The 72,089-nt window shown below is 35.9% G+C and overlaps 1 protein-coding gene and 1 non-coding gene across 2 annotated transcripts; both read left to right on the top strand.

The window, feature by feature from the left end:
- The first annotated feature begins 20,974 nt into the window (after nt 1–20,974).
- LOC108482260 (UDP-glycosyltransferase 74B1) lies at nt 20,975–23,246 on the top strand. The gene is made up of 2 exons (XM_017785378.2): nt 20,975–21,866; nt 22,268–23,246. Exons 1-2 carry the CDS (start codon nt 21,225–21,227, stop codon nt 23,003–23,005), a joined length of 1,380 nt encoding a protein of 459 aa, XP_017640867.1. The 5' UTR covers nt 20,975–21,224; the 3' UTR covers nt 23,006–23,246.
- Nucleotides 23,247–53,625: 30,379 nt separating this feature from the next.
- Nucleotides 53,626–53,732, top strand: LOC128282083 (small nucleolar RNA R71). Its single transcript, XR_008272363.1, has one exon. It is a non-coding gene; the product is annotated as a small nucleolar RNA R71 (small nucleolar RNA).
- The last annotated feature ends 18,357 nt before the right edge of the window (nt 53,733–72,089 follow it).

Genomic DNA, 72,089 nt, shown 5'->3' on the forward strand with positions numbered 1-72,089 from the left:
AAGTTATGGTGTCCTGAAAATAGAAAAGTTGTGATTAGCAGAGATGTTGTTTTTGATGAAATTGTTGTGCTACCTAACTTATCTCTTAAAGACTCCTCCAATAAAGAAAATCAAAAGTAGGTGGAGCATTAGATTAATACAGAGTCAACTCCTCAAGCCAGTACAAAAATTAAGAATAGAGTTGCTTCTTCACCGCAATACTCTATCGCCAAAAACAGAACTAGAAGAGAAATTAAACCTCCAAAGAAGTATGCCGAGGCTGATCTAGTTGCTTATGCTTTAAATGTGGCTGAAGATATAGATGCGAATCAAGAACCATCGAATTATTCTGAGGCGATTAATTGTGAAGACTCAGAAAAATGGATGTTTGCTATGCGAGAGGAGATGGAATCACTCCACAAAAATAGAACATGGGATCTTGTAAAACTTCCTAAAGGTAAAAAGGTTGTTCATTGTAAATGGGTGTTTAAAAAGAAAGAAGGGACTCTAGGAGTTAAAGAACCCAGATATAAAGCAAGGCTTGTTGCAAAGGGTTACAGTCAAATTCCAGAAGTGGACATTACAAATGTGTTCTCCCCAGTTGTTAAGCATAGTTTGATTCGAGCTTTGCTTGGTATTGTGGTCATGCATGACTTGGAGCTCGAGCAGTTAGATGTAAAAACTGCATTTTTACATGGAGAACTTGAGGAGGATATTTACATTAACAACCAGGGGGTTTTACAGTCTCAGAAAAAGAAGACTACATTTGCTTGCTGAAAAAGTCCCTTTACGGTTTGAAACAGTCACCAAGACAGTGGTACAAGAGGTTTGATTCCTTTATGACTTCTCACAATTTCAAAAGAAGTAGTTTTGACAGTTGTGTTTACTTTAAGAAAAGCAGTGATGGTTCTTTTGTGTATTTACTTCTTTATGTTGATGACATGTTGATAGCAACAAAAGATAAAGGAGAGATAAGAAAGGTCAAAATCCAACTAAGTGAAGAATTTGAGATGAAAGATTTAGGACTAGCAAAGAAGATACTTGGTATGGAGATTCTTAGAGATAGAAAATCAAGTAAATTGTACCTAAGTCAGAAGGGGTACATTGAGAAAGTTCTTTACAGGTTCAATATGCAGAGTGCTAAGCCTGTTAGTACTCCTTTAGCAGCTCATTTCAGACTTTCATCGGCTTTGTCTCTACAATCAGATGATGAGATTGAGTACATGTCACATGTTCCATACTCTAGTGCAGTGGGATCTCTCATGTATGCTATGGTTTGTTCACGTCCAGATTTATCATATGCAGTTAGTGCAGTTAGCAAATATATGGTGAATCCTGGTAAAGAACATTGGAAAGCAGTTCAGTGGATTTTAAGATATTTACGAGGAACTATTGATGTTTGCTTACAGTTTGGAAGAACTAAAGATGGAGTAATTGGGTATGTTGATGCTGATTTTGCTGGAGACCTTGATAGAAGAATATCTCTCACAGGTTATGTCTTTACAATCAGAGGTTGTGCAATTAGTTGGAAAGCCACTTTGCAAACTACAGTCGCTTTATCTACCACTGAAGCTGAGTACATGGCGATTACTGAGGCTTGTAAATAAGCTATTTGGTTGAAGGGACTCTTTAGTGAACTCAATGAAGACCTTCAAATCAGCACAGTATTTTGTGACAATCAGAGTGTCATCTTTCTTACAAAAGATCAAATGTTTCATGAGAGAACAAAACACATTGATGTTCGGTATCATTTTGTTCGTGATATTATTGCTCATGGTGATATTGTTGTGAACAAAATTAGTACTCATGAAAATCCTGCAGATATGATGACTAAGTCACTTCCTATAACCAAGTTTGAGTATTGCTTAGACTTGGTTGGTGTTCATTGTTGAAGTTAAACCCTTAAGGGGTTTTATAGAAGAGGTAGAGAACTTGTTCGTTGAGAGTTCGCGATGAAGAACTTGTTCATTGAGAATTCGTGTCAAGGTGGAGATTGTTAGAATTAAGTGACTCGAATCGTTATTTAAATAAAAAACAGTGGTAAAATAAAATAAAAGAAGAATCCATATAGAATTACACTTCTTTTATTTTATTTTAGAATAAGGTTTTTTAAACCTTATTAAATTCCATATATTTGATATTTATTAGAATAAAGTGTTTCAGTCTTACTAGAATATGGCTTTACAAGCCTATAAATAGATATAGTCTATTCCTCTTGTAATCATTTGAATTCGACATAGTGAATTTTCTTCTCCTCTACCCGTGGTTTTTTCCCGAAAGGGTTTCCACGTAAAAATCTGTGTGTTCTTTATTTTATTTCTATTTTTATTTTTTTTAAACAAATATGGTGGCTATGAATTTTCATAAGTAGTTGCGCATATGAAGGCTTTTATAAATCTGAGATTCTTTTTATATTTGGTGGTTATGGTTTTTTAAGTATTTGTGCGTATAAAGAAGTTTTATGATAATGTCTTTAGTCATGAACATAAATTTGAGTTTACATGAAATATGTAAGGTAAGCCAATATTATTTTTCTATTATCATAATTGTGTGTATATATTAGATGCATATCATTGATTTTGAGGATTAATGCATAATTATAGTTTGTGTGAATAGATGTTTATAACCATTATTCAATAAGATATCTTTTATAATTTAATTGGTGAAATTAAATTTTGATGGATATCGTTGAAGTTGTTACTTTTTCTTTGTTATGGTTATATATTCAATTTTATGGGTGCTTTAGTGCAAATTCATGTCAACTATATACATGTTCAAATAATTTGGTTTTAAGTTTGGTCCTATAATATTAGGTTTTGATATCTTATAGTTCCAAATATTTGGTTAAATTATGATAATATGGTTTATTGTATGAATTGTGGGATATGTCAACTATTATGATTTTGTTTTTGAGATTTATTGGCTTGAAAATATTATTCAAGTATCTATTTAATCATAAATATAACTTTGGATTTACATGATATATTCAAGGTAAGTTTTTCTATTTAATTTTGAATACATGTATATCGTGAATTATTTTGGTGTTTTTGTCTATGCCAAAATTATAAATACATTTGCTTGTTAATTATTTGGCTTTGAAGCACTGTATTATTTTTGTTTGGTTTTGATATATATGGTTTTGGAACAAAAAAAAAGAGAGTTAAAGATTAAGGTTTTCGGTTTTTTATTGCATTATTAAGACAACATTATTTTGGGTTATTTCGGAATCTATAAAGCAATAAAAAATAGTTTTGACCTTTGACTATTGGGTAAATTTTAAATTTGAATATTGATATGTTTATATATTTTTAAAAATAACTTAATTGAAGCAATAAGTCACCAAATTGATTTTTTTGGTATCAATTATTTTGTTTTAAAATATAAAAGGTTGTGTGCATGTGACTTAAGTTATGTTAATATTAATTGGCCCAAATGAAAGTAATAATATTACATGTGCAACTATGGTAATAAATATGTGACAATTATTCAGTTTTATATGTGAGCAGTAAATTGGCCCAAAGGAAGATTTATGGTTCGACATGTTCTTATTGTCAATGTTTGATTATTAGACTAATATATCACAAGTCAATATTTTGTCCAAAGATAAAATATTAATGGAGTTTATGATATCTTGAGATGAGGTTTACCTTTATTTAAATTGTTTTGGTCTACATTTGAAGCCTTATGTGAAGTTGTTTATGTTTTATGATTTATTCAACTATTATTATATTTGCCAACATCATTGTATGTTGTTTGGGGATAAATATATACATATATATATAATTATCTTTTAATTTGATTGAAAGATGAAACTAAGAGAAGTATTTTGAAACAAATAAATCTAGATTTTGACTTTAGGCTTTAATTAATGATGTCTAATATTTTAAATAGATTAGTTGAAACAAAATGCCGCCAAAGTGACCTCTTTTGTGTAGATTAGTTTATTTTGAAATATTAAGATGATTATATGTTTTGTGATTCATGCGTTTAGTAATTGACCCAAAGATAAGTTAATATTTTTCAAAATTTCAACATCTGTGATGATAAATGTGTGACAATTATAAGGTATTTTATGTGAGTAATAAGTTAGTCCAAAGATTAATTAATTGTTTGACATAATTTATTGTTAATGTTTGATTACTACAACAAGAATATCGCTTATTGTTAATATTACTGTTCAAAGACTTGATATTAATGTTGTGTTTGGTATCTTAAGATGGGATTAGCCATTATTTTGAATTTATTGTTTACTTATGAATATTGATATGAGCTTTTTTTTATCTATTTTATTCTGGATTCAACTAGTTTATCTTTTGCTGCCACAGTATCTGCTAATTCTACACCCATGTTTAGTGAGACTAATTTTAAGGAATGGAAAAGGCATTTGTAATGCTTGGCTATATGGACATAGACCTTGCACTAAGGGAAGAACAACCTGCACCTCTCACTGTAGAAAACACCCTTTATGTTAAAAGGGATTTTAAGAGGTGGGATTGTTTAAATCGCATGAGTCTAATTATCATGAAGTATAGCATTCCAAAAGCCTTTAAGGGCATAAGATATGAAGAGATTACTCAGGCCAAGGTTTCCTTGATGAAATTAAGAAACGTTTTGTTAAAAATGATAAGGTTGAGATGATATCACTTCTGACTTCTTTGATGTCTATATAGTATAAGGGTCAAGGAAATTCTGAGTAATCTAGGGGCTATGAGTTTTATGATCCCACAATTAGGAATATTTTTTAAATGAGAATTTCAACATTCTTTTAGGATGTTGAGTTTGGAGAGAGAAATAAGGTTTAAGACATTGCTTTTAAGGAGGAATTAAATTCTAACTCAGTTTCTGCTATCACTTTTGACGATGTTTAGGTTCTCATACCTATCATTGATTAAGAAGTGAATTCAAAACCTCAATAAGACAATGTTGAACAACTCCTTATTCAAGATGAGGTAATTGTTCTAGAAGAACAAACTCAACAACCTTAAGAATGAATGTCATTAAAATTGTCCATTAGAGAAAGGGTTATAATGGCTTTAGTGGAATATTTTGACCTTAAGCTAATCAGATGAATATTAAGTTAATGGTTTCTCAATGGTAACATTGATCATACATTTATATGGTGCAATTAGAAAACTTTGTGTTTGATGATACAAAGGTAATGATTTGCAAATTAAAGAACTTCATCTATGGGCTTAAGTAAGACTTCTCATCAATAATATTACAAATTTTACCAAATAATCATCTTATTCGATTTAGAGATGAATTTTGTTGATAATCATATATACCATAAGTATAGTGGGAGTAAGGTTCTATATTTGGTTTTATATATTAATGACATACTGCTTGTCAATAATAAGTATAGCCTCAATCAATGCCCTAAGAATGATTTTGAGATTACAAAAATGCATAAGCATTTTTTACATTTTAGTAATGGAAAGTCTAATGTATGTTCAGGTTTGTATACATTGGAATATTGTGTACACTATTGGGATGTTAGGCATATATTTTAAGCAACCCTGGTTTAGACCATTGGATAGCATCCAAGAAGGTTATAAGATATTTTCAGAGAACAAAAGATTACATGCTTACATATCAGAGGTCTAATCAGTTAGAGATCATCAGGTATACAGAACTCCGATTTTGATGGAATATGGATACAATATTCAGTCACTAAGGTGCAAATTGTGAAAATAAATTGCAATCTTTTATTCCAATAGCAACAGGAGTACATCAAATTCAAAACACATTGACTTTAAGTTTCTGGTTGTTAAAGTAAATGTTAAAAGTAGTTAGGTGCCTATAAAGCATATTATGTAACACCCCATACTCGTATCCTATACCATGACTGAATACGAGGTGTTACCTCACTTAAACTCGTGCTTACAACCATTTCCGAGTCTCCAAGACTTGGAAAAATTTTAAAATTTCTCAAACTTATCAACATGTCCTTAATATGGGCCTTCGAGGCCCAAAACACACATTGTAAATCACTCGGAACTAACTCGGGTTCTTTTGCCAACTATGGAAAAATATCACTTAACACAGGGGTACACGCCCGTGTGAACATTTTGACATGGTCGTGTTGATGGCCCGTATGGCTCACACGGCCTAGAAAATACAGGGACACGCCTGTGTCCTCCACCCATGTGGAATTAATTCTAAATGCACACCTATAGGGGTTTTTACACGGCCTGGCACACGCCTGTGTCCCTGGCCCGTGCCCTTCACACGGCCATGACACGCCCGTGTCCTAGCCAGTGTGCAAAAACCTAGACATTCTATTTCTGACGTCAACAACCCCAAAATGTCACACGGCCAAGGAACACGCTTGTGTACTAGGTCGTGTCCTTCGCACGGCTGAGACGCACAGCCGTGTCTCTGCCCATGTGTTTACTACCATGCATACTGACTTGAAAATTTACGTGCAGGGGACACACGACCGGACCACACGCCCATAGGGCAGACCGTGTGTCACACACGCCCGTGTGTCTACCCGTGTGGAAAAAATCAGGCTATTTACCAAGCCTCTTTGCCACCCTTACTTACACAACCTACACAAAAACAACCAAAACCAGTACAAGACTATTTCGTGCAATAAAATCAGCCACAATAGATAACGTTTCATTTGTATATTTTACTCATCGATGAACATAACACCAATTGCATATATGAAAATGAATATTAGCCATCATTTGAGACTTCATACAAAATGAGGAATTTATCCGAAGCCAACACTTTTGGCCAAATTAATAACAAAACAAAACACAAGTCTAGTTCCCTGTACATGCCATATTCAAAAATATAAATCAAACTATACCGAATGCTTCGATTGATAGTGTGATAGATATCTCTGAATTTCGTTGATCCTTGAGCTAAATGGGTGACATTATAAGAAAAAGGAAAGGAGAAGGAGTAAGCATAAAGCTTAGTAAGTTGCGTATAAATAATTATACAACAACACTTTACCATTCATCAACAGGTATCATAATACACAAGTGGGCATGAGCAAAACTTACTCATCAATATTCAATACACATCATATAGCATATAATATGGCTCACATTTTATACATATCAAATAGGTACCTATATCACTCACAACACGGTTATACTTTCCTCATTAACTAGAAACCAGAACTTTTACCTTTGAACCATTCGAAATGTTATAGGATATTCCATAGTCTCAAACGTGGAGTAAGGTGCCAATGCCATGTCGCAGACATAGTTTTACACTGGCTCATATCTCAAGTCGATGCCATGCCCCAGACATGGTTTTACACTGACTTCATCTTGTAGCCGATGCATGTCCTAGACATGTCTTACACTGGCTTACGTCTCGAGGCCGATGCATATCCCAGAAATGTCTTACACTAGCACTCATCTCAATGCCGATGCCATGTCCCAGACATGGTCTTACACTAGCACTAGTCTCGATGCCGATGCCATGTCCCAAACATGGTCTTACACTGGCTCTCATAATGTGGCTGATGCATGTCCCAGACATGTCTTACACTAGCTCACAATAACCCATATGTCATGGTATGAATATTCGGTTTATTTCCTAGTTTCAAACGGGAACTCTGCTATCCCTATTGCCATCATGCTTTCTCAATTCCACAATCAAGCAATCCATGCTATATTAAATTCAAGTACAATTCAACACATACATTAACAATGTAGTTATATTATTTACATACAACTTACCTCAGATTACAAAATGTGGCAACTAGTTGATTTAGTCGATTCGTTTGGCTTTCCTCCGGTCTAGATTTGGATTCGGTATTTCTTGATCTATAATAACAAAATGTACTTATTTAGTCACTAAATAGAATTTAGAAATGGACCATTCACATCTTTGATAAAATGACCATTTTGCCCCTAGATTTTGACAAAATGACCATTTTACCCTTAGGTCCGAAAATCAATTTTTATCAAATTTATTCATGTCTTATGCCTAGCCGAACACTTTTTAAACTTATAGCAATCCAAAATCCCCATTATTACACACACTTATCATCTATTTTAGAACTTATGCAAAATAGTCATTTTAGGTGTTTTCATGCTAACACCTTTCACAAGAGTTGTTTATAAGACACCCAAGACTAATTTTCTTCCATAAAAACTCAACAAAAATTACAAATCCTTTCATGTAAAAATCCTAAACTCTTAATCATTTTGCAAAATAGTACCCTCATTTGAAAGCTCATACTTCAAGAGTCTAAAAAATGTAAAAATCATCAAGAAACTCATAAAAATCACTTACTTGAGAGTGCCTCAAGTTGATGAAATTTTTGGGAGTTCAAAACCCCTAAAAATGGCTGAAAATATATGGTAGATAAGAAGATGAGAATGTGATATGTAACACCCCTTACCCGTTACCGTCGCCGGAACAGGATACAAGGTATTACCAGAACATAACATATACCAAGATAGAAATATGTCATCCCATTTGATAATGCATCGTATAACATATATCTTGAACAATATTAGCCAACTTTTATGGCTTGTACAAAGTAACTGGTCGAAATCAGTAACTAATATTTTAAACCTAGACAAATATGACACATAACAAAATAATTTTTGCCTACTATACATGCCATAATTCAAAACATTTAGTTCAAATACCCCAAAGTATGATAGTGCGGGTAGATCTTCACGATCCTTGACTCTGAGTAAGTGGAGAACACTATAAGACAAAGAGAGAAAACGAAGTAAGCTTATAGCTTAGTAAGTAGTATGTAAATACTAATTTAAGAATCTAACATGTTTACACAACAATTCAAGTATGTCTACTTTAACTTCACTACTTATTCCACTTCGATTAAGCTGTCTCTGCTGTGTCATATTCACTAAATAAATCATAACTCGAGTTACAAAACTCGAAATTCATATCCGTAAAATTTCCTGAATCTAGACTCATAAAGCTTCTTGCTAAATTTTTTTATAATTTTGGTTCAGCAGATTAGTACAGTTTATTAGTTAAAGTTTCCCTGTTACACAGCTCGACTGGCCTGACCTCTGTCCACTACGAATTGAATTTCTCTCAGTACATAACTCAAACAACCCTGAAGTCTGTTGTATTTAAAACTAGTCTCAATAAGGAATTTATGCATGTAAACTATATTTCTTAGTTTGCTTTGTACAATTTTTAATGATTTTTCAAAGTGGAAACAGGGATCACGTATTCATCCTGAGCAAGTCAGTTACAATTGTAAATATCTCAAAATATAGAATTCCTTTGCTTGCCCTGCTTCTTTTATATGAAAGTAGACTCATTAAGCTTTAATTTCACATCTCATTCAACCTCTAATTATATTCCTCCTATTTTTGGTGATTTTTCAAAATCACGTCACTGCTGCCATCTAAAAACAGTTTTAATACTAATTTCACTCTTTCACACATTCTTTATGCTAACCCCATTTTATCGTATATATGTATATGCCACAATTCATTTTCACCACATTTCATTCACTATAAGTGTAGGTCCAAACCACAATGTCACCACAAAACCATCCCGTTGAACAATTCGGATCAATCCTCGATATTTAACGGTTTCAAAGACACTGACCCCACCATCATACTTCATTTAGTTCGGCTCTCTTGTACACATGGGGAACACTTAGTACCACTCATGCGACCTAGCCGATTTGTCTCAGTAGCTCTCTTGTCTACATGGTGTCCTTCACTTGGAATCACGCATGCGACCTAGCTACATTTATCTTTCACGTAGCTCTCTTGTCTACATGGGATACATCTCGTATCACGCATGTGACCTAGCTACTACTGAGGTGTCTCGTAGCTTTCTTGTACACATGATGTGCACTCAAGCATCATACATGTGACCTAGCTACGCCCTCTATTTCATTCGATCTCTCCGAATGTTCAACCGGGATCTCTCTCTCTGTATTTATTTCCATTCTTCCCATAGTCAATTTATATTTTAACATCAGCTAGTATATTTATATAATAGGCTGAAATATAAGAATGTACATGAAATTATTGTAATATTTACATACAACTTACCTTGGTGCAAAATATGGAAATTTTGCAATTTAGTCCAAAACTTTTTCTTTCCCCCGTTCGAGGTCAGTTCCGCGCCTTTCTTGATCTATAATAACACATTTAGCTCATTTAATACTCATACTATTTATTTCAATCCAAAAATCACATTGTAGAAAAATTACATTTTTGCCCCCTAACTTTTACAAAATTACAATTTTGCCCCTAGGCTCGGAATTTAATTTCAGCCCTTATTCTTATGTTTTATGATATGCTGAACATTTTCTCTTCTACAACAACATCAAATTCCACTCTATCATATAGTTATGAACATTAGGTATTTTTACCGATTATCTGCTTTTACTCGTTTTCACTTAAAACCGAGTAGCACAAATTATTTAACACAATTTAAAACCTCATATTCTATCATGAAACATCAAAATACACAAATTTCACCTATGGGTATTTTTCCAAATATGAACCCTAGGTTAAATTATTACTAGCATAAGCTTAATCGAGCTTCCGGATTCCAAAACGTAAAGAACATTAAAAACGGGCTTAGAATCACTTACTATGGAGCTTGAAAGTTGAAGAATCCTAGCTATGGAGAGAGTGAAGTTTCGCAGCAACTAAATGGGGAAGATGACTATTTTGTGTTATTTTTCCCATTTTATTTCATTTAATATCAAAATGACTAAAATACCCTTACTACTAAACTTTCCAAAATTCCTTCCATGTCCTAAATTTGTCCATGAACTTAAAATTGGTAGAATTGCTATTTAAGACCTCCTAATAAATATTTCAAAACAATTTCATACTAAAATTTCTAGTATGCAAATTTTGCAACTTATTCGATTTAGTCCCTACTTTCAATTTAAACACTTTAGGCATAGAATTTCATCACGAAATTTTCACACAATCATGCAATCATATCATAAACCCCAAAATATTTATAAAACAATTATTTCTATCTCGGATTTGTGGTCACGAAACCACTATTCCGATTAGGCCCTAATTCGGGTTGTCACAATTCTACCCCCTTTAGAGATTTTCGTCCCGAAAATCTTACCAGAAAGAGGTTTGGGTCTTGTTTCCTCATAGCTTCCTCGGGTTCCCACGTAGCCTCTTCTATCCCATGTCGTGCCACAATACTTTCACTAAGGCTATACTTTTGTTTCTTAACTGCTTAACTTCTCGAGCCAAAATCTTTATTGGTTCCTCCTCATAGGTCATATCCGATCGAATCTCAATTTCGTTGGGAAATCACATGTGAAGGATCGAACGATAACGTCGCAACATTGATACATGAAACACGTTATGAATCTTTTCTAACTCTCGTCGGTAAGGCCAACCGATATGCCATGGTCCAATTCTCTCAAGAATCTCAGACGGCCCAATAAAACGCGGACTCAACTTGCCTTTTCGACTAAATCTCGAATCTTTTCCATGGTGACACCTTCAAGAACACTTTATCACCCACTTTAAATTCAATCTCTTTTCTTTTTAAATCGCATATGACTTTTGTCGATCTGAAGCGACTTTCAAGCAATCCCAATTACTTTTATTTTCTCTTCGGTTTCTTTAACTAGATCAACTCCGTGAATCTGCTTTCTCACTAAGCTCGGTCCAATATAAAGGAGTCCGACACTTACGACCATATAAGGCTTCAGACGGTGCCATTTGTATACTTGATTGATAACTGTTATTGTAGGCAAACTCAATCAAAGATAGATATTTCTCCCAACTACCTCCAAATTCTAAAACACAAGATCTAAGCATATCTTGAGTACCGGATTACTCTTTCCGTTTGACCATCTGTTTGTGGATGAAATGCGGTACTAAAGTTCAATTTTGTACCCAAAGCTTCTTGTAACTTTTTCCAAAATCTCGAGGTAAATCTTGGATCTCTATCGATATTATAGACATAGGTACTCGTGCAACTTCACAATTTCAGCAATATATAATTCGCTAATTTATCAAGTGAGTAATCAGACGCATTGGTATAAAGTGGGTGACTTTGTTAATCTATCAACCACTACCCAAACAAAGATCCTTCTTTTAGGAGTTAAAGGCAAACCGTTACAAAATCCATGGTAATCTTGTCCCATTTCCACTCGTGCACCATTACGGTTGAAGTAATCCTGAAGGTACTTGATGTTCACTTTTACTTGTTGATGATCAAACACTTAGTTACAAATTGAAATGTCCTTTTCATACCGCCACCAATATGACTTCTTTAAATCATTATACATTTTGTGCTACCAGGTGAACCGATAAACAACCATTGTGCGCCTCATGTAATATTTTCGAATCAATTTATCATTTTTCGGCACACATATTCGTCTCGAAACATCAAAGCAGTCATCCGGTCCAACTCGAAAATCGAGTCATAACTCGATTCGCATTGAGTTCTCTTGATCCGCAACTCACTATCATTCTTTTGAGCATCACAAATCAACTGGAGAAATAACGGTTTAGCTCTCATCTCGCTAAAATTGACCCGTCATCGACAATGCTAACCCGTGTTCATGGCTCTCAAAGTGAAAAGAAATTTTCGCTCAAGGCGTCAAGAACTACATTTGCTTTTCCGGATGATAATCAATCACTAGATCATAATCCTTTAATAATTCAAGCCATCTTCACGCCGCAAATTTAGGTCCTTTTGATTCATCAAGTACTTCAAACTTTTGTGATCAAGAAGAATTCGCATTTTCACCGTATAAATAATGTCACCAAATCTTCAAGGCAAAACAACAATGACCGGCCCAAATCATGTGTAGGATAGTTCTTCTCATGCGGTTTTAAGCGCCTCAAGCATAAGCTACTACTTTGCCCTCTTGCATCAACACACATCCAAGGCACATCAATGATGCATCACTATAAATTACGAACTCCTTTTCGACTAAAATTTGTACTAAAATTGGTGCTTCATCAATCGTGCTTTCAACTTTTCAAAACTCATTGACATTTATCAGTCCATTCAAACTCAACATTCTTTCGCAACAATTTAGTCATAGGAGAGGCAATTATCGAAAATCCTTCAACAAAACGCCTATAATACCGGCCAAGCCTAAAAGCTTCTAACCTCAGATACATTCTTGGCGGTTTCCAATCAACGATCGCAGAAATCTTGCTTGGATCCACCGAATACCATCACCGAGACTATATGCCCCAAAAATCCGACTTCACTAAGCCGTAACTCACTTTTACTAAACTTGGCAAACAGTTTCTTTTCTCTCAAGATCGCAATATAGTTCTCAAGTGTTCGGCATGTTCAAACTCATCTCGAGAATAAATTAAAATGTCATCTATAAACACTACTACAAACTTATCCAAATATGGCCGGAAAATCCGATTCATTAAGTCCATAAATATGGTGGAGCATTTGTTAAGCCAAAAGGCATCACCGAAACTCATAATGTCCATACCTTGTCCTAAAGGCGGTTTTCGCACATCTCGACTCCTTAACTCTCGGTGATAGTAACCGGACCTCAAATCAATCTTTGAAAACACTGTGGCCCCTTTAACCGATCGAATAAATCATCAATCCTCGGCAATGGGTACTTGTTCTTTATAGTCACCTTATTGTCGACGGTAATCAATGCAAAGTCTCATTGAACCATCCTTCTTCTTACTGAATAATACAGAGCACCCTGTGGAGAGAAACTCGGTCTCACAAATCCCTTGTCTGTTAACTCCCGAATCGAGCCTTCAATTCTTTTAATTCAATGAGCCATTCTATATGGAGCAATCGAGATCGGCAAGACCAAGCAACAAATCAATGGCAAAATCTATCTCTCGCTTGGAGGCAACCTGCAATTCCTCCGAAATACATCCGAAACTCACGGACTATAGGTATGATTCAAATTTCAGTTGAGACATCTCAACATTCATTACATAAGCCAGATAAGCTTCACACCCTTTTCTCATGTATTTCTGTGCAGACATGTGCGAAATCACCATAGGCAATTTATTTGATTCGTCTGTTTCAACCCACAGAATTTCTCCATTTTCACATTTTAACTCTAGTGTCTTTTGTTTACAATCTACCTTAGCATCATACAATGTTAACCAGTCCATTCCCAAGATAACGTCAAACTCACCAAATGGTAACAAAGATCAAGTTGGTCGGAAAACAGTGACCTTGAATCATTAATGGGCAATTCTTGCAAACCTTGTCAACTAGCACATATTGGCCTAAGGGGTTCGACACTTTAATCGTAAACTCAGTAAATTCAACAGGCAACTTTTTATTGGATACTAAATTCATGCAAATATAGGAATGGGTGGACCCAGGATCAATCAATGCAATAACAATAGTATCATAAAGAGAAAATGTACCAGTAATGACATCGGGAGATGATGCATCTTCTCGAGCACGTATAGCATAAGCTCTAGCAGTGCTCTAGCTTCGATCTTGCCGTTAAATCTTTCATCACAGTTCTACTACTAGTCCCACCTCCAAGATTTCTCGGTGGTCTACCTCTACTAGCGGTGGTATTCATCTAACACTCAAATCTTTCTTCTTTAACCTTCTCCGGACAGTCTCTAATAAAATGCTCATGAGATCCGCACCTAAAACAAGCTCGCTCGGTCCCCCAACACTCACCATAATGTTGCCTGCCACATTGCTGACACTCGGGCTTTCTAGGTCGCACATTACCCACACTTGCCACCGAAGTAGCTTGAGCTTTAGACCCCGAATATGCTCTACCACGATCTCTGTGTAAATCCCCAATTGAAACTGTCATTCGAGGGTTTGTCTCTTTGGACCTCTTTGGTTGAGATTGAAATGGCTTACTTATCTGTCTTTTTCTGACATCTCGAGCCTCAATAGCAGCTTTTCTTCTTTCTTTGTTCAATTCTTCGGCTTTAAGAGCTCGATCAACCAATACTACAAATTCTTTCAACTCCAAAATCCCTACAAACACTTTAATGTCCTCATTCAGCCCATCTTCAAATCTTCTACACATAATGGCCTCGGTGGACACACATTCCTGGGCATACTTGCTGAGTCTTACAAATTCGCGTTCATACTCTGCGACAGACATTTTTCCTTGCTTCAATTCAAGGAACTCCTTCCGTTTTTGATCAATAAATCGCTGACTTATGTATTTCTTTCTAAATTCTTCCTGGAAGAAATCCCAAGTAACTTTTTCTTTTGGCACCACTGCAACCAAAGTCTTCCACCAGTGGTAGGTCAATCTCTCAAAAGTGATACAAGACACTTTAAGCATTCCTCGGTGTACATGAGAGCTCATCAAATACACGGTAGAATTTTCAAGCCGAATTCCGCTTTCTCGGGATCATCATCAACCTTTGCTCTAAACTCTTGACCCCTTGTTTTCGAATCTTGTCAACCGGAGGCTTGTTCATTCTTACCAAATTTATACCTTGAGCACTCTACAGAATCGCCCGAGGTATAGGAGGGGTGGAGGAGGTTGAGCATTTGGATTTGCTCGAATAAATTCAAGATACCAATTGTTCATCATTTGGAGAAAGGCGCCCCGAGCCTCATCTCCTTGTCCCAATGTCTCAGTCTACTTTCCACAGTAGCGGTCCCTTGTGCGGAGCCGCGCATTACAAAGATCATCATCGGTAGTAGTTCCTTGAGGATCCATTACTATATTAAAATAAAACACGCTTTAGAATAATCAGAGTCACCACACTATCACAATATTTTTATGGCATGTATAGCTAGACTTTTACACACACTTTATTAGTCCGAGAACCGACTAAACCATAGCTCGATACCACTAAATGTAACACCCTTACCTGCTATCGTCAGGAACAGATACAAGGTATTACCGAACATAACATATACCAAGATAGAAATATGTCATCCCATTTGATAATGCATCGTATAACATATATCTTGAACAATATTAGCCAACTTTTATGGCTTGTACAAAGTAATCTGGTCGAAATCAGAACTAATATTTTAAACCTAGACAAATATGACACATAACAAAATAATTTTTGCCTACTATACATGCCATAATTCAAAACATTTAGTTCAAATACCCCAAAGTATGATAGTGCGGGTAGATCTTCACGATCCTTGACTCTGAGCAAGTCGGAGAACACTATAAGACAAAAGAGAGAAAACGAAGTAAGCTTATAGCTTAGTAAGTAGTATGTAAATACTAATTTAAGAATCTAACATGTTTACACAACAATTCAAGTATGTCTACTTTAACTTCACTACTTATTCCACTTCGATTAAGCTGTCTCGCTGTGTCATATTCACTAAATAAATCATAACTCGAGTTACAAAACTCGAAATTCATATCCGTAAAATTTCCTGAATCTAGACTCATAAAGCTTCTTGCTAAATTTTTTTATAATTTTTGGTTCAGCAGATTAGTACAGTTTATTAGTTAAAGTTTCCCTGTTACACAGCTCGACTGGCCTGACCTCTGTCCACTACGAATTGAATTTCTCTCAGTACATAACTCAAACAACCCTGAAGTCTGTTGTATTTAAAACTAGTCTCAATAAGGAATTTATGCATGTAAACTATATTTCTTAGTTTGCTTTGTACAATTTTTAATGATTTTTCAAAGTGGAAACAGGGGATCACGTATTCATCCTGAGCAAGTCAGTTACAATTGTAAATATCTCAAAATATAGAATTCCTTTGCTTGCCCTGCTTCTTTTATATGAAAGTAGACTCATTAAGCTTTAATTTCACATCTCATTCAACCTCTAATTATATTCCTCCTATTTTTGGTGATTTTTCAAAATCACGTCACTGCTGCCATCTAAAAACAGTTTTAATACTAATTTCACTCTTTCACACATTCTTTATGCTAACCCCATTTTATCGTATATATGTATATGCCACAATTCATTTTCACCACATTTCATTCACTATAAGTGTAGGTCCAAACCACAATGTCACCACAAAACCATCCCGTTGAACAATTCGGATCAATCCTCGATATTTAACGGTTTCAGCACACAGCCCCACCATCATACTTCATTTAGTTCGGCTCTCTTGTACACATGGGGAACACTTAGTACCACTCATGCGACCTAGCCGATTTGTCTCGTAGCTCTCTTGTCTACATGGTGTCCTTCACTTGGAATCACGCATGCACCTAGCTACATTTATCTTTCACGTAGCTCTCTTGTCTACATGGGATACATCTCGTATCACGCATGTGACCTAGCTACTACTGAGGTGTCTCGTAGCTTTCTTGTACACATGATGTGCACTCAGCATCATACATGTGACCTAGCTACGCCCTCTATTTCATTCGATCTCTCCAGAATGTTCAACCGGATCTCTCTCTCGTATTTATTTCCATTCTTCCCATAGTCAATTTATATTTTAACATCAGCTAGTATATTTATATAATAGGCTGAAATATAAGAATGTACATGAAATTATTGTAATATTTACATACAACTTACCTTGGTGCAAAATATGGAAATTTTGCAATTTAGTCCAAAACTTTTTCTTTCCCTGCTCGAGGTCGGGTTCAGCGCCTTTCTTGATCTATAATAACACATTTAGCTCATTTAATACTCATACTATTTATTTCAATCCAAAAATCACATTGTAGAAAAATTACATTTTGCCCCTAACTTTTACAAAATTACAATTTTGCCCCTAGGCTCGGAATTTAATTTCAGCCCTTATTCTTATGTTTTATGATATGCTGAACATTTTCTCTTCTACAACAACATCAAATTCCCACTCTATCATATAGTTATGAACATTAGGTATTTTTACCGATTATGCTGCTTTTACTCGTTTTCACTTAAAACCGAGTAGCACAAATTATTTAACACAATTTAAAACCTCATATTCTATCATGAAACATCAAAATACACAAATTTCACCTATGGGTATTTTTCCAAATATGAACCCTAGGTTAAATTATTACTAGCATAAGCTTAATCGAGCTTCCGGATTCCAAAACGTAAAGAACATTAAAAGCGGGCTTAGAATCACTTACTATGGAGCTTGAAAGTTGAAGAATCCCTAGCTATGGAGAGAGTGAAGTTTCGCAGCAACTAAATGGGAAGATGACTATTTTGTGTTATTTTTCCCATTTTATTTCATTTAATATCAAAATGACTAAAATACCCTTACTACTAAACTTTCCAAAATTCCTTCCATGTCCTAAATTTGTCCATGAACTTAAAATTGGTAGAATTGCTATTTAAGACCTCCTAATAAATATTTCAAAACAATTTCATACTAAAATTTCTAGTATGCAAATTTTGCAACTTATTCGATTTAGTCCCTACTTTCAATTTAAACACTTTAGGCATAGAATTTCATCACGAAATTTTCACACAATCATGCAATCATATCATAAACCCCAAAATATTTATAAAACAATTATTTCTATCTCGGATTTGTGGTCACGAAACCACTATTCCGATTAGGCCCTAATTCGGGTTGTCACATGATATCATCTTTTTCTTATTTTATTTCTATTTTAGTCGAATTAGCCACCAAACCTAACCAAATTTGAACTTTTTGACCAAACTGTCTCCCATGGCTGGCCAAGCTCTAAATTAGGGTCTAATTGTATTTTAAAGACCCCAAATTTAGGTCCTCTAGCTATTTGACACTCTTAGCTATCAATTTAGGACTTTTGCACTTTATGCGATTTAGTCCTTTTTCACAATTAGGCTCGCAAACGCTAAAATTTCTTCACCAAATTTTTCATGCACTCTTAAAAACATGCTATAACATATAAATAATAATAAAATAATTTCTCTAACTTCGAATTTGTGGTCCTGAAACCACTATTCTGATTAGGCCCTAAATCGGGTTGTTACATATTAGGACAAACTCCATGATTGCGGATCTGTTTACTAAGGGACTGCACCTAAGGTTTTATAAGAGTACACTACTCATAAGGGTGTAATGTCATTTAAGGATATTTGATTTTAGTGGGATTTTGTACTTTTAAATGCTTTTATGTTATAGAAAATTTGTAGTTATTTTAGTTTACAGATATAAGTTTATTTTCTACAAAAATAAAGTTTATTTGGTTTATTCACACTCTGAGTTTGGTCAGGTTTGATCTCACTAAGGAGGACCAATTGGAAATATACATGTTTAAATCATATTGCATGTAATTTTCATGCTACACATCCATACTTGATCTATGTCATTTGGTTGTGTTAATATATGTGATCAGGGATGGATTTAGTTACGATATATGTAACGAAAGTCGCCTTGGTTCTATGTTAACATAATTAATGGACGAGATTGTTCGATATACCTTTTGGATAAGATAATAAAATTTTGAGCTCAGAATGTTATATAATGACATGTAAACTAATAGAGTAATTAGTATATATATGTGGTCCAAGTGGGAGATTGTTGGAAAATATGGGCATCACATGTATAATAATGGTAATTACATGTTATTATTTACTATCATTATATGTTAGCCCAAATTAAAAGTGATCTAATTTGGTTAAGGTTTATTGGGCTTTAATTATTAAATAAAGTATGGGTCAAATATATGTAGATACTATAATAATTAAGTTCTAATCAATTTCTAATTAATGATGGGCTAATTAGGAATTAGGGCTAATGTGCCAAAGTTATATATGTTAGGGTTATGGTCCCCAAATTACAACAAGATATATTTTTTAATATCCTATGCTTAGGAAAGAGAGACAAATATTCTCTGAATTTCTTGTGTGCAAATTTTTAAGATCAAATCCCCAATCTCCGTAAATATCAAGGAATTCATGGATTCAGGTATGCTTCCGCATCTAGTTTTATTCTTGATTTATTCTTGATGATTTGACATGACAGATCTTGGTATACAGTTTACAGTTTTATTTTAGATTTATTTTACAATTCTAACAATTGAAGCTATCCAAATTTTGGATTCAACACCCTAGAAGTCAATGATAATCAGGCGCATTCATCATCTTTTGATGAATATTGAAGATTGGACACTTGAATACATCCTTAAAGAAGAAAACGCAGGAGTAGATTCAATGGCTAAAATACCTTTAATAGAGAAGAAGGGTACATATGTTCATAGCTAATCCCTTTAGTATAATTTAATTGATTCTAACTTTTCTTGTTTTTTTTTTAAAAAGAAATTTGTGAGCAAAAAATGTTTAAAGGATAATATAATCTAAAAAATTAAAAAGAATTAAACATATTTTCGATTAAGTGATATGTAAGCATTTATTTATTTATCATTTATCACACTTTTTATAAAAAATCTATCAATTAATTTTAATTTAAGGTTGTCAAACATATTTAAAAATAAAACTACTGAAAATATTAAATTTTAGTCTACTATTTTACAACAATCAAATGGACCCTATTCTACTATATATAATCGAATTCAATAGGCGAGATTAGAAAAATTGAGTAACTATAATTATTATATTAAAAGATATTAATGATACACATTTTTTTTATTTTTATATAAATATATCTTGTAGAGCAAAAATATTTTTAAAATTATTGCATCTATTCTGTTATAATTACCATAAGTTGATATCTCAAATTAATTGATTGTTAAAATAAATAATAAATATTTAATAAGTAATAAATATTATTATAATAATATATTTTCTTTTCATTAATTTATATAAATTTTTTATATAAAACAATTAAAAATGCTATTTAAAATAATCGGATTTAAAATTGATAGATAAGATTTTTTTATTTAATTGAATAGATATAATTTATTTTATAAATAGAGAGATATTCAATTACACTAATGGTTTTATATAATTTTATAATTTTGATATGATTAATATTTTAAAAATTTAATTGTTATATTTCATAATTCATTGATGTAGATAATGTAAAAATATATTCCTTATATAAACATATTATTTCTATTTAAATTTTAAACTAATGTAAATGGATCTGTATTTAAATAAAAATTTATTTTGACTAGTGATGGATAATTTAATTTGTCGAAAAGAAATTTTCTGCACTTTCCGTTTCGAAAGAGATTCTTAGAGAACTCCACTTATAAAATATCATTATATTTTCACACATAGAAATCACGTGCGAGTGTAGGAACCTCAAACACGTATTTTACACCACAGAATCAAAGGCGTACCAATATTGCTTTCGCCGTTCTTTTCTTTTGCTGTCAAGTGCCTGTCTTCACACAAAATCCTTAAACCAATTTTAGATTTCTCTTCCTCTGGCCTATAAGAGGACACCCTAGCTAGCAATCAGCCTTCAATTAAGCACACAGAGACGCTTTAACAAAAGAGAAGAAAAAGTAAATGGAACACAAGCAGTTCAAAGGGCACGTGATACTTCTGCCATACCCAAGCCAAGGCCACATCAACCCTCTTCTCCAATTTGCTAAACGTTTAGCCTCTAAAGGTGTCAAGGCAACACTAGCCACCACCCATTACACAGTCAATTCCATATGTGCAGCTCACATTGGGGTCGAACCTGTATCTGATGGATTCGATGAAGGTGGCTTTTCACAAGCTGGAAATGTAGACTTTTACCTTAAGTCATTCAAGGAAGAAGGGTCCCGATCGCTGTCGCAACTCATCCAAAAGTTTAAAGACTCTAGCACCCCTGTTACCTGTGTGGTGTATGACTCGTTTCTGCCATGGGCTCTTGATGTGGCAAAGCAGCAAGGGATTTATGGAGCTTCTTTCTTTACCAACTCTGCCGCTGTGTGTAGCATATTTTCTCGCATCCATCATGGCCGGCTTGCTCTGCCGCTGACCCCTGAAAGCAAACCCTTAATGTTACCAGGACTTCCTCCATTAAATTTCCGTGACCTGCCCACTTTTCTTCGGTTTCCAGATAGCTACCCTGCTTACTTGGCCATGAAATTGAGTCAGTATTCGAATTTGAATGAAGCTGATTGGGTTTTGGATAACTCCTTTGAAGACTTGGAAGGAAAGGTGTGTTTAGATCAACATTAGTACTAGCGATCTCCGGCAAGCCAGAAATTTTTTTTTCTGACGGGCTAAAGTTAAATTATAGATTTTATGAGAGAGAAAACGTCGTTGTATTAGTTTATAATTTTTCTATTTTTATAAGGACTAAATTACAATTTTATTATTTTTGGGAGCTAAAGTGTAAGTTTACCAATAGAGGTGTTAAAGGGCAAATTTCCCATTTTATGTCCCCTCCCTGTCCCCATGGTGTTGCCCTTGCTGACCATAAGTAGAATTACCATATCATGATACTGCCAGTCCAAAAATCATGTTACGATTGGTCAAAGCTTAATTGATTTCATTTTCATTATTTTTTCACAGTTTTTTAAATATGCACTGATATTTTTAGTTATATGTTATTGTAGGAAGCAATAGGCGTGTCAGAGCTCTGGCAAGCGAAGTTGATTGGGCCTATGGTACCATCTGCTTACCTAGATGAAAGGATCAAAGGTGACAGAGGTTACGGATCAAGTTTATGGAAGCCACTTAGCGAAGAGTGTATGGAATGGCTAGAAACAAAGCCATCTCAATCCGTTGTCTATATTTCATTTGGAAGCATGGTTTCATTAACAAAGGAAGAAACGGAAGAGATTGCTCGCGGCTTAGAGGAAAGCAATTTGCATTACCTGTGGATCGTCAGAGAGACGGAACAGAAAAAACTTCCCAAATGGTTCCTAGAATCAAATAAAGAAAAGGGCATGGTGGTGACATGGTGCAACCAACTAGAAATGCTGGCACATCCAGCCGTAGGCTGCTTTGTGACACATTGTGGGTGGAACTCAACCCTTGAAGGGCTAAGCCTTGGCGTGCCAATGGTGGGTGTGCCCAAATGGGCTGATCAATTGACGGATGCCAAGTTTGTGGAGGAGATTTGGGGGATTGGAGTGAGGGCCAAAGAGGATGAGGAGGGAGTTGTGAGGCGAGAGGAACTGATTAAGTGCTTGAAGGAAGTAATGGAAGGGGAGAGAGGCAAAGAGATTAAGAGTAACGCTAACAAATGGAAGGAATTAGCTAAGAAAGCAATCAGTGAAGGTGGTAGCTCTGATGAGTGTATTAATAAGTTCGTCCAACATCTGATGGCCATAGTCGAACAAATTAATTGAAGTTGCTCCACTTTTGAAGAATTATTGACTTCAAATTTGTGGGTGCATTGATTATTTATGGGTTAGTCCTTTTATTTTCTAGCATCATTCTAGCTGATATGCGAGACTGTTGATTTTTTTTCTTTTTTAAGAATTTGGGAGTTGGGTTATTACTGTTTGAATCCAAACTTCCCTGTCTTGCAATTAAATAAAGAGATTGTTAGGCTGTTGATTAATTATTTAAGAAAGCATTAATTTTAAATTTTTCTTCTACTTTTTGTCTTTATACAGTGTTCGACAAACTGCATTTTAGTCTCGATTTTTAAAAATTAGATTAATGGTTGAACATGTTATGTAACTAGTCTGTGGGTCTTATCCGTTAGAATAAAAAAATATTAAAAATAAAAAAATTCAAAAATTTCAGTTTAATTGATATTTTAGTTAGTTCAAAGTCACTTTTTGGATAAAATTCCAATTCAATTTTTAATCCAACCGATCTAACCGATCAGTCCGATATGATTCAAACAACACTGCATTTTAATATATGGAATTGAATATATTCTATTCGGTATTATCAAGTTAATTTTGATATATCTAACTAATTAATTTGGTCAAATCAACCCCTTTAATTAAAAAAATTATCTATAAAAACAATTATAAAATTCTTATATACTTTTTTTTATTAGACTATCAACCTATCACTTCTAAATTTATTTAAAATTTTTAAGTCTTTGAAGACTTTACAACTAATTTTTAATTACAAGGTTAAGTACCATTAATTCATATCTTAGTCTAGCACTCCCTAGAAAATCTAAATCAAACTTCTTTATATAAACTCTCTTAATCTCTAAAAAGTCTTCGAACACTCTATGCCATATCAAAGCTTTGTCCCATTCTTTAATAGTACCGATAACTTCTATAACCTCTGCTAGTAATTCTCAACACAATCGTATGAAGTACCTGTAAATTTTGTGTATGCGTTTGTTTTTGAAATTATTTAAATATAGAGAATTCAAACTTAAAATCTCTTTGTAAATCAAGATTTGAGCCGTAACTTCTTATCACTACAAGTTGGAATTCTCTAGTAACTAATGAGTCTCCCTTTTCTTGGCTCCGGTCTTATCTGTAGTGAATTAGAACCACGATTTGAAGTTTAAGAGACTCCACGTGGAAAACCATCCAAGAAAAAACAAACTTAGTGGATCCCTTGATTAACATCCTGTCATGTCAAACATCTTTTAGAAAGTAAGGGAAATATTTAAACATATAAACGAGTATACATTTTGTTAGACAAATTTCTTTGAAAAACATAATATGTGACAATCGCATGTGCCAAGCTGAAAACCTTATTGGATTCCAATAATATTTAGTTGCTTTTTTTCTTCTTTTTACTTAGTGACTCCTATTTCTGCCTTTCTTAATTTTTTCAATTAAAATTAAGCGTATGCTTTCCACTTTACGCTTAAAACATTTAGAAAATTTGGATGAAATTAACAGGTTATAAATTAATATTAAACTTTCTAATACGATACCAACACAATATCAATATTTTTAAATTTTTAATAGATGTTAAAATTTCGAAAGCAATACTTTTAATTTATACCAAAATTTTTAATGTCATACAAATTTTTTAATGTATTATCAATTTTTTAAACAATACCAATATCTCTACGTGATACCAAAATTTTTAAGCTATATCAATGCAATACCAAAATTTTAACAAATAAAAATATTTCTAACATGATATGAAAATTTTAATTAATACAAATTTTTAATTGAATACCTATTAGATATCAATATATTTAACAAGATACACAGAAAAATTTTGATACCCATTTAGAAATTTCGATATTGTATTAGAAATATTAATATCACATTAAAATTATTGGCATCATCATAAAAATTTTGGTATACTAAGGCCACAAGAGCAGGAGAAAAATAATTTGAAGATAAAATTGAGCGTGGGGACACACACAAACAAAAATAGTGCGTATTGATATATTGTTAGAAATTTTATATATACTTTGGGATGCAAAATTAGATATACTTCAGTATATCTCATTTTTATATATTGTATTTTAGAAATTTGTATACCAAAATATATTTTAGTATCACCTTATATATTTTGGTATAATTAAATAATATTTAAATACAAATTTTATGTACGGTATTTTTATTATATATTATCATAATAATTACTACATCAAATAAAAATTGACTTTTAGTAAATGTTTTGATTTTTACTTCTGTTCTTGGGATTTTGAGTGGCTAGTATGTTAGATTTTTAGCTGTTTGGTTACTTTTCAAGTTAATTTGTGTTTTAGAATTATTTTAGGAGTTTTTTTTTAAGTTTTTTGCATCTAGTCAAATCGTAGGATTTCATTTTAGGCTTTAAACTAGTTTTTTTTTTTAGAATATTAGGCTTTTATAGTTTAGTTAGATTGTAGATTGTAGAGTTTTTATTTAATTTTCTCGTCATTCTACTAATATTGTCTTAAGAGCAATTAACTTGACTACACAATATCATCATTATGATTCTCAGTGACAACATCAACAACTTAATCGCGCCACAATGTACGAACACTGATCAGAAAAATATACATAAAGATTTAGAATAGATGATAAGTAAAAGAATAAGAAAGTAAAAAGAAATGAGAAAATCTAATTTAAAAAAAATATGATAAGTAAAAGTCTAATTGTTTACCCTTCTTTTCTAACTCTCCAAAAAGACTTATAAAGTAGTCTTTATAGTATTTTCTAATTTAACCTAACAATGACAATTATGTCGTTACTTAAACTTTGACTTAAGGCTTGATGGAGTGAAAATTTCCCTTTGGAATTTTTCCTTGTTAGGCTTCACTATTGTGACACCCGGATCTTGGTGTTGCGATGTAACACCCTACACCCAGCTTGGTCGCCAAGCCCAAATACGAAATGCTGCATCACCGTAATTGTAACACCCCCTTACCCGAGACCGTCATCAGAATCGAGTACGAGGTGTTAACAGACTTAAATTATCACTTAAACAATTTCAAACAATTTATTTCACCTTTCGTAATAAACTGCCCATCTGCGTTACAGTCGCTAAAAAAAATCATATCTCGAGTTATGAAACTCAAAATTAAAATCTGTAAATTTTTCCTGAAACTAGACTCATATATCTATTTACTAATTTTTTTTCCAAAATTTTTGGTCAAGCCAATTAGTACAGTTTATTAGTAAAAATTTCCCCCATTTCAGTGTTCAATTGCTCAGACCTTTGTTCACTACGAATCACTTTTCTCCCTATACAGAATTTAGATGACTATGCTGTTTATTTCTTTTAAAAGTAGACTCAATAAGAAATCTATAAATATAAAATTTGACTCCTAATTATTTTTTTACAATTTTTAGTGAATTTATAAATTCAGAACAGGGGATTTAGAAATTGCTCTGATCCTGTTCTACCAAAACTCAAATTTCTCATAAAATACTACTCATTTGCCTATTTTGTTTCTTCCATATGAAAACATACTCAATAAGCTTCAATTTCATATTTTATTCATCATCTAATTCTATCTCTACTATTTTTAATAATTTTTCAAACTCACATCATTGTTGTTGTATGATTCTGTTTTATAACAAATTTCACCTTTTTATGAATTTCCATGGATTAGATAGCACATTAAGTACACATAACACCAGATATAATCTTGATTAGCCATTCCAATGGATAATCATTACCAAAAATTTCCTTACCACCCAATGGCCATATCATAAGATCATATACACAAAATGATTATAATGCTATACATGCCATACTCAAAATATACAAGCCATTATACCAAAATGGTCCACTGATAGTGTGAGCGAGCCTCCGACCGTTCCCAATTTCTAAGATAGCTTGTCAAAACTACAAAGAATGGAAAGGAGGGAGTAAACATAAATGTTTAATAAGTTCACATGTAAATAGCAAGTAACATAATCATGCAATCCAACATAAAACATCATTTGTATAAATATCACTAAGACATTCATGTTACATTTGCATTTACTATCTTACCACGATTTCATCATACCAAGTTCTCAAGCCGAGGGTTTAAACGCATACCTGTCCAAATTTTATCATTCACCACACTTACCAACATGTCACCTTTGTCTTAAGTATTCTCCTTATTTACTTAAGATTCACCCATTGAACACATCGAAATATAATTTGGATACACGGATTGCATGCACATAAGTGCCATACCTGCAGCTAAACAGACTCAATAGCCTGCGGAAATTATGTAGCCAAGCTATCATGTAACCTGCCCATAAGCGAACTCGGACTCAACTCAACAAGCTCGGGAGTTCGCATCCATAAGTGAACTTGGACTCAACTCAACGAGTTCGGATGCCTAGTTACATCTCACGAACTCGGACTCAACTCAACGAGCTCGGAACTCAAATATCCTAGTGACATGTCACTTGAATCCTAATCTATTCCCAAGGTTCAAACGAGATTTTCCTCAATCACACATCTTTGCTGTCTTCCACGGAATGTTAGAACCGATACTTGGTAGCATTTCATATTTATCAAGTAGCTCACATAATTTGCATATTACTAAATAATAATCCACAAGGCATAATATTTCATGATAATAATCATCATATCATACAAATAACATTAAATTACTTAAAATGACATTTATGTTACTACATTTACACATGAACTTACCTCAGTACAAAATGTTAGAAATCGAGCCTATTCCTCATAAACTTTAGTTTTCCCTCGATCATGACTCGAATCTTGTTTCTCTTGATCTAAAATAAAAAATTTAGCTTATTTAATACTCACATTTATTAAAACAGTTCTTGACTCAAACTTTGGAAAAATTACATTTTTACCCCTATATTTTTACATATTACACTTTTTCCCCAAAGCTCGAAAATTAAACTTCATCCTATTTTCTTATGTTTTATGACATGCTGATCATTTTTCCCTTCTATGGAAACATCAAATTCTCACTCTAACATGTACTTATGAACATTAGATATTTTTACCGATTATGTCGTTTTACTCGTTTTCACATTAAATCGCTTAGCAAAAGTTGTTTAACACAATTTAAAGCTTCATATTCTACCATAAAACATAAAAATAAACACATTTCAACTATGGGTATTTTTCCAAATATAAACCCTAGGTTAAATTATTGCTAGAATAAGCTTAATCAAGTTACCGAGACTCAAAAAACGTAAAGAACATTAAAAACGGGGCTAAAATGGACTTACAATCGAGCTTGGAAGCTTGAAAAACCCTAGATATGTCTTCCTCATGTGAAGTTCGGCCAAGGGGTTGAAGATGGACAAAAATTGGCTTTTAATTTTGTTTTTAATTCATTTTAATAACTAAATGACCAAAATGCCCTTAATTAAAAACTATGGTGTTTTATCTTCCTTTAGGATTTTTGTCCAAAGTAATGGTCTAATTACTATCCAAGGACCTCCAATTTAAAAACCCATTACTCACAAGTACTTAGTACCTTTTGTGAACTAGAACACACATTTTACAACTTTTGCAATTTAGTCCTAAATATCAAATTGGAACCTCTATCGATAAAATTTCTAAACGAAGTTTTCACAAAATCATGAAATCATACCATAGACCTTAAAATGATAATAAAATAATTATTTCTATCTCAGATTTGTGGTCCCGAAACCACTATTCCGATTAGGCCCTAATTCGGGATATTATAGTAATAGCCTATTTTTCAGTGGTGTCAAAAACAGTAATTTCGGGGCCACAAGTCCGACAAGTAAGTTCATAAATATTATTATTTAATACTTACAAGTCAAATATGGTTTTAAAAAGGTTTTTGATTTGGTAATTTATGTGATTAAATGATTAATTAAGTTTAACTAGTAAGACCCTAATGTCAAGTGATTTTAGAAAATGACGTATCGGGACCTCATTTCTATAAACCGAGTAGTAAATCTTTTTATAAATATTCACGGAGTGTTATTAAGGTTTTATTAAAGTTTTGTTAAGAATTTTTAATGTTTCAATAGTTAATTAATTAAAAAGAACTAAATTGTAAATGATGTAAAATTTGATCACTATTAGATTTGAGTGATTAAATGGCTTAATGAGTAATAGTATAGGGACTTAATGGTAATTAAACCATTTAAGGAGTTAGTGGACAAATATGGGCATGAATTTGATGTTTTATTTAATTATTAACCAAGGTTAAAATGGTAATTTGATAAATTAAATCAAATTAAATAAAAACAAAAGTTATTATCATCATTTTCATGTCTTCTTCACTGAATTGTAAGAAGAAAAAAATGATTCAGAAGCTAATTTGGTATGTGATTTTTGGCCTATTTCTAATAATTTTTATGTTTTTGAGATCGTTGCAACTAGGTGTAACTAGCCCATATCTTCGTTTTTGAATCTGTTAAAGATTTTGAATGTTTCCATTGATGATTCTTTGTGACTTTTGATGTTAATTAATGAATTTTAAGTGTTGGTTAGTGTATAAAAGTATTTTGTTAAGTGATTTTTGATGGATTTGTCGATTAGGGACTAAATTGTTGAAATTGAAATAGTTCAAGGACTTGATGTGACATTGTTGCAAAAATGGGCTGAAATGGATGCTATTAATATTCGGTTTGCATGGGTTTGCAATAAAAATAGTTAATTTGCATGTTTAAGCTCAAGGACTAAATTGAATAAAAGTAAAATATCAAGGGCAATTTTGTAAAAATGTAAAAAAAATAAATTGCATAAAATAAGTTGTTTTACTATATAAATTAATAAATTGAATGAAATTATTAATTTATATCAAGATAGAGTGGAAACTCGAGGAGAATGGAACATTACCAAATAGCCCATGTACTTCGACATTTCTGTAATTTAGTCAGGTAAGTTTGTATGAACTATAATAACATAAATGTTGATTAAATTGAATGTTTAATGTGTTGTTCTAATGTAAATGAACCAATATATATATGTTATTATGCAAATTATCATGTATAGAAACGATGGAAATCCAACGATGTTTTGACGATTATCGAGCCCCATTTGAACCTTAGGAATATATAGGATACAAATGACATGTCATTAGGGTTTTCATGTTTCGGGTGCTGGTCCTAAATGTTCTATCGATGGCTGAGGTCTCGCATTTGTTGCGGATACTCATCAGCTTGTGTGAGCTGTAACACCCCGAACCCGAGACCATCGCCGGTGTCGGACACGAGGGGTTAACAAGCCAAATCCACATATTTCGCCCACCAATTGACATTTCCAGTCAGGCTGGAAAACTGCGTCACCATCGCCTTAAAAATCATATCTCGAGTTTCAAAACTCGGAAACTGGTTTCGTAAATTTTTTCCTGAATTTAGACTCATATATCCATCCATGGATTTATTTCTAGAATTTTTGGTCAGGCCAATTGGTACAGTTTATTAGTTCAAGTCACCCATGTTATAGGGATCGACTGCTCTGACCTCCGCGCGTTACAACTTGAATATATCTCTGTACAGGGCTTTAATACTGGTGCCGTTTGTTTCTAATGAAACTAGACTCAAAATGGAATCTGTACATATAAGGCATGACTGCTAATTCTTTCTGGATAATTTATAGTAATTTTTAAAGTTGCGACAGGGGACCCAGAAACCGTTCTGGCCCTGTCTCACAATAGCTTTAATATCTCTTAACATGTGACTCCTACGACCGTTTCGTTTCTTCCATATGAAAGTAGACTCATCAAGGTTCATTTACATAGCTTATTCACTATTTAATACCATTCCTACAAATTTTGGTGATTTTTCACATTCACGTCACTGCAGCTGGCAGCATCTGTTTTTAAGGTAGGTCTTACCTATTTTGTAGTCTCCATGAACCAGCTAGTCTTGCCATACATAGGTTCACATATGATCATTTTAACCATACCAATGGCTGATCATGTGACCAACACTCCCATTTCCAATCCATAATCACATCATGACACCATATATATATATACAAACCGCAAATAGTCTAAGTTCAGACTTCACTTTTACGAGCCATTTTCGCATGGCCGTACACATATACATCACAACATATTTGAACCAACAAGGGTAGTCCTATACATGCCATTTCAAAGTTCAACCAAAATTTATACCAAAATGGAGGCTTTGATAGTGTAGATGACTTCGACTTTAATGATCCCGAATCCGATTGCTATCGAGCAAAATCTATAAAACAGAGAGCCAAAGCAACGGGGTAAGCATTTTTATGCTTAGTAAGTCTCAAGGAATAAAATCAGCTTTAATTAAAGCAATACATTCACATAGCCAAATGCATCATTTCATTAATACACATTCACATAATCATTCTTACTTCACACTTCATCATTATATACTTTCACAAGGTATCAACCAATTCAATAGCTGAAATTCGTTAGTCGATTGAGCGAATGTTGCTCAAGCATGTCGACTTTTCCAATGCACATATAATCATACCTTATTCTTTGGGCTTTTCGAGCGTACTAATGGAATTTATTACAGCAGCCAACACTCACCTCCAGCCCAAGCTTCTTTGAATACAACTGGATATAACCACGTGCACGAATGCCTTGGTCTTAGCCCGGATAGAACGACTCGCACGAATGCCTTGGTCTTAGCCGGATGTAGCCACTAGCACAATTGCCTTGGTCTTAACCGGATATAATTTCCAGCATAAATGTCGTCGGGACTTAGCCCGGATATTCAATTGCTCATGCACACATACATCAATAATCATTAGACATTCATGTTTCATTTTCGTTATTAAGGCTCAAACACAAATGCAATCACTAGCATAATCGCCTTGGGACTTAGCGGGTATCATTCAAATACTCATACACACATAAATCAATAATCATTACACATCCATATTTCATTTCACATAATTCAAGTAGGGTCACTTCTTGAGGACTTACCTCGGATGTTGTCGAACGGCTTTTACGGCTATTCGATCACTTTTTCCTTCCCCTTGTCCAATTGTGGCCCTCTAAGCTCTTGAGCTAATTCAAACAAATTCAATTTATTAAAACCTCATTATGCTAGCTTATGGCCGAATATGACAAGGAGTTTAAATGGTCATATGGCCACCCTTTAGCTTGAATACACAATGGTCATGCACATTTTATACTACATCAAGCAATTCAATACAATTCATTCAAGCATCAAGGAAAAGCTAAGGCCATCAATAGGCTACCTAAGGCCGAATATACTTAGTCATACTTGCACCAATTCAACAATAAATTCCAAGATTTCCACATCATATGTGTACTAGGCGAATGTACTTGCAATTTCACAAGCATTCTTCAACATTTTCTTCTTTAAACAAACATATTCATCACTTACTTCATAACCAAAACATCATGTGCAAACATATATATACATATATGTGCATGGTCAATTTCAAGGTGTCCCTAGCCATCCAAAACACAAATTTTAACTAACATGCAAGAAGCATGAACCATGCTCATGAATGCATTATGGCCGAATACATCACAATCATGCCCCTTTCAACTTCAATCATGGTTAAACAAAAGAAAACTCAATGTCTTACTCAAGATGGCTACAAAGAAATTTCAAGAGTAGACAATCCATCATTGCATGCATCATCATCAAGCTTCACACTTAGCATGCAATGGCTTTATCACAATATCAACTTTGACCAAATACCACTTCCATGGCATAACAAGGATTTGAACCATGGCTAACATGAACATCAAGTTGGCAACTAAAACATGCATGAATCTCATGACACAACCTCATACATACCTTAATCTTGGTGCAAGTTTAGCCAAATCTCCTTCTAGATCTCTTCTAAACAAATAAAATGAAGCAAAAATCTCTTCTTCCCTTAGTATTTTCGGCCAAAAGGAGAGAACAAGGATGAATAAAATTTTTTGTTTTCCTTCTTAGTTGCACGACAATGGGGGGAATGCTACACTCACACACATTTTTTTTTGTTTCTCTTCCCACATCTAATTATTAATCATTTCTTTCATGCTCCATTAACAAAACATGTTTCAACATGTTTTCTTTGCCCATAACCCATGTCATGGCCGGCCATCACCTATAAAAGGGGGAATTTGACATGCAAGTCCATTATTTTGCATGCATGCTTTAATTAGTCATCACACATTTCCCTATCATAGTTTCAAAGTTCACTACTAAGTCCTTTCTAGTGGAATTCACCTTTATAACACTAAATCAATCATCAAAAATGTCATACATGAGCATACACATATTATAGGCATCAAAATAAATTTTAAATTATTTTTATGCCTCGCTTTTGTGGTCCCGAAACCACATTCCGACTAGGGTCAATTTTGGGTGTCACAACTCTCCCCACTTAAGAAATTTTCGTCCCGAAAATCTTACCGATAAATAGGGTTGGGTATCGCTCTTTCATAGAGTTCTCGGTTTCCCAAGTAGCTTCTTCTATCCGTGCTTGAGCCATAACACCTTCACTAGCGGAACCCGCTTGTTTCGCAACTCTTTCACTTCCGTGATAGGATACGAATCGATTCTTCCTCATAACTCATATTGGCTTGAATTTCAACTTCGATGGACTAATCACGTGCGATGGATCAGATCTATAGCGTCAAGCATCGAAACATGAAAGACATCGTGAACCTTTTCGAGTTCGGGGGCAAAATCAAACGATATGCCACCGGACCGACTCGCTCGGATATCTCATATGGCCCAATGAACCTCGGGCTCAACTTGCCCTTACGGCCAAATCGAGTATCTTTTTCCAAGGCGATACCTTGAGAAACACTTTATCTCCCACCGATACTCGATGTCCTTACGCTTCAGATCCGCTGACGACTTACTCGACGATCGGAGGCTATCTTCGACTTTCGAGATTACTTTCACTTTTCGCTCAGATCTCTAATCAAATCCACCGAAAATTTTTCTTTCACCGAGCTCGGTCCAAAACAATGGTGTACGGCATTTACGACCGTACAAAGCCTCGTAGGGTGCCATCTTAATACTTGATTGAAAGTTGTTGTTGTGCGAATTCAATCATCGGCAAATACCGCTCCCATGAACCACTAAACTCGAGGACGTAACATCTCAACATATCCTCAAGTATCCGAATTATCCGCCGGATTGACCATCGGTTTGGGGGTGAAAGGCGGTGCTGAAATGCAACTTGGTACCCAAAGCTTCTTGCAACTTTTTCCAAAATCGCGAGGTAAACCTCGGATCTCTATCCGACACGATGGAAATAGGCACCCGTGCAATCTCACAACTGAGAAACGCGTCTGATTCGGCTAGTTTGTCCATTGAAAAGTCCGACGACTGGGGACAAAGTGAGCCGACTTAGTCAATCTATCTACAACGACCCAAACCGCATCCTTCTTACTCACGACAAAGGGTCCGGATACAAAGTCCATTGTGACTCGATCCCATTTCCACTCGGGTATCGTGATTGGTGAAGTAATCTCAAGGCACTTGATGTTCCGCTTTCACTTGTTGACATATTAAGCATCTCAAACAAAGTCGGAGATGTCTCGTTTCATACCATGCCACCAAAACCGACGTTTCAAATCGTTGTACATCTTCGTACTCCCCGAGTGGATTGCCATTCGGCTACAATGGGCTTCGTTCAAAATTATCGAAATGAGTTCCGAATTCTTTGGAACACACAGACGACCTTTGAACCTCAAGCAATCGTCATCATTGATTTGAAACTCCGAGTCCTTGTTTGGAACACACTCAGCTCGTTTTGCAGCCAACTCGTCGTCGACTTTCTCGAGCTTCTCGAATTTGATGCATCAATAGTGGTTTGGCTTTCAATTCAGCTACTAACACACCGTCGGATCGAATGCACAAGTGCACATTCATCGTCAAAGTGAATAATGATTTACGACTCAAGGCATCCGCAACCACATTCGCCTTTCCGGGTGATAGTCAATGACCAGCTCATAATCCTTTAATGTACTCGAGCCAACGTCTTTGTCGAGATTTAAGTCTCTTTGGGTCATCAAATATTTGAGACTTTTGTGATCCGAGTACACATGGCACTTCTCACCAAATAAGTAATGTCGCCAAATCTTTAAGGCGAATACGATGGCGACTAATTCGAGATCATGGGTCGGATAATTTTTCTTGTGTGGCTTTAATTGCCTCGACGATAGGCCACAACTCGACCTTCTTGCATCAATACGCAACCTAACCCAAGGAGGAGGCGTCACTATAGATGACAAACTCTTTGCCGATTCGGGTTGCACTAGAATTGGGGCTCCCGTCAAATAAGTTTTCATTGATCGAAACTTTTTCGACATTTCTCCGTCCATTCGAACTTAACATCCTTTTGGAGTAGCCGTCATCGGCGTGGCTATCGTTGAGAAACCTTTACAAATCGTCGGTAATAACCTAAGCAAGCCCCAAAAAGCTCGAACCTCGTAATATTTCTGAGGCTTCCAATTAAGTATGGCTGAAATTTTATTGGTCGACTCGAATACCGATGCAGATACCACATGACCCAAGAAGCTAACCTTTCTTAACCGTAACTCACACTTGCTGAACTTAGCATATAATTGCTTATCCCGTAAAATTTACAAAGACTAACCTCGTGTGTTCAAGATGTTCGGTCTCATTTCTTGAATAGACCAAGATGTCATCAATGAACACGACTACGAATCGATCCAAATATGGTCTCAAGATCCGATTCATTAAATCCATAAATACCGCAGGGCATTAGTAAGCCCAAACGGCATCACTAGGAACTCATAGTGACCATATCTCGCTCAAGGCGCCTTGGGCACGCCCAAATCTCGGATTCGCAATTGATAATAGCCCGATCTCAAATCTATTTTCGAGAACACCGAGGCTTCCTTCATTGATCGAACAAGTCATCGATACGTGGTAACGGATATTTGTTCTTTATCGTCGCTTTATTAAGTCGACGATAGTCGATGCATGTACCGCATGCTTCCATCCTTCTTTTCACAAACAACACCGGCGCACCCCAAGGCGAAAAACTCAAGCGAGCAAAACCTCTATCCACCAATTCTTGCAACCGAAGCTTTAACTCCTTTAATTTCGTTAGCGCCATACGATACGGAGCTATCGAAATTGGAGTGGTACCAGTACCAATTCGATGCCAAATTCTATTTCCGAACATGTGGTAAACCGCAATTCTTCAGGAAAACATCCGGTATTCACAAACCACGCGCACAGATTCGGGTTTCTTTTCGATTCCTTGTCATCGAGCACATACGCAAAGTACGCGCCGCACCCTTTTCTTACATATTTCGGGCCAACATTGCCGATATTACGGTGGCAACCCTTTAAGTCCGTAGACTCAACCCGAATTATCTCGTTATTCACAACCTCAAATCGATAGTCTTGCTTTTGCAATTTACAACCGCATCGTGCATGGTCAACCAATCCAAACCAAGAATAACATCGAATTCATCGAACGGCAAAAGCATCAAGTCCGCTGGAAAACAAGAACCTCGGAACACTAGGGACTTTTCTTGCACACTTTGTTGACAAGCACGTAATGACCCAAGGGTTTGACACGCGAATTACAAACTCAAGAGACTCAATAGGCAAAGTCTTTGGATGCTAAGGTTTCACATATATAAGAATGAGTAGAACCAGGGTCAATCAAAGCAATCACATTAGTATTGAAAAGAGTGAAAGTACCGGTAATGACATCTGGAGAGGCAGCATCCTCGCGTGCACGTATGGCATAAGTCCTAGCAGGAGCCCGAGCCTCGGATCTGATGGTAGTATCTCTAGATCCTCTCTGACCACCACTAACATTGCCCACATTTCTAGGTGGCCTACCTCGAGCAGTGGTAGCACCCGGGTTTCCACTCTGACTTACATTTTGTTCAAGCAACCCCGGGCAATCCTTCATAAGGTGGTCGGCCGATCCGCACTTATAGCAGGAGCGATCACGGAACCAACAGCTCCCCGAATGCCATTTGCCACAATGCAGACACTCCGCCCTCTCTCGGCGATCATTTCCACCACTGGCGATCGAAGTGACTCGTGTGGTCACAGGGGGTCGATCGCGTCCTCGTCTAGAAAAGCCCGTAGCGCCTCTAGACCGGCTCACATCATCTCGAAATCTCTTCGATACCTATTGAAGAGACTTTCCCGAGGACCTTTTTCAGAATTCTCTAGTTCCCACATCAACTTTTTGTTTCTCTTTTCTAAGCTCTTCGGCTTTACAAGCTCGCTCAACAAGTACTACGAACTCTCGTATTTCGAGAATGCCAACGAACATCCTTATATCATCATTCAGCCCATCCTCAAGCTGTTTTTACATAATAGCTTCGGACGAAATGCATTCTCGCACAGATCGGCTAAGCCTCACAAATTTTCGTTCATAGTCGGAATCGACATAGAACCTAGCTTAAGATCAAGAAATTCCCTTCGCTTTTGGTCGATGAATCTCTAACTAATATACTTTTTTCGGAACTTGGTTTGAAAGAATTCCCAAGTCACTTGTTCTCTAGGCACCACAGAAGTCAGAGTACTCCACCAATAGTAGGCGGAATCACGTAGCAAGGAGATGGTACACTTTAAGCACTCATCGGTGTACAAGATAGCTCATCGAGCACCGGATAGTGTTGTCCAACCAAAATTCAGCTCGCTTCGGCATCATCATCATCCGTAGCTTTAAATTCAGTGGCCCCATGTTTTCGAATCCTCGTCGATCGGGGCTTACTTGACCTTATTTGGTCGGGTTTAGGAGGTATTGTAGGTGCGGGGTTGCATTTGTCGGGAATGGAGGTTGTGGAACAGTAGTGTTAGTTCGAATGTATTGGTTAAACCAATCATTCATCACACTATAAAAGGCTTGCCTAGCCTCATCATTCGGATTGTTGGCCATAGGTTGAGAGTCCACCGGCATTGTCCCTTGCGCGGAGCAGCGCCACACTCTCCACATCATCAGCTATCGCTCGGTTGGGATCGGATCCATTACTAAAAACAAACACAAAGTCAAATTGTCAGAAATCACCACACTATCGATTCATCATTTAATGGCATGTATAGCTAGACCCCAAACACATCACGGTAGTCCTAGAATCGACTAAACCGTTGCTCTGATACCAATAAAATTGTAACACCCTGAACCCGAGACCATCGCCGGTGTCGGACGAGGGGTTAACAAGCCAAATCCACATATTTCGCCCACCAATTGACATTTCCAGTCAGGCTGGAAAACTGCATCACCGTCGCCTTAAAAATCATATCTCGAGTTTCAAAACTCGGAAACTGGTTTCATAAATTTTCCCTGAATTTAGACTCATATATCCATCCATGGATTTATTTCTAGAATTTTTGGTAGGGCCAATTGGTACAGTTTATTAGTTAAAGTCACCCATGTTATAGGGATCGACTGCTCTGACCTCCGCGCGTTACAACTTGAATATCTCTCTGTACAGGGCTTTAATACTGGTGCCGTTTGTTTCTAATGAAACTAGACTCAAAATGGAATCTGTACATATAAGGAATGACTCCTAATTCTTTCTGGATAATTTATAGTAATTTTTAAAGTTGCGACAGGGGACCCAGAAACCGTTCTGGCCCTGTCTCACAATAGCTTTAATATCTCTTAACATGTGACCCCTACGACCATTTCGTTTCTTCCATATGAAAGTAGACTCATCAAGGTTCATTTACATAGCTTATTCACCATTTAATACCATTCCTACAAATTTTGGTGATTTTTCACATTCACGTCACTGCAGCTGGCAGCATCTGTTTTTAAGGTAGGTCTTACCTATTTTGTAGTCTCCATGAACCAACTAGTCTTGCCATACATAGGTTCATATATGATCATTTTAACCAGACCAATGGCTGATCATGTGACCAACACTCCCATTTCCAATCCATAATCACATCATGACACCATATATATATATACAAACCGCAAATAGTCTAAGTTCAGACTTCACTTTTACGAGCCATTTTCGCATGGCCGTATACATATACATCACAACATATTTGAACCAACAAGGGTAGTCCTATACATGCCATTTCAAAGTTCAACCAAAATTTATACCAAAATGGAGGCTTTGATAGTGTAGATGACTTGACTTTAATGATCCCGAATCCGATTGCTATCGAGCAAAATCTATAAAACAGAGAGCCAAAGCAACGAGGGTAAGCATTTTTATGCTTAGTAAGTCTCAAGGAATAAAATCAGCTTTAATTAAAGCAATACATTCACATAGCCAAATGCATCATTTCATTAATACACATTCACATAATCATTCTTACTTCACACTTCATCATTATATACTTTCACAAGGTATCAACCAATTCAATAGCTGAAATTGTTAGTCGATTGAGTGAATGTTGCTCAAGCATGTCGACTTTTCCAATGCACATATAATCATACCTTATTCTTTGGGCTTTTCGAGCGTACTAATGGAATTTATTACAGCAGCCAACACTCACCTCCAGCCCAAGCTTCTTGAATACAACCGGATATAACCACGCACGAATGCCTTGGTCTTAGCCCGGATAGAACGACTCGCACGAATGCCTTCGGTCTTAGCCGGATGTAGCCACTAGCACAATTGCCTTGGTCTTAACCGGATATAATTTCCAGCATAAATGTCGCCGGGACTTAGCCCGGATATTCAATTGCTCATGCACACATACATCAATAATCATTAGACATTCATGTTTCATTTTCGTTACTAAGGCTCAAACACAAATGTAATCACTAGCATAATCGCCTTGGGACTTAGCCCGGTATCATTCAAATACTCATACACACATAAATCAATAATCATTACACATCCATATTTCATTTCACATAATTCAAGTAGGGTCACTTCTTGAGGACTTACCTTGGATGTTGTCGAACGGCTTTTACGGCTATTCGATCACTTTTTCCTTCCCCTTGTCCAATTGTGGCCCTCTAAGCTCTTGAGCTAATTCAAACAAATTCAATTTATTAAAACCTCATTATGCTAGCTTATGGCGAATATGACAAGGAGTTTAAATGGTCATATGGCCACCCTTTAGCTTGAATACACAATGGTCATGCACATTTTATACTACATCAAGCAATTCAATACAATTCATTCAAGCATCAAGGAAAAGCTAAGGCCATCAATAGGCTACCTAAGGCCGAATATACTTAGTCATACTTGCACCAATTCAACAATAAATTCCAAGATTTCCACATCATATGTGTACTAGGCCGAATGTACTTGCAATTTCACAAGCATTCTTCAACATTTTCTTCTTTAAACAAACATATTCATCACTTACTTCATAACCAAAACATCATGTGCAAACATATATACATATATGTGCATGGCCGAATTTCAAGGTGTCCCTAGCCATCCAAAACACAAATTTTAACTAACATGCAAGAAGCATGAACCATGCTCATGAATGCATCATGGCCGAATACATCACAATCATGCCCCTTTCAACTTCAATCATGGTTAAACAAAAGAAAACTCAATGTCTTACTCAAGATGGCTACAAAGAAATTTCAAGAGTAGACAATCCATCATTGCATGCATCATCATCAAGCTTCACACTTAGCATGCAATGGCTTTATCACAATATCAACTTTGACCAAATACCACTTCCATGGCATAACAAGGATTTGAACCATGGCTAACATGAACATCAAGTTGGCAACTAAAACATGCATGAATCTCATGACACAACCTCATACATACCTTAATCTTGGTGCAAGTTTAGCCAAATCTCCTTCTAGATCTCTTCTAAACAAATAAAATGAAGCAAAAATCTCTTCTTCCCTTAGTATTTTCGGCCAAAAGGAGAGAACAAGGATGAACAAAATTTTTTGTTTTCCTTCTTAGTTGCACTAAGCAATGGGGGAATGCTACACTCTCACACATTTTTTTTTGTTTCTCTTCCCACATCTAATTATTAATCATTTCTTTCATGCTCCATTAACAAAACATGTTTCAACATGTTTTCTTTGCCCATAACCCATGTCATGGCCGCCATCACCTATAAAAGGGGAATTTGACATGCAAGTCCATTATTTTGCATGCATGCTTTAATTAGTCATCACACATTTCCCTATTGTACTTTCAAAGTTCACTACTAAGTCCTTTCTAGTGGAATTCACCTTTATAACACTAAATCAATCATCAAAAAATGTCATACATGAGCATACACATATTATAGGCATCAAAATAAATTTTAAATTATTTTTATGCCTCGGTTTTGTGGTCCCGAAACCACATTCCGACTAGGGTCAATTTTGGGCTGTCACATGAGCAGCATCGTGTAGTTTACATTTCGACCGCCAGCTTTTGTTAGCAACCCAAATTACCATGTTCAGGGTGTTGGTCTTGAATGTCCTACCGATGGCTAAGTTCCAACATTTGTTGCGGATACTCATCAGCTTGTGTGAGCAGCATTGTGTAGCAACATTTCGACCGTTAGCTTGTGTGAACAGACCCATTTATGGCTCGAGTGAACAATGATGAAAAGGAATGGTTTCGACCATATGTTTAGCACATTTTGTGTGAGCTTTTTCGAGTATCTGATATTATATTAAGTGGTTCAACGGGCATGAAAAGGGAAGGAAAAGTAAGCATTCAAATGACTTATATCATGAAAACTAAGAAAATGAATGAAAAGAGAATGTTAAATGAAAGTATATCTATGTTCATAAAATTGATGATTTCAAGTGAGTTTATTCATTTTCAATAACTTATCTTATGTTAATTCAAGTGAATTATGAATTGATGCACTAACATATGTTTTTGATGACGCTTAGGCTTGTGCCAAGCTATTGGTTGGTTTGTATTATGTTTACTTATAAAGTTATGCATTGAAATGACAAGTTTCCAAATAGAAATATGCTTATGTTCATGAAAGGGTGGTAAGTATTAAAGTATGTAATTTCTTATGAAATGGTTTATCATGCAGTTGATTTTAAAAAAGCTATGTTTGAATGCACTAGCTTGTAGCCATGGTTAATGTTATGCTTATGTCTTGTGTGTTATGCATATGAAACAGGTAAGGAAAGGTAATGAAATGGAAAGTTCATAGTTTAAATGCAATATGATAAAAAGGAAATGATGAGTTGAATGATGTACTTATATGTGGGAAATTTACATATGCTATCGATGAATATACCGAGTTCATGAAAAAATATACTAATTAGTGAATTGATGTTGTTATTTAAGCTAAGGTAAGTAAATGGAATGGAAAATAAGTAAATGGAAGGGTTCAAAGTCTTATAAAATCCTATTATGTTAGGAATGAAAAATATATGTGATATTGATGAACTTACTCATTTATGAGTTGATGGTTCTAAAGTTTGATAAACTTTGTGAAGTTGGTATAGGTTTATAATATAATTACCCTATAAAGTTCATTATTAAATGAAATGTCATGTTTAAAGTTTATACAAGCTTACTAAGCATTCATTGCTTACGTAGTTATTTTCCTTTACTTTACAAATTATCGGAAGCTCAATCAGTTTGGAAGCTTGTTAGAGATTTATCACACTATTCAACGATTATATTGGTAGATTTTGATGTCTTGATCAAGGTTATAATGGCATGTATAGATGGACTTGTGTTTTATGTTAGTTGATGAGTTTGGCATGTATATGTCATTTTGGTTGATGTAACCTTGGTACTTTTGATACCTTATTGATGTGTGTTATTTTGACAATGTATTAATGCGTGTTTGAATTGCTAAAATGGTAGTTGATGAATTTACCTCAACATGGTCAAGTTATGGTATGCTTTGGAAAGGTTTTGAATAGTGGTGCATGATACGAAATATGGTAAGTACATATGTTGGTTGTTGGAACCATTTGGAAATGACTAGATTTGTGTCATTTAAATGGTTTTGATGCATGTGAGAAGCGATCCAAGTGGTAAGGTTATTTTGATATGGAATGATCTAATATGGTATGGTTGATATGTGTCCATTGTGATATGTTTTGGTATGGAAACAAGTTAGTTTATGAATGGTTAAATATGCATATGTTCAAGTGTCTTTGATGTATGTTTTTGCGATGCCTATATGGCATATTGGTTGTGTAACACCCTGAATTTGGGCCTAGAAGTTTTGGGCCTTGAGCATGGGAGCGGTTGAAGGCAGCTTATAATATTCTGTTGTGCATGCAAATTTCGTTAATGAAGGCTTGTTTTAGTGGTTAAGTGTGTTGAGAAGTGTTGGAGAAGTCCCGGTTTAAACACGGACTCTAGCAAAAAATTTGGTTTAAGGTGAATCAAACCCTAGGTGTAGTAGGTAGGCCTTAAGAATATTGTTGGAGAAATTGTGACACAAAAAACCTTATGGCTTAGTGGCAAGTGGCGTGTGGAGCATTTGAGGGGAGGCATGGGTTCGAATCCCATGGCAAGCAAAAAGCATTTATTTTGCTAATAGGGGGCGGCAAGAGTTGGTGTTGAATTTAAACTCTGATGTTGGAGGGATCCCACATCGGGAAGCTAACATAAGAGTGGATAGGAAGCTGGCTTTAAATAGAGAGAACCATGAGGAGAGTAAAGGTACCTTTCTTGACTGATCCCTTTCGCTTTATGGCGTGCTTGTTTGGGTTGGGCGTCGGCTAAGAGTGCTCGGAGCGTGGATTAACTCCAGTCTCCATTCAGGTGTGTATTTATCACTACTCTTGTTGTTGGATGGCTACTTCGGGCCGCGATGGGCCAAAAGGGGCCATGTGGGCCCAATGGGCCTACGGGCCCAATTGGATAAGTTGTTTGATTGTGTAGTAAATATTGGATTAGGCTAGGTGAATCGCATATCTGTGGCTAGGTTTGGGCTAAAAGGGCCACACGAGCGTGTGGGCCCATTTGGGCCGAGAATAGGCTTTAGGCCCATTCGTATTGTTATCCATGTTTAGAATACTTTAGTTTACCAATTACTGAAATGCCCTCGACTTGTAAAATTACCAAAGTACTCCTGATTTACAGAATTATCGTTTTACCCTTGATTTACAGAATTACCGTTTTACCCTCGATTTTTAAAATTACCGTTTTACCCTCGATTTTCAAAATTACCGTTTTACCCTTAGTTTACAGAATTACCGTTTTATCCTCAGTTTACAGAATTACCGTTTTACCCTCAGTTACAGAATTACTATTTTACCCTCGATTTACAGAATTACCGTTTTACCCTCGATTTATAGAATTACCGTTTTACCCTCGATTTTTAAAATTACCGTTTTACCCTTGATTGTGAAATTACTAAAATACCCCTGTAGGGTAGAATTTTCGAAATACCCCTATAGGGTAGAATTACTGAAATACCCTTATAGGATAGAATTACCAAAATACCCCTATAGGGTAGAATTATCGAAATAACCTTGTAGGGTAGAAATACCAAAATACCCCTGTAGGGTAGAATTACCGAGATACCCTTGTGGGGTAAAATTACCATTTTGCCCTAGGGTGTTAAATGACCTTATTTTGCCCTTGTGGGCAAGTGGTGACTTGGATTTGTGTGTTTGTGGATTTGATTGTGAATATATGTTGGTGATATGAATGACTTGACTGTGATTGTTTGATTCAAATATGGGCATGACATTCTCGCATACATGACATGTTGCATGGGTTGGGATTTTGTACGGAGGAAGCGTTCGGTGGCTATGCCACAAATATCTGATTCGGTGGCTCGCCACAATATCAGATTTGGTGACTCTGTCACAATATCGCTGACCGATCGATGGCTAAGTGCCGATCACGCCACAAGGTCGTGTGCCGTTGTTGTGGGCTTCGTCGATTATAGACCCGTTATTAATGGCTCGTGCCAACCTAAATATGGCTTTGTGCCATCTTGACTATGGCCGTGCCAAACGTATTTACATGTAGCTATGTGCCTAACATTTTGTTGACGACTACGTGTCGATCATATTTACCGAAGGTGTGCGCCAATTATATTATCACATCGATGGCTATCTGCGAAGTTGTTCTGATTATCTATGGCTTTGTGCCACGATTCGTTAGGTAGGTTTGCCACATTATCGATTCGGTGGCTCTACCACAATATTCAGATCTGGTGACTCACACGATATTCTGCTCAGCGACCATGCCGCAAATTACGTGTGTGGCGGATGGGTGGGTCGAGTTGTCTCCCACATGGTGTAAGGTTGGTACGGGGTGTATACTGGTGGATTGGGTTGGGATTGCATTCACATTCGATTCGATTACGTCACGTAATTCGATTCGATTACGATTACATTACTATCGATTACGATTACGATTACATCGATTCTCGATTACGATTACGTCACGTAATTCGATTCGATTCGATTACATTACTAATACCGATTCGATTCTAATTTCATATCGATTTCGATTACGATTCGTCACCTAATTCGATTCGATTCGATTACATTACTAATATTGATTACGATTACGATTACATCGATTACGATTTCGATTCTCATTTTGGTTCCAATTCGATAATGTTTCTTATTCGTAATAGGCTAAGGTCCATCCGTGTATGCATTGTAATGGGCTAAGACCGATTGGTACTGAAATTGTAAGTAAGGTGGGGCGGACTTTTAATTCTTTTAGATGTTGATTCCTTTTTATAGTAGGGATTTCACATCGAGTTTTCGTAAACTCACCCCGCTTATTAACCTTTCGTAATTTCCACCTTAGATGGATTGGGGTTGCTAGGGGCTCGGAGGAAGCCACACACTTGTTTATGTTACGCTTTTGATTATTACCTTTAAATTATTTTATGTGGGTTGTAGTAAAGCCGTTGTAATTTTCGGATTTCAAATTTGGAATTTTATTTATTGTTCTTATAATTGCTAGTATTAGAACACGATTTTCCAAAGCACTCATCGTTATTCAAAACATCACGAACCGCAATTGTTTTTAAAGTAAGTTTCGCAACTACCAAGATTTTTACAAAGTTGTTAAGAATGTTATTCAAATTGAGGTTTTCTAACAAGGTTTAAAAGGGTATAAGTTTTAATTATTAAGAAGGGTTTTAATGGAAACATGGTTTTGAAAAACACTTCAATGTGACACACCAAGTTCGAGCCAAACTTCCAGGCCGGGTTTGGGGTGTTACAGGTTGTATGTATTTTGATCATATGAATTAGTCATTTTGTGCATGTTTTGGTATCTTTTGATGTCTTGGTCAAAGGTGCAAATGGCTTGTAAGTGTGTACTTAAATTGGGTGAAAAAAATGACTTGCATTTGGCCTATTTCTTGTCCACACGGCCTAAGACAACGGCGTGTGTCTCAGCCATGTATCGAAATGGCCGTGTGTCCCCTGTAGGTTTTAAAGGTTGCTTTTTGAAAGTTACACGGCCTAGCACATGGGCGTGTGGCTTGACCATGTAACCCAAGTCAATAAGTTACACAGGCACGGACATGAGTGGAACACAGCCGTATGTCTCAGCCGTGTGAGTCACATGGCTTGGCCACATGGCTGTGTGACCCTACAGTGTGAAATTTTCTATCTGTTTCTAATAAGTTCTAAATGTTTCCAATTTAGTCCCAAATCATTTTTAAAGTGTTTCTAAGGCCTCGTGGGGTCAAATAAGGGACAATATGCATGTGTTTGAATGAAATATGATATGATTTATGAAATGTTTAGAAATGAATGATTATAAGTTACGTTTTTATAGTAATGCTCTGTAACCCTATTTCAGCGACAGATACGAGTTAGGGGTGTTACATTTAGTGATATAAGAGTTATAGTTTAGTCTATTCTCGGACTAAACGTAGCATGTATGAAGTTTGAAAATATATGCCATTATATAACCTGTGGTAGTGTGATAATCTCCTGACTCTAATGAGATTTGCTTCATTTTTAGACAGAGATGTTTTCCAACTGAGCTATTTCTGATAATACTGAAAGTGATACTCAAGTATCTGATTAAAAAGTTGCTATTGTTGAGCAGAAACTCATAAAGGTAAGAGTAGAGATTAATAATATTATGTTGATAATGAAATATATGTTTGATGTGTATATATGAAAATTAAATTTAGTAGTGCTATGACCTCCGCGCCCTCGGCCTTAAAGTCTTTTAAAACAAAATTTACAAGACTTATGTTGCCTAAGTCTTCAAAAAGGGAAATGAAGAGCTCAGCGGTTAATTGAGTAATAATGTGGTCAGAGTCTAGAATTGGTTAGCAAGTAAGGAATAAATTCGTTACTGATAATCGACTTTGTCAGGGATAGTATCCAAAGAACGGGTTAACTGGGATTTCTTTTAAACTAATTTCTTTAGTGGAATGGGATAATGTAGGATCATCGGTGACTTTAGTAGTTAGTGAAATAATGTTTGAATTGTAAATTTATCTTAATGTAGCTATTATGACCAAGTATCTTAAAATGATCTCTTCTAGGAATTCTATATGTTCTTCTTCTAGGCATTCTATATGTTCTTTTATCCTCAGAGGCATATGCAATTGTTCATCTTCAGATGTGATTCTTATCATATGGGAATGCTAGCTAACCATGATGCAAAGGTATTGTTAGTTTGGTTGATTAATGATCAACATTACTCTATTTTTCTTTGGCATTCTATTCCATTATGTTCAGTAGAAGACTAGACGATAAGACTCATATGATGATATTTTTTCTATTTCTACTGGTTGTTGCTCTGCTTTATATATATGTGCAATTTATGTTGTCTCCGTCACAACTGTTTCCAATGCGTATAAGCAATATTCTTCTTCTGGATTTTTTCTGGGGTATCATCAATCTCTTTATCATTCAATATGGGTTGCATTTTCAGGAATTCAGTAGAGCTTTATATCTTGGAGTTCTTTATATCGACTTTCTTATCATTCTTATGGTCTATTCTATCAAATGTGGTTCATCTATAAAGGATATATATTGACTTGAGATAAGTATATTTATTACATGTATAATTCTTAATTAGATCATGTAAGCATGATAATATAGATCTTACTACACTGGTTGCTATTGGGACAATATTCAATTTTCCCCTTTTGTTTCGGAATGCACTATTGATGGTTGATGTACTGTTCTATCTATACGGATTGTAACATTAGTCTTATTAAAGCACTATAGTTTTAATTCATCAAATGGTTGCTGATACGTGATATTCGTGACAGGTTTTAAATATTTATAATGAATCGTTCTTGAAACTAACTATTACCATGATGAAGGCAAGTGTACCTATCGAACAGTAGTATAGCTTTAGCAAGACCGGATTGTCGAACCCAAAGGAACTAAAAGTACTAGTAATGACTGTCTTTTTATTATCTAGCCTAAGAATAATGTGGTTTGTTTTAAATAACTAATTAACTAAACTAAGAATTCACAGAAAATAAAATTGGGGAATTACTTTTGGAAAAACGATTGAATTAAGACAATACCTAAGGAAAAATCTACCTAGACTTCACTTGTTATTTGACTCTGAATCGGACGATTTATTCATTTGACTTGATCTATAGAAATCCCTAAGTTATATTATTATCCCTCTCGAGACTAACAACGTCTAACCCTAGGTTGAATAATTGAAATCTATTTCTAATTAGCTCTCTAAGGTTGCATTAACTCGATCTATGGATCCCCTTATTAGGTTTCACCCTAATCTGACAAAATCTTGTCACCCTATCTCTAGGCGCACAATCAACTCTGCTTAGTTATGACAAATGTACTCTTAGATAGGGTCTATTCCTCCTCTGAATAAGAGCTTAACTTGAATCAATATCCTGGAATATCAAAACAAGAATTAAGATTACATAATTAAGAATAAGTAAAATATTTATCACACAATTCAGATAATAAAAACAAGATTAGTCTTAGGTTTCATTTCTCTTAGGTATTTAGGGATTTTAGTTCATAACTAAAAAGGTAAACATCTCAGAAGAATAATGAATACAAAACATAAAGAAAAACCCAAAACTCCTAAAGGGAAATTGAGGGGAGATCTTCAGTCTTGATGATGAATCCGATCTGAGATGAATCAATCGGCTTTCCTTGAGCAGTTCCCTGCTTCCTCCTTTGTGTGTGTCCCTTTCCTCCTCCTCTAGGGTTTATTTATAGGCTTTGGAATGCCTAAGAACCCTCAAAATTGGGCTTTTCCGAATTGAACTCAATTTAGGCTTGACAGGGACACGCCCATGTGACATGCCTGTGTGCGATTACTTAAGGCCGTGGTCAAGCCTGTTAAATAGGCACGGGCGTGTGGTCCACCCGTGTGAGTCGTGCTTCGATTTTGCCAAATAGACACAGCCGTGTGGTCTGCCCGTGTAAGGAAGTCTAGGCCGTGTTGATTTCGTACTTTGCCCCATTTTCTCTGTTTTTGGCCCGTTTCTCGTTCCTTTCACTATCCTATGCTCTCTTAAGTATAAAACATGAAATTAAGGCATTAAGAGCATTGAATTCACCAAATCTAAGGAAAAATCATCCATAAAATGTGCCAAGCATGGGATAAAATATGTATAAATTACGGTTTATCAAATACCCCCACACTTAAGCATTTGCTTGTCCTCAAGCAAAATCCTCAACTCATAATCAAAATAAATTCTTCTCAACTTTTAATTTCTATCGATAATATCTCAAAATAATCCATAGGTAATCATACATTGAAAATTCAACTGAAAGAACATCAAAGTTTCAAACATTCCAAGTTGAGTACTTTATCATGAAAACATAGGTGCCTCCCCTAGTCTAAGGAATTACCTTTGATTCAAAATGTCATAGAGTTTCACATCCTCACTAAAGATTGACTCAAATCATTCGAGGTGTTTAAGGACAATAAATGAAGCACTCAATAGTCAATAATGAAAAGTCATTACCATAGGCTTGCATAAAAATCAAATCTCCACCACTATAAATTGAGATGAAACATCAATCAAAAGGTCTTTAGAGGGTTGTAACGTGGCTTTGGTTAGAGGGTGTAGTCACAAGTTGAAAGAAAGGGTTAGAATCAAGATTGAATTGAAAATTGCCTAACTAGAAAAATGACTAGTCATCAATTGCATACAACAGAGCTTTTTCTCAGAGTGTGGAATTTAACTCTTTAGCTCAGAAGATCACTACTACTAAAATATATACATGCATTTTTTTTAAGAACAAGTCATAGTACAAAATAGAATAAAACATAGCTAAGCAACTATTCCAACTCAAATCTCGATAAAAATAGGGATCAAATTAATTTAGGGGATTTGAACAATAATGTCTTATGGGTTAATATTGAGGGTACATCAATGAATGGGTTGTTAGGCTCAAGAGGGTTCACTAAGGGTTAGTTGTGAAGGTAGGCTTTTATGGAGTGAGTGGGTTAAACTTAAGTGCCTTTCTCATTCTGACATAACAAATCAAATGGTGTGGTCTTGACATGCATAACCAAGCAAGTTCTAGAATAACAATTCAATACTGACGCACTCATAATGAAAGTGAGCATGAAAGAAATAATAAATGCTCTAAAGGCTCAAGATCTCACAAAAATTATGGCTTTTTGATGTTCAAACTTGTGAATTCCAACTCAAGGTAATACCTAAACTTGGGGAAACAACCTAAAATTTTAAATTCTTAAAAATCAACTTATCATGCTTAATTCTCTAATGTCTTAAAGTTTAAATAAAAAATGCATGAATGCTTATGTTTTAATTTAAGATATATCAATAAAAATCATAAATCAATCAAAATTTATCCTAAACATGATATGAGAGCTTTTCAAGAGAACAAGGCAATCATTCAGGGATTTTTCTGATAGTGAAATGAATACCCCCCACACTTAAGATGTACATTGCCCTCAATGTACAAAGATATATATATAGAAAAAAATGTAAATATAAGATAGGGAGAGAAGTGAAACTTCCTGAGTGATGAATGAATTTCCTTGAACTGGAGTTTTGGAGAACAATCGGCGTAAGGGTGGAGGAGGATACTCCGGTAGTGGTAGAGGTTCATTAGTCCATAAGTCCTTTCTCTATGGAGTTTTTAGTTCCTATGAGAGGATGAGCTTTGGAGCTCTTTCTGACTATGATAAAATCAGGAACTCTTTAAGAGGTACACGGAAGCATAATTACTCGTAATGAAATAGCCGAAGAATAAAAATTGTAAAAACTCAGAATGAAATAGTATTAAAAGGAAATTAAAAAAATAATTTCAAAATATAGAGATAAAAATAAAATAAAATAAATAATAGGTGGTTATAGAGAAATTGGGGCACACGGTCGTGGGACACGCCCGTGTGCTCTAAGCTCAGCTCGTGCGTGTCGTAATTTTTAAAATTAGGCGCATTGGTGTACACGACCATATGGCACAGCCGTGTCGATCTCCGTTCGCTTCTCCCATGCCCGTGTATGTAGGCGCACGCCCATGTTAAATTGACAGGTTTACCCACGGTTTCAAAACACGGGCGTGTTATATGCCCGTGTTATTTTGACAGTTTCGCCCACGGCCATGTCGCACGGCCGTGGCTACTTATCGCATCCCGTGTTGGGAAAGAAATTTTTTCCCTGTTTTCACATGGCTACATCGCACAGCCGTGTTGCATCCCGTGGTATGTGCACGGCCTTCGGCACGCCCGTGTGCCTGGCCGTGTGGTTTTGAAAAGCCTGTGTTCAATGATTTGGTTAGTATGTTAGATTTTAAAAACTAAAATTTAAAGAAAGGAATATTGTTAGTGCTTGGGTTGGCTCCCGAGAAGCGGTTATTTATAGTCTAAGCTCAACTTACCTCTCCATTGAATGGTCATGGTGGTTTGAGGAGTTTATACTCCTCATTCCTGTTGTGAATCTCATCAAAATAAGGTTTTAGGCGGGTATTGTTTACCTTAAAAGTGCCGAACTTGGGATGACTTACCTCGACTGTATCGAAAGGGAAAATGCTAAGTACCGAAAGAGGGGTTTCTTCGTCTGGTTTGGCAGTGGCAATGTGAGGATCTGCGACATCTAATAAAACTTTATCTCCAACCTTAAGTTGATTTTGAAAGGTATTGAGCTTGTTCTAGCATAGTTTTGGTTTATCATGTGTTCTCAGTTTATGTGTTTGCCATTCATCTAGCTCCTTGATTTGTAGCCTTCGTTCTTCATGAATTGGTCCTCTACTATTGCTTGAAAATGGCTTATGTACTTCCTTCAAACTCATTTCTTGCAAAGTAGGTTGCACCATATTGTTAGTTTGAGTAGAATGGTTTAGACAATCACCTTCAATTTTCGATGTGTTGCCGGAACTGCGAGCTTGAAGGGTGATTGTTTCGTCTCCCACACGAAGTGTGAGCTCACTTGTGCCAACATCAATAATCATTCTAGAAGTTGCTAAAAAAGGCCTTCCTAAAATCAAAGGAGTGTTACTATCCTCCTCTATGTCTAGAACAACAAAGTCAATGGGAAATATAAATTTATCAATTTTAACTTGCATATCTTCAATAATACCCCTAGGCAATCTTATAGTTTTATCTGCTAATTAAATGCTCATCCTAGTCTGTTTGGGTTTCCCAAGACCTAGTTGTTTAAACATTTTGTAAGGCATGACGTTAATACTAGCCCCTAAATCAGCTAATGCATTATTAACATCTAAACTACCAATTAAGAAAGAAATTGTGAAACTCCCTGGATCTTTTAATTTGTTGGGCAGTTTATTCTGTAGAATAGCTAAGCAAACTGCGCTTAGCTTCACATGCGAAGCCTCGTCCAACTTCCGCTTATTTGCTAAAAGCTCATTTAAAAATTTCATTGCGTTTGGCATCTGCGATAGAGCTTTAATAAACAGTAAGTTAATATGTAATTTTTTTAAGAGTTTAAGGAATTTACCAAATTATTCATCTAAGCGGTCTTTCCTTGTCGCATTAGAGTATAACACACGAGGTTTGTATTCTGTACTTACCGATTTCTGCTCATTGTGGTCTACCTTACCTTTACCTTTGCTTATCTCAGTTTCTTGCCTTGGTTCTGGTTTAGGTGTGACTAACCCTTCCTCATCTTGACTAGTAATCGCGTTGAGTTGCTCCCTTGGGTTAGATTCTATGTTGCTAGGCAAGCTACCTTGTGGTCGTTTAGAAATCAACTTGGCAAGCTGTCCAATCTGAGTTTCAAGCCCTTGGATCGATGCTTGTTGATTCTTAAGTGCTGTCTCGGTATTCTAAAAATGAGTTTTTGACACCAATATAAGTTTTGTTAGCATCTCCTCAAGGTTTGACTTTTTCTCCTGCTAGTAAGGTGGTTGTTGAAAACTTGGAGGATGTTGTGGCCTTTGATTTCCTTGTCCGCCCCACGAGAAATTGGGGATGGTTCCTCCAACCTGCATTATAAGTGTTACTATATGGGTTATTTTGGGATTCTAGAGTTATTGTTACCCATATATTGGACTTGTTCCTCTTTGATGCTAGGGTTGAAGGGTTGATATTCTGTGCACGCTCCTCCTCCATTCGAATCGCACCTCATTACTGGATGTACCTTAGTAGAACCACACAAACCGTCAATCTTTTTATTTAAGATTTCTACTTGGTTGGATAGCATAGTAACCACGTCGAGGTTGAAAATACCGGCTGCTTTCGTCGGCTTTGTTCTCATAACTTACCACTGATAGTTTTTCAGTGACATTTCCTCAATAAATTCATAAGCCGCCTTCGGTGTCTTATTATTAATAGTTCCTCCAAACGGCTGCATCAATCATCTACCGAGTCGAAGGATTTAGGCCATTATGGAACGTTTGAACCAGTAGCCAAAGTGGTAACCCATGGTGAGGGCACCTTCTCAAAAAGTCCTTGTATCTCTCCTATGCATCGTAGAGTGTTTCTAAATCCATCTGCACAAAAGAAGAGATATCATTACGTAATTTGGCTGTTTTAGCCGGTGGAAAATATTTTAATAAAAAATTTTCGGTCATTTGTTCCCAAGTAGTGATTGACCCTCGTGGTAACGAGTTCAACCATTGTTTAGCCTTATTCCTTAACAAAAGAGAAACAACCGAAGACGTATGGCATTATCAGAAACGCCATTGACTTTAAATGTATCGAAAAATTCTAAGAAATTTTCCAAGTGAGCGTTGGGATCCTCGTCCTGCAAACCATGAAACTGAACAAACTGTTGTATCATTTGAATTATGTAGGTTTCAGTTCAAAATTATTTGCAGCAATAGCAGGTCTAACTATACTTGACTCAGTTCCTGTTAAATTAGGTTTAGCATAATCATACGCAGAGCAGGATTTTGATTAACAGCAATCGCAAAAGGTAGCGGATTTTCTTGGTTTTCAACCATCTCCTCAATTGTGGTTGAAGTATCGTCCTCTTCCTCGTTCTCTATGTATCTTAAACTTCACCTCATTTCTCTTTGGTTTCTGGGAAATGTGCGATCGATCTCACTGTCAAAAAGTAATAGTCCTAACGGGTTTCTTCTAGTCATAAACTATAAGAACCTGCCAGAAAAAGGGAAAAAGAAGAATTAGTAAAAGTTAGAATAAAATTTAAATTACAGTAAAAGTAAATGGCTAAAGTAATAAAAATCAAGTGTTCCTAATACCTTAGTTCCTCAGCAACGGCGCCAAAAATTTGATACGTGATATTCGTGACTGGTTTTAAATATTTATAATGAATTGTTCTTGAAACTAACTATTATCACGATGAAGGCAAGTGTACCTATCGAACAGTAGTATAGCTTTAGCAAGACCGGATTGTCGAACCCAAAGGAACTAAAAGTACTAGTAATGACTGTCTTTTTATTATCTAGCCTAAGAATAATGTGGTTTGTTTTAAATAACTAATTAACTAAACTAAGAATTCACAGAAAATAGAATTGGGGAATTACTTTAGGAAAAATGATTGAATTAAGACAATACCTAAGGAAAAATCTACCTAGACTTCACTTGTTATTTGACTTTGAATCGGACGATTTATTCATTTGACTTGATCTATAGAAATCCCTAAGTTATATTATTATCCCTCTCGAGACTAACAACGTCTAACCCTAGGTTGAATAATTGAAATCTCTTTCTAATTAACTCTCTAAGGTTTCATTAACTCGATCTATGGATCCCCTTATTAGGTTTCACCCTAATCCGACAAAATCTAGTCACCCTATCTCTAGGCGCGCAATCAACTCCGCTTAGTTATGACAAATGTACTCTTAGATAGGGTCTATTCCTCCTCTGAATAAGAGCTTAACTTGAACCAATATCCTGGAATATCAAAACAAGAATTCAGAACACATAATTAAGAACAAGTCAAATATTTATCTTACAATTTAGATAATAATAACAAGATCAGTCTTAGGTTTCATTCCCCTTAGGTATTTAGGGGTTTTAGTTCATAACTAAAAAGGTAAACATCTTAGAAGAATAATAAATACAAAACATAAAGAAAAACCCAAAACTCCTGAAGGGAAATTAAGGGGAGATTTTTAGTCTTGATGATGAATCTGGCTTCTGAGATGGATCAATCGGCTTTCCTTGAGCAGTTCCGTGCTTCCTCCTCTGTGTGTGTCCCTTTCCTCCTCCTCTAGGGTGTATTTATAGGCTTTGGAATGCCTAAGAACCCTCAAAATTGGCCTTTTCTGAATTGAACTCAACTTGGGCTCGACAGGGACATGCCCGTGTGCGATTACTTAAGGCCGTGGTCAAGCCTGTTAAATAGGCACGGGCGTGTGGTCCAACCGTGTGAGTCGTGCTTCGATTCTACCAAATAGACACGACCATGTGGTCTACCCGTGTGAGGAAGTCCAGGCCATGTTGATTTCGTACATTGGCCCATTTTCTCCGTTTTTGGCCCGTTTCTCATTCCTTTCACTCTCCTATGCTCTCCTAAGTATAAAACATGAAATTAAGGCATTAGAAGCATCAAATTCACCAAATCTAAGGAAAAATCATCCATAAAATGTGCCAAGCATGGGATAAAAATGTGTATAAATTACGGTTTATTAGTTGCAGCTTCGATATGATTCAAAGCCTCAATGTTAATAATTTAAATTATTTTATTGTATATCCCATTTAAAGCTTTCATGAAGGGGATAGGTAATGACAAAAGTATAGATAGTGGAAGATCGAGCTTAATCTTACATATTGATTCCTATTAGCCAGGTAATCTCGGATTATATCATATTTTGTATGAGTTAATGCAGTTTGTGATGATCTTTAGTTGGTATTATGATGGTATTATGATAGACTTTGTGTCTGGGATATCTTGACAACAAGAAGAAAGAATTATTTAGAAATGTTATTATGCGACTGATAAGATTGACTCAACTGTTTTAGTCAGAACGGATTATTCACTAAAAAAAGTTAGATGAGTTGTATATATATATTCAAGTACATCTCTAGATTCAGGAATAAATTTTACAGATTCAAGGGTAAATAGACTGATAGTCAAAATGAAGGATTCATATTCTAAAAGACATGATATAGGAATATATCAATCAGATCAGTTATAATCAGGAAATGTTATTAGTAGTTAAAATTGTTTCAATAGTTACAACTATCACACTTGTATTTAAATGATATTGTTTGAAGCTTTTCGTGAAATGGAACATTCATCGGTAAAAAGTTACAGATGCAGATGCATCGGAAACATCAGTTAGAGTCTGTTGTGAAAATTACAAACTTTAACTAAACGCTATGAATTGTCTAATGTTCCTGGAATCTGATAATTTGGGTTTTCTTTCGATTATGCTTTGATAGATGATTTTTGGAAATTTCTCAATATTACTGATGATAAAGTTATGACAGGAGAACATCATAGTTGTTTAGTTAAGTCCAGATATAGCATCAAGTTCATATATGAGTTCTGAATCGAAACGAGTTATGATTGATTTATTTATGCACTACCATTAAAAAGGTGGAAGAAAGACTCGACATGATGGCTATTATCAGGCGAGAAATTTCAAGGACGAAATTTTCATAAGGGGAAGAGTTGTAATATCCCGTTTTTTAATGGTGTCAGAGACAGTGGTTTCGGGGCCACAAATCCGATAAGTAAGTTAGTAAATATTGTTATTTGATATTTACTAGTCAAATATGGGAAATAGTGGTTTCGGGGCAAAAAATCCAACAAGTAAGTTTGTAAATATTATTATTTAATATTTACGAGTCAAATATGGTTTTAAAAAGGTTTTTGATTTGGTAATTTATGTTATATAAATGATTAATTAAGTTCAACTAGTAAGACCCTAAAGTCAAGTGGTTTTAGAAAATGATGTATCAGGGCCTCGTTTCTATAAACCCAGCCATAAATATTTTTATAAATATTTACAGAGTGTTATTAAGGTTGTATTAAAGTTTCGTTAAGAAACATTACTGTTTCGATAGTTAATTAATTAAAAAAGACTAAATTGTAAAGGATGTAAAATTTGATCACTATAAGATTTGAGTGATTAAATGGCTTAATGAGTAATGGTAAAGGACTTAAATGGTAATTAAACTATTAAGGAGTTAGTAGAAAAATATGGGGATGGATTTGATGTTTTATTTAATTATTAACCAAGGTTTAAATGGTAATTTAATAAATTAAATAAAAACAAAAGTTATTATCATCATTTTTATGTCTTCTTCACTGAATTGTAAGAAGAAAGAAAGCATTTTTAGACCTTGAGGTTTCAGAAACTTTACAAGATAATTTGGTATGTGATTTTTGACTCGTTTCTAATTTTTGGCTCGTTTCTAACTTTACAAGCATTACCAGATGAATCGGAACTATTAACATTCATTTCATAATCATCAAAGTATCAGAGATCAAATATCAATATAGAGTCCCTTATATAGGTCATCGAGACCTAAAACATACATTAGAAATGAGTCGGGACTAAACCGAACACATATAAATTTTTTCCAGAACTTAAACATTTTTCAAACAAATACACGTCACACGCTCGTGTAATCAGGTCGTGTGCCTTACACGGCATTAGACATGCCCGTGTGTCTAGGACGTGTCAAAACAGGGCATACATACTATCTTGTTCACACGGCCACAAGACACGCCCGTGTGCCTTGGCCGTGGTCGAGATGACTTGGGCCACACAGCTAGCCACACGCCTGTGTGCCTTGGCCGTGCTCGAGTCTAACTTACAATTGTAGGGTACCCCAGAGGACACACGTGTAACAGCCCGATTTAGGGCCAAAATGGAATAGTGGTTTCGAAACCACAAATTCGAGATAGAAATAATAGTTTTATTATCATTTTAAGGTCTATGGCATGATTTCATGACTGTGTGAAATTGTTTTTAGAAATTTTATCGATAGAGGGTCCGATTTGATATTTAGGACAAATTGCAAAAGTTGTAAAATTTGTGTTCTAGTTCACAAGGGTACTAAGTACTTGTGAGTAATGGGTTTTTAAAGTGGAGGTCCTTGTATAGTAATTAGACCATTATACTAGTTTGGGCAAAAATACCTAAAGGAAGATAAGACATCATAGTTTTTAATGAAGGGTAATTTAGTCATTTGGTAAATAAAATAATAAAATGGGAAAACAAAGCCAAAATTTGGTATCATCTTCATCAAGTTGGCCGAAACTCTCATAGGCACCATAGCTAGGGTTTTTTCCAAGCTTTCAAGCTCAATAGTAAGTGCATTCAAGCCCCATTTTTAATGTTCTTTACATTTTTGAAATCCTCGTAGCTCAGTTTACCTATTTCTACCATTATTTCGAGTTAGGGTTTATGTTTAAAAATTTACCCATTAATGATATGCATGTATTTTGATGTTTGATGGTAGAATATGAATGTTTGAGGTTAGGAGAACGATCTTTTCTAAGCGATTTTTAGTGAAAACGAGCAAAACGGTATAATCGGTAAAAATACCTAATGCTCATAAGTACATGTTAGAGTGAGAATTTGATGTTGTTGCAGAAGAGAAAAATGTTCAGCATGTCATAAAACATAAGAATAAGGGCTGAAATTAAATTTCTGAGCCTAGGGGCAAAATCATAATTTTGTAAAAGTTAGGGGGCAAAAATGTAATTTTTGCATAATGTGATTTTTGGATTGAAATAAATAGTATGAGTGTTAAATGAGCTAAATGTGTTGTTATAGATCAAGAAAGGCATGGAATCGACCTCGAACGGGGGAAGGAAAAGGTTTTGAACTAAATTGCAAAATTTCCATATTTTGCACCGATGTAAGTTTGTATGTAAATATTATGTTAACTTCATTTACATTTTTGTATTTCAGCCTATTTTATATATTTTAGTTGATTTTAATCATAAATCGGCTATTAAAAGAATGGAAATAAGTAATAGTGAGAGAAATCCCGGTTGAACTTTCGGAAAGATTGAATAATATAGATGAAATGTAGCTAGGTCACATGTATGGTGCTGAGTGCACATCACGTGTACAAGAGAGCTACGAGATACTATGTAGTAGCTAGGTCACATGTGTGATACGAGATGTATCCTATGTAGACAAGAGAGCTACGGGAGAGGATAAATGTAGCTAGGTCACATGTGTGATTCCAAGTGAAGGACACCATGTAGACAAGAGAGCTACGAGATAATTTGGCTAGGTCACATGGGTGGTACTAAGTGTTCACCATGTGTACAAGAGAGCCGAATTATATGAAATATGATGGTGGAGCTGTGTGCTGAAACCACCAAGTATCGAGGATTGATCCAAATTGTTCAACAGGATGATTTTATAGTGACATTGTAATCATGAACCTACACTTGTGATGTATGAAATGTGGTGAAAGTGAATTGTGATATGTAGGCTAAATGAGGTTAATACAAAGAAAGTGTGAAAGAGTGAATTAGCAATAATACTGTTTTGGACAGTTGCAGTGACATGAATTTGAAAAATCACCAAAAATAGTAGGAATTTAATTAGATGCTGAATGAGATATGAATTTAAATCTTAATGAGTCTATTTTCATGTAAAAGAAACAGAGAAAGTAAAGGAACTCTATATTTTGATATATTTATATTTGTGTGTGACTTGCTCAGAATGACTATGTGATCCCCTGGTCTAACTTTGAAAAATCATTAAAAATTGTACAAAACTAATTAAGAAATATAGTTTATATTTCTAGATTCCTTATTGAGTCTTGTTGTAAATGAAACAAATTTTATGGATATTTGAATTGTGTACTGGGAGAAATTCAATTCGTAGTGAACAGAGGTCGATCGATGAAATTTGTATAATGAGGGAAAATTTTAACTAATAAAATGTACTAATTGGCTAGACCAAAAATTCTAGAAAAAAATTAGTAAGAATTAATATAAGTCTAGTTTCAAGAAAATTTTACGGATTTTAATTGTGAGTTTTTTAACTCGAGTTATGATTTATTTAGTGAGTATGACGTAGTAGAGACAACTTGACCAAAGTGGAGTAAATGGTGAAATTAAAAGTAGATACACTTGAGTTATTGTGTAAACATATTAGATTCTTTATTCATTATTTACATACTTGCTTACTAAGCTATAAGCTTACCTTCTTTTATTTCTTTTGTTTTATAGTGTCGTCTAGCTTGCACAGGAGTCAAGGATCATTGAAGATCTGCCTGCAATATCAATATTTTGGGTATTTGAACTAAACATTTTGAATTATGGCATGTATAGTAGACTTAGTTATTTTTTTACGTGTCATAATTGTCTAGGTTTTAAAATATTAAGTGTAGTATTTGATCGATTATTTTGTACGAAGCCTTTGAAATTGGCTAATATTATTAAAGGCATATGTTATAATGATTCATGATCTAATTGTATGCCATATTTTTATCTTTGTTTTATTTAATGGTATGTACTATGATTCGATAATACCTCGTACCCTGTTCCAGCGACAGATACGGGTAAGGCGTTTTTCATTTAGTGGTAGGAGAGCTATGGCTTAGTCGGTTCTCGGACTAATAAAGTGTGTGTAAAACTCTAGCTATACATGCCATAAATATACTGTGATAGTGTGGTGACTCCTGATTATTCTAAACTGTGTTTTGTTTTAATATAGTAATGGATCTGGCGAGGCTGCGGTGATGATCTTGCTAGTAATGCACCGGCTCCGTACAAGGGACCACACCTGTAGAAATTAGACCTGAGACATTGAGACAGGGAGATGAGGCTCGGGATGCCTTTCTCCAAATGATGAAAAATTGGTATACTGAGTTTATTTGAGCAGACCCAAATGCTCAACCTCCTCCACCCCCTCCCATACCGCAAACGGTTCCTGTAGCTGCTCAAGGCATAGATTTGGTAAGAATGAACAAGCCTCCAGTTGACAAGATTCGAAAACAAGGGGTCGAAGAGTTTAGAGCAAAGATCGATGATGATCCCGAGAAGGCAGAGTTCTAGCTTGAAAATTCTATCCGTGTATTTGATGAGCTTTCATGTACACCCGAGGAGTGCTTAAAGTGTGTTGTATCACTTTTGAGAGATTCGGCCTACTGATTGGTGGAAGACTTTGGTAGCAGTGGTGCTAAAAGAAAAGGTTACTTGGGATTTCTTCTAGGAAGAATTCAGAAAGAAATACATAAGTCAACAATTTATTGATCAAAAATGGAAGGAGTTCTTTGAATTGAAGCAGGGCAAGATGTTTGTGGCAGAGTATGAACGCGAATTTGTAAGACTCAGCAAGTATGCCCAGGAATGTGTATCCACTGAAGCTATTATGTGCAAGAGATTTGAGGATGGGCTAAATGAGGACATTAAAGTGCTTGTGGGAATTTTGGAGCTAAAAGAATTTGTAGTATTGGTTGATCGAGTTCTTAAAGCCGAAGAATTGAACAAAGAAAGAAGAAAAGCTGCTATTGAGGCTCGAGATGCTAGAAAGAGGCCAATAAGCAAGTCATTTCAATCTCAATCAAAGAGGTCCAAAGAGATAAACCCTCGAATGACAGTCTCAGCTGGGGACTCACACAGAGATAGTGGTAAGGCATATTCGGGGTCTAAAGCTCAAGCTACTTCAATAGCAAGTGTGGTAATGTGCGGCCTAGAAAGCCCGATGTTAGCAATGTGGAAGGCAACATTTTGGTGAGTGTTGGGGTAACGAGCGAGCTTGTTTCAGTTGTGGTTCTCGTAAGCATTTTATCAGAGACTGTCCGGAGAAAGTTAAAGAAGAGAAATTTCAGAGTGCTTGACAGAGTACTACCGCTAGCAAAGGTAGACCACTGAGAAATACTAGAGGTAGGGTTAGCAGTAAAACTGTGATGAAAGATTCAACGGCGAGATCAGAAGCTAGAGCGCCTACTAGAGCTTATTCCATATGTGCCCGAGAGGATGCATCATCTCCCGATGTCATTACTAGTACATTTTCTCTCTATAATACTATTGTTATTGCATTGATTGATCCCAGGTCTACTCATTCCTATATTTGTGTGAATTTAATATCTAATAAGAAGTTGCCTGTTGAGTATACTGAGTTTACGACTAAAGTGTCGAACCCCTTAGGCCAATATGTGCTAGTTGATAAGGTTTGCAAGAATTGCCCATTAATGATTCAAGGTCACTGTTTTTCGGCTAATCGATCTTGTTACCATTTAATGAGTTTGATGTTATCTTGGGAATGGGTGGTTGACATTGTATGATACCAAGGTAAATTGTAAACAGAAAACACTAGAGTTGAAATGTGAAAATGGTGAAATTCTGTGGGTTGAAACAGATGAATCAAATAAATTGCCTATGGTGATTTCGAGCATGTCTGCTCAGAAATACATGAGGAAAGGGTGTGAAGCTTATCTTGCCTATGTAATGAATACTGAGATGTCTGAATTGAAGCTAGAATCAGTGCCAATAGTCTATGAATTTCCAGATATATTCCCAGAGGAATTGCCAGGGTTGCCTCCAGACAGAGAGATAGAGTTTGCCATTGATTTGTTGCCCGGGACTGTACCAATCTCGATTACTCCATATAGAATGGCTCCGACTGAATTAAAAGAATTGAAGGCTCAGTTGCAAGAGTTAACAGACAAAGGATTTGTGAGACCGAGTTTCTCTCCCTAGGGTGCTCCTGTATTATTTGTAAAGAAGAAGGATGGCTCAATGAGACTTTGCATTGATTACCGTTAGCTCAATAAGGTGACTATAAAGAACAAGGGCCTGTTACTGAGGATTGATGATTTATTCGATCAGTTAAAGGGGGCAGCAGTGTTTTAAAAGATCAATTTGAGGTCCGATTACTACCAGTTGAGAGTTAAGGAGTCGGATGTGCTGAAAACCGCCTTTAGGACAAGGTATGGACATTATGAGTTTCTTGTGATGCCTTTTGGCTTAACAAATGCTCCAGTTATATTTATGGACTTGATGAATCGAATCTTTCAGCCATATTTGGATAAGTTTGTAGTAGTGTTCATAGATGACATTCTAATTTATTCTCGGGACGAGTCTGAGCATGCCGAACACTTGAGGACCATATTGCGGATCTTGAGAGAAAAGAAACTGTTTGCTAAGTTTAGTAAAAGTGGGTTCTGGCTTCGTGAAGTCAGATTCTTAGGGCATATAGTCTCAGGTGATGGTATTCGGGTGGATTTGAGCAAAATTTCCGCGATCGTTGATTGGAAACCGCCAAAGAATGTATCCGAGGTTAGAAGCTTTTTAGGCTTAGCCGGGTATTATAGACGTTTTGTCGAGGGATTTTCAATGATTGCCTCTCCTATGACTAAGTTGCTACAAAAGAATGTTAAGTTTGAATGGACTGATAAATGTCAGCAGAGTTTTGAAAAGCTGAAAGCACGATTGATGAAGCACCAATTTGATCTGACCGAGCCGGGGAAGGAGTTAAGTAATTTATAGTGATGCATCATTGTCAGGCCTTGGATGTGTACTGATGCAAGAGGGTAAAGTGGTAGCTTATGCCTCGAGACAGTTAAAGTCGCATGAGAAGAACTATCCTACACATGATTTGGAATTGGCCGTTATTGTCTTTGCCTTGAAGATCTGGCGACATTATTTGTATGGTGAAAAATGCCAAATTTTTACTGATCACAAAAGTTTAAAGTATTTGATAAATCAAAAGGATTTGAATCTGCGACAGCAGAGATGGCTTGAATTATTGAAGGATTATGAGCTAGTGATTGATTATCATCCGGGAAAAGCAAATGTAGTTGCTGACGCCTTGAGCAGGAAATCTCTTTTTACTTTGAGAGCCATGAATACGGGGTTAGCATTGTCTAATGATGGGTCAATCTTAGCAGAGATGAGGGCTAAACCGTTATTTCTCCAGTTGATTTGTGATGCTCAAAAGAATGATAGTGAGTTGCGAACCAAGAGAACTCAATGCGAATCAGGTTACAACTCGATTTTCGAGTTGGACGGATGATTTGTTTGATGTTTCGACCACGGGATATGTGTACGAAAATGATGAATTGATTGAGAAAATATTACATGAGGCGATAGTGGTGTTTGTTAGTTTACCACGGTAGCACAAAATGTATAATGATTTAAAGAAATTATATTGGTGGCGGGCATGAAAAGGACATTTCTGAATTTGTAACCAAGTGTTTGATCTGTCAACAAGTAAAAGCTAAGCATCAAGTGCCTTCAGGATTACTCCAACCGGTAATGGTGCCTGAGTGGAAATGGGATAGGATTACCATGGATTTTGTAACTGGTTTGCCTCTGACTCCTAGAAAGAAGGATGCTGTCTGGGTAGTGATTGATAGGTTAACAAAGTCAAACTTTAGTACCGCGTTTCATCCACAAACAGATGGTCAGTCAGAAAGAGTTATCCAAGTACTCGAAGATTTGCTTAGATGCTGTGTTTTGGAATTTGAAGGCAGTTGGGAGAAATATCTACCTTTGGTTGAATTTGCCTACAATAACAGTTTTTAGTCGAGTATACAGATGGCACCATACGAAGCCTTGTATGGTCACAAGTGTCGGACTCCTTTATATTGGACCGAACTTAGTGAGAAACAGATTCACGAAGTTGATCTAGTTAAAGAAACTGAAGAGAAAGTAAAAGTAATTCGTGATTGCTTGAAAACTGCTTCAGATCGACAAAAGTCATATGTAAATTTAAAAAGAAAAGAGATTGAATTTCAGGTGGGTGATAAAGTGTTCTTGAAGGTGTCACCATGGGAAAAAGATTCTGAGATTTGGCCAGAAAAGGCAAGTTGAGTCCGCGTTTTATTGGGCCGTACGAGATTATTGAAAGGATTGGACCAGTGGCATATCGGTTGGCTTTACCAGCAGAGTTAGAAAGAATTAATAATGTGTTTCATGTATCAATGTTGCGACATTATCGTTCTGATCCTTCACATATAATTTCTCCAATAGAAATTGAGATTCGATCTGACTTGACCTATGATGAAGAACCGATTAAGATTTTGGCTCGAGAAGTGAAACTGTTGAGAAAGAAAAGCATAGCTTTAGTGAAAGTGTTATGGCAAAGACATGGAGTAGAAGAAGCTACGTGGGAACCGGAGGAAGCCATGAGAAAACAGTACCCAAACCTCTTTACCGGTAAGATTTTCAGGGACAAAAATCCCTAAAGGGGGGAAGAGTTGTAACAGCCCGATTTAGGGCCAAAACAGAATAGTGGTTTCGAAACCACAAATTTGAGATAGAAATAATAGTTTTATTATCATTTTAAGGTGTATGGCATGATTTCATGACTGTGTGAAAGTTATTTTTAGAAATTTTATCGATAGAGGGTCCAATTTGATATTCAGGACTAAATTGCAAAAGTTGTAAAATGTGTGTTCTAGTTCACAAAGGTACTAAGTACTTGTGAATAATGTGTTTTTAAAGTGGAGGTCCTTGTATAGTAATTAGACCATTATACTAGTTTGGACAAAAATACCTAAAGGAAGATAAAACATCATAGTTTTTAATGAAAGGTAATTTAGTCATTTGGTAAATGAAATAATAAAATGGGAAAATAAAGCCAAAATTTGGTATCATCTTCATCAAGTTGGCCGAAACTCTCATAGGCACCATAGCTAGGTTTTTTTCCAAGCTTTCAAGCTCAATAGTAAGTGCATTCAAGCCCCGTTTTTAATGTTCTTTACATTTTTGAAATCCTCGTAGCTCGGTTTACCTATTTCTACCATTATTTCAAGTTAGGGTTTATGTTTAAAAATTTACCCATTAATGATATGCATGTATTTTGATGTTTGATGGTAGAATATGAATGTTTGAGGTTAGGAGAACGATCTTTTCTAAGCGATTTTTAGTGAAAACGAGCAAAACGGTATAATCGGTAAAAATACCTAATGCTCATAAGTACATGTTAGAGTGAGAATTTGATGTTGTTGTAGAAGAGAAAAATGTTCAGCATGCCATAAAACATAAGAATAAGGGCTGAAATTAAATTTCCGAGCCTAGGGGAAAAATCATAATTTTGTAAAAGTTAGGGGGCAAAAATGTAATTTTTGCATAATGTGATTTTTGGATTGAAATAAATAGTATGAGTGTTAAATGAGCTAAATGTGTTGTTATAGATCAAGAAAGGCATGGAATCGACATCGAACGGGGGAAGGAAAAGGTTTTGGACTAAATTGCAAAATTTCTATATTTTGCACCGAGGTAAGTTTGTATGTAAATATTACGTTAACTTCATTTACATTTTTGTATTTCGGCCTATTTTATATATTTTAGTTGATTTTGAATCATAAATCGACTATTGAAAGAATGGAAATAAGTAATAGTGGGAGAAATCCCGGTTGAACTTTCGGAAAGATTGAATAATATAGATGAAATGTAAGACCCCGATCCCGAGACCATCACCGGTGTCGGACATGAGGGGTTAACAAGTCAAGTCCACATATTTTGCCCACCAATTTGACATTTCCAGTCGGGCTGGAAAACTGCGTCACTGTCGCCTTAAAAATCATATCTCGAGTTTCAAAACTCGGAAACTGGTTTCGTAAATTTTCCCTGAATTTAGACTCATATATCCATCCATGGATTTATTTCTAGAATTTTTGGTTGGGCCAATTGGTACAGTTTATTAGTTAAAGTCACCCCTGTTACAGGGATCGACTGCTCTGACCTTCGCACGTTACAACTTGAATATCTCTCTGTACAGGGCTTTAATACTGGTGCCGTTTGTTTCTAATGAAACTAGACTCAAAATGGAATCTGCACATATAAGGAATGACTCCTAATTGTTTCTGGATAATTTATAGTAAATTTTTAAATTTGCGACAGGGGACCCAGAAACCATTCTGGCCCTGTCTCACAATAGCTTTAATATCTCTTAACAAGTAACTCTATGACCATTTCGTTTCTTCCATATGAAAATAGACTCATCAAGGTTCATTTACATAGCTGATTCACTATTTAATACCATTCCTACAAATTTTGGTGATTTTTCACATTCACGTTACTGCAGCTGGCAGCATCTGTTTTTAAGGTAGGTCTTACCTATTTTGTAGTCTCCATGAACCAACTAGTCTTGCCATACATAGGTCCACATATGATCATTTTAACCATGCCAATGGCTGATCATGTGACCAACATTCCCATTTCAATTCATAGTCACATCATGACACCATATATATATATACAAACCGCAAATAGTCTAAGTTCATTCTTCACTTTTACGAGCCATTTTCGCATGGCCGTACACATATACATCACCACATTTTTAAACCAACAAGGGGTAGTCCTATACATGCCATTTCAAAGTTCAACCAAAATTTATACCAAAATAGGCGTTGATAGTGTGGATGACTTGACTTTAATGATCCCGAATCCGATTGCTATCGAGCAAAATCTATAAGACAGAGAGCCAAAGCAGCGGGGTAAGCATTTTTATGCTTAGTAAGTCTCAAGGAATAAAATCAGCTTTAATTAAAGCATTACATTCTCATAACCAAATACATCATTTCACTAATACACATTCACATAATCATACTTACTTCACCATCCCAACTCTTAGGTTCATACACAAATAACGGCTTCGTTAAGGCCGATAACTCGTTCCATCATAGGAGCGGATATGCATACGCTCTTACTCCTAGCGCATAAAGCACACACCACACTTACCTTGTTATTGGGAAATTTCACAAGTGTATTAGCTGAAATTTTCCAGCAAGCTTATAATTTTCAAATCACATACCTTGAGCTTAACGGATCTGCTACTCGTTCAAACGCCTTGGGACATAGCCGGATATGGTAACCCGCACCAAGGCCTACGGGACTTAACCCGGATATCACGATTGCACAAATGCCTTGGTCTTAGCCGGATAGAATGACTTCATACGAATGCCTTGGTCTTAGCCGGATATAGCCACTAGCACCATTGCCTTGGTCTTAACCGGTTATAATTTCAACATAATTGTCTTGGGGCTTAGCAGGATATCATTCAATTTCTCATGCACACATACATCAATAATCATTGGACATACATATTTCATTTTCGTTACTAAGGCTCAAACACAATTATAATCATTAGCATAATCGCCTTGGGACTTAGCCGGGTATCATTGAATACTCATACACACATAAATCAATAATCAATACATCCATATTTCATTCCACATAATTCAATTAAGGTCACTTCTTGAGGACTTACCTCGGATGTTGTCGAACGGCTTTTACGGCTATTCGATCACTTTTTCCTTCCCTTGTCCAATTATGGCCCTCTAAGCTCTTGAGCTAATTCAAACAAATTCAATTTATTAAAACCTCATTGTGCTAGCTTATGGCGAATATGACAAGGAGTTTAAATGGTCATATGGCCACCCTTTAGCTTGAATACACAATGGTCATGCACATTTTATACTACATCAAGCAATTCAATACAATTCATTCGAGCATCAAGGAAAAGCTAAGGCCTTCAATAGGCTACCCAAGGCGAATATTCATGTCCATGTTGAGGCCAATTATGCACTTAATACCTCACAAAAACAGCATGCATTTTACTAGTTAATGCTTTGCATATTGTAGCTCAAAACTTATATTATAGCATCAAGCACTCATATGTGTGCTAGGCGAATGTGCTTGCAATTTCACAATCATTCTTCAACATCTTCTTCTTTAAACAAACATATTCATCCCTTAGTTCACAACCAAAACATCATGTGCAAACATATATATACATATATGAGCATGGCGAATTTCAAGGTGTCCATAGCCATCCAAAACACAAATTTTAACTAACATGCAAGAAGCATGAACCATGCTCATGAATGCATCATGGCGAATATGACAATCATGCCCTTTTCAACTTCAATCATGGTTAAACAAAAGAAAACTCAAAATCTTACTCATGAGTAGACAATCCATCATTGCATGCATCATCATCAAGCTTCACACTTAGCATGCAATGGCTTTATCACCATAACAACTTTGGCCAAATACCATTTCCATGGCATAACAAAGATTTGAGCCATGGCTAACATGCACATCAAGTTAGCAACCAAAACATGCATGAAACTCTAACACAACCTCATACATACCTTAATCTTGATGCCAATTTAGCCAAATCACCTTCTAGATCTCTTCTAAACCAAGCATGAAGCAAAAATCCTCTTTCTTCCTCCTTATGATTTTCAGCCAAAAGATGAGAAAGGATGAACACAACAAATTTTTTCTTCCTTCTTTCTCAACTCACGGCAAGGGGGGATTACCACACTCACACACATTTTTTTCATTCTTTTCTTACCCATGCTTATTTGTTTATTATTTCTCCCTAATGCCCAACAAAACATGTTTCATGACATGTTTAGCCCATATCTCTTTGTCATGGCCGGCCATCACTTGTACAAAGGGAATTTGACATGCAAGTCCATTATTTTGCATGCATGCTTTAATTAGTCATCACACATTTCCCCATCATACTTTCAAAGTTCACTACTAGGTCCTTTCTAGTGAAATTCACCTTTATAACACTAAATCAATCATCAAAAATGTCATACATGAATACACACATATTATAGGCATCGAAATAAATTTTAAATTATTTTTATGCCTCGGTTTTGTGGTCCGAGACCACCTTCCGACTAGGGTCAATTTTGGGCTGTCACAACTCTCCCCACTTAAGAAATTTTCGTCCCGAAAATCTTACGGTAAATAGGTTTGGATATCGCTCTTTCATAGAGTTCTCGGTCTCCCAAGTAGCTTCTTCTATCCCGTGCTTGAGCCATAACACTTTTACTAGCGGAACCCGCTTGTTTCGCAACTCTTTCACTTTCGTGATAGGATACGAATCGGTTCTTCCTCATAACTCATATTAGCTTGAATTTGATTTACGATGGACTAATCACGTGCGATGGATCGGATCTATAGCGTCGAAGCATCGAAGCGTGAAAGACATCGTGAACCTTTTCAAGTTCGGGGCAAAATCAAATGATATGCCCTTGGACCGACATTCGGATATCTCATATGGCCCAACGAACCTCGGGCTCAACTTGCCCTTACGGTAGAATCGAGTATCTTTTTCCAAGGCGATACCTTGAGAAACACTTTGTCACCCACGATACTCGATATCCTTACGCTTGGTCCGCGTCACGACTTCGACGATCGGAGGCTATCTTCGACTTTCACGGATTACTTTCACTTTCATTCAGCATCTCTAATCAAATCCACCGAAAATCTTGCTTTCACCAAGCTCGGTCCAAATCAATGGTGTACGGCATTTACGACCGTACAAGGCCTCGTAGGGTGCCATCTTAATACTTGATTGAAAATTTGTTGTTGTAAGCGAATTCAATCAACGGCAAATACCGTTCCCATGAACCACTAAACTCGAGGACGCAACATCTTAACATATCCTCAAGTATCTGAATTATCCATTCGGGTATCGTGATTGGCTGAAGTAATCCTGAAGGCACCTGATGTTCCGCTTTCACTTGTTGACATATTAAACATCTCAAAACAAAGTCGGAGATGTCTCGCTTCATACCATGCCACCAAAACCGACGTTTCAAATCATTGTACATCTTCGTACTCCCCGGGTAGATTGCTATTCGGCTACAATGAGCTTCATTCAGAATTATCGAAATGAGTTCCGAATTCTTTGGAACACACAGATGACTTTTGAACCTCCAACAATCGTCATCATCGATTTGAAATTCGAGTCCTTGTTCGAACACACTCGGCCGTTTTGCACCAACTCGTCGTCGACTTTACGAGCTTCTCGAATTTGAGGTATCAATAGTGGTTTGGCTTTCAATTCAGCTACTAACACACTATCGGATCGAGCAGACAAGTGCACGTTCATCGCTCAGTAAAGCGAATAATGATTTACGACTCAAGGCATCCGCAACCACATTCGCCTTTACGGGGTGATAGTCAATGACCAGCTCATAATCCTTTAACAGTTCAAGCCAACGTCTTTGTTGCGATTTAAGTCTCTTTGGGTCATCAAATATTTGAGACTTTTGTGATCCGAGTACACATGGCACCTTTCACCAAATAAGTAATGTCGCCAAATCTTTAAAGCGAACACGATGGCGGCCAATTCGAGATCATGGGTCGGATAATTTTTCTCGTGTGGCTTCAATTGCCTCGGCGCATAGGCCACAACTTCGACCTTCTTGCATCAATACGCAACCTAACCCAAGGAGGAGGCGTCACTATAGATGACAAACTCTTTGCCGATTCGGGTTGCACTAGAATTGGGGCTTCATCAAATAAGTCTTGATTGATCGAAACTTTTTGGCATTTCTCAAATCCATTCGAACTTAACATCCTTTTAGGAGTAACCGTCATCGGTGTGGCTATCGTTGAGAAACCTTTTACAAATCGTCGGTAATAAGCGGCAAGCCCAAAAAGCTCGAACCTCAAGTAATATTTCTGGAGGCTTCCAATTAAGTATGGCTGAAATTTTATTCAGGTCGACTCGAATACCCAATGTAGATACCACATGACCCAAGAAGCTAACCTCTCTTAACGAACTCACCCTTGCTGAACTTAGCATATAATTGCTTATCCCGTAAAATTTGCGGCACTAACGCGGTGTTCAGCATGTTCGATCTCATTTCTTGAATAGACCAAGATGTCATCAATGAACACGACTACTGAATCGATCCAAATATGGTGCGAAGATCCGATTTATTAAATCCATAAATACCGCGAGGGCATTAGTGAGCCCAAAGCGGCATCACTAGGAACTCATAGTGACCATATCTCGTTCAAGGCGGTCTTGGGTACGTCGAATCTCGGATTCGCAATTGATAATAGCCCGATCTCAAATCTATTTTCGAGAACACCGAGGCTCCTTGATTGATCGAACAAGTCATCGATACGTGGTAACGAATATTTGTTCTTTATCGTCGCTTTATTAAGTCGACGATAGTCGATCACAACCGCATGGTTCCATCCTTCTTCTTCACGAACA

The sequence above is a fragment of the Gossypium arboreum genome, chromosome 1 (assembly GCF_025698485.1).
Source record: "Gossypium arboreum isolate Shixiya-1 chromosome 1, ASM2569848v2, whole genome shotgun sequence".
Taxonomy (NCBI): Eukaryota; Viridiplantae; Streptophyta; class Magnoliopsida; order Malvales; family Malvaceae; genus Gossypium; species Gossypium arboreum.

Bases quoted from the DNA above. Each gene is read 5' to 3' on its own strand.
- LOC108482260 (XM_017785378.2), top strand. From the start codon at position 21,225: ATGGAACACAAGCAGTTCAAAGGGCACGTGATACTTCTGCCATACCCA. The intron at 21,867-22,267 runs GTGTGTTTAGAT...ATGTTATTGTAG, and splicing joins TTGAAGACTTGGAAGGAAAG to GAAGCAATAGGCGTGTCAGA.